Consider the following 72,089-nt stretch of genomic DNA (forward strand, 5'->3'; position numbering starts at 1 on the left):
TTTTCCTTCTGATATTTCTGTTTTTGACATATGTAAAAATTGATATTTTTCACAGCGATATTTGTGTTCTCAATATTTGTGGTTTTACTAGTCAAGTATAGGGAGTCAATATTTTTTTATCAATATATTTATTTTCCGATATTTTTGTATTTTGATATTGAATGTATCAATATTATCTCAGGATCACCTTTTATGTTCAATTCAGTGTCTAAACAGCTTTCGACTGCTTCCATTGTAGGAAAACCTTGCTAAGGGTGACTTGGTAGGTGCTTAGTGAAACAGTGCATCATATTAAAATAAGACATATGCACAAAGTGCTTGAAACTGTAGCTTTAGTTCTTTCTGCAATAATGAAAATCAAAGCACTGGTCTGAGAATTTTCATCATTCCATGAATTAAGAACTGACACTTTTCTCCTAATTTCTGTTTCCCTGCCTGGTCCCTCTTCTCCTCTTTATATATGTTCACTTCTCTGGCTACAGTTACCTGTGATCCTACTGAGTAAGAAAATTGGCACAGGGCAGGACATATGAGAAGGACAAAGACATAAAGAGAACAATATTGCAGGAGATTTGAAGTAGAAGAAGAAGATAGTGCCAAGAGATGATGTAGAAAAATATGGGAAGCTGGACAAGAAGTAAGATAAATGGAGAGAGTTGAGGTTGCCAGAAGGAAAGATAAAGGTAGAAAGAGGAAGATATAGGTAGAGACAGAGAGGTACAGAGCTAGGTGAGGTTTTAGAGCGAGTGTCAGAGGTATATAGAGATAGAGACAGTGAGAAGGAAATGTACAGAGGGGCAGAAGAGTACAGTTCCACAAGGGGTAATGTAGGAAAATAGTTTTTTTTTTAAAACATATTTTATTGCCTTTTGTACATAGCATCATTCTCTACAGTCCAACATGGCATTCATACATTCATTTGCATGTCCTACTGCCTCATATTGCATTGTATTGTTCTACATTCCATTCCTGTATGATCAGCATCTCAAGAAAATTAATTCTAGGAGCAATTCTTCTCATACATTCGCATAAGGTGTAGGAAAAGAGTTGAATTAGAAAGAGGTAAAAGCAGCAAGAGGGAGACAGATGTAGCAACTTGAGGAAAAGCAAAGAGATTCAAGGTAGGGTGGGACCTCAATTTGAACTTCAATATTCAGCATCTGTCTCCACCAACCAGTAAGACTGCTTATCCCACCCCTGTTTAAGATTCTTTTATACCCTTTTTTACATTAAAACTATGGCGCTAGAGAGGGCACTTTCGCGCTTGGGCCATGCATTTGCCACTGGATGAAAAGCAATGCTTGTGTTAATTCCTAGGAAGCATATGGTAGCTGCTTTGTTTTATCTTTTTAATTCCTCTGGCATGGACCTTGTACAAGGCCAACTCTGCAAATAGATCATTTAGCCACTGTCCAGCAGAAAATTAAAAAATCCTCTGTGACTTTAATTTAAAAAAACATAATGTGCAAAAAAAACTTTTGGCAATTGGGAAAATATTAAAAACCATGCAAGCTTTTTGAGAAATTAATCTGCAATGCCCAGATTAGTAAACGCCTTCACCAGGCCTGGGAGTCTAATTCATGCATTCAAACCCTTTCAGTGTGGGTGCCAGAGAGCTGTCTACCTAGAAGGACTCGTCCCCTCCTCCACATAGGCGGCATTCCTTGGATTGCTAAGAATGTTTCCATTTTGGCATCAGGTCCTTTGATGGAAATGACCCCAGCCGCAATAACATCAGGTAGTGTTTTTTCTGATGGTAGAAGTGTTCCTAGGAGATATGGTTGAGGTTTCAGCTGCTGGTAGGCTTGGATCACTGCCCAAGTGTGAGATTTTTTTAACAAGGTTGTTTTGTCTATTAGTAAAGATGTCCGTTTGATTGCTTTGTTGACTTCAGTTTTAAAGCCTGAAGAGTTAGCCAGACCTCCTCTAGCTGCAATGCTGCAAGGGATTCCTTCAGAGCTCTGAACGTTGAATTCTTTAGCCTGACTTGAGTTTCAATTTCCACCCAACAGTGATGCGCAACGGTATTGTCCTCTGCATCCCTCATTCTCCAGTAGTACTTGACTAGTGCCCCTTGTCTGGCAGGAATCTGGTTTCTTAGTCCGTACTCTAATCGGATTTGGGATTGTGATATGTGTCGGCGGATCGAGAACAAGTACTTAAAAAAGTTTGATTGTACTGTATTTAAAAAAATGACATCTTTTAGATTTACAATTTCAGAGCCGTATGAGATAGAAGGTAGGAATTTTGCTGCGATGGCTATTAGCAAGAGTCCTGTAGAACAACCTGTAAGTTTGTTTCTTAGAACTTTGAAGGCAAACTGCAGTTGTTTGGCTTTTGTATGTCGTTGTGCCAGTTGTGGTTTAAAGTTGAGATTGGGGTCTATTTGAAAACCTAGATATCTGTATGAGGCGACCCAGGCAAAGGTTGCTCGTCCAAGAACCAGAGGAATTTTCGATTTCCCATTGTTTTAAGCTGTCTAGCAAAGCACATCACCTTTGTTTTTTGATGGTTGGTGATTAGTTGAGCTGAGATGGTATAAGCTCCTAATTTAGTGATGAGTCGTTGCAGGCCTACAGGTGTTTGAGCAAGGAGCACAATATCGTCTGCGTATTGTAAACTGGGTGTGGGTATTTTGCCCAATTTAGGGGGGTCGGATTGGATTGACCGGAGTTGTTTATCGAGGTCAGCAATGTAAATGATGAAGAGGCAGGGTGCCAGTACACATCCTTGTTTTAACCCATTGCGAGTTTGACATTTTTTGGTTGTGCTGTGCCCGTCTCTTTTCCTAACCTGGACCCACGTCTGGGAATACAGGTTAATTATGGCCTCCAGAAGTTTAGTTGGGGCACCCCAGTTTTGCATTTTTACCCATAACTTGGGTCTTGGGACTTTATCAAAGGCTACTTTAAGATCTATGAAGCATGCATACAGAGGCCTTGATTTTGCGAGGGCTTGATTGGCTAGCAGGGTAACTGCAGAGATATTCGTGAGTGTGCCATCCCTGCCCTAAATCCTGTTTGGGTATAGGGAATGAGATTACATCTACTGACCCAGGCCTCTAGATCAACCAACAGGTTCGACGTGTACATTTTTGCCTCCACATCAATCAGGGCTATCAAACGATAGTTGGAGGTGTCGGAGCGGGCGCCCGACTTGTATATTAGGTTTAGGATACTACCCCTCCAAGAATCTGGGATCGTACTGGATGCTAGAATGGAGGAAAAGAGTGGCGTGAGGAGGCTCGACCAGAATGGAATGGAGTGTAGTTCCTATATCCCTTATAGGCTCTGCGCATTGGAATAATATACACTATAGTTTTGACATAGGACTGAGGTCAGTATGTCTCTATCGAGTACATTAAACTTAATTACTTGTGTGTGCCAGCTAACTCATAGGTCACTAGAAACTTCTTGAATATACAAGAAGGGATTAGTTTGTGACAACCGCATAAACATGACAACATTGTTTCCCTTAGAGTCGGAACAATCTCAGAACCGTGGAAACAATAGATAACAGTTTTACTCAGTCAATCGGGCATGCTTCGTTTCTTCAGAGTTGCACAGAAATAGAGAGGCGGGCGTTTCAATAAAAAGGGGTTTATTGAACAGTCTTATTTCTCATGCAAGAGATATGAACTGCTACAATCGTAAAACAGTACAGAGTTAGCATTAAGCTAAAATAATACTGCGATAGCATGGTTTGTAGCTATGTCATATATTCATAAAATACATACATAAATAACACAGGCTAAAATGTGGATACTCGTCTGATGCTTCTAAATAGTTCTACCCCAGTGTACCTAACCTAAGTGTAGTACGAGGTAAGAAGTAGGTGCTGTTTTCTAAAGTATAGCTAGCTGTAGTTTTAGTTTTGCCAAGAGTTGCTAAAAGTTTCTCTAAGTTCTAGTCTGCTCCATACCTTAGAATGTGTGAGATTGGAATCTCTTTCCGGGTCTCGATATCTAACACCCCGCAAGGGGAGTCAGAAACACTGGAGCTGGATTCTCTGCGAGGAAGATGACAGCGTCTGGTCAGTGCATCAGGCGGGAACTGGATCTTGTTACGAACTTGCTGTGGCGAACCGCAAGTAGGCAGTGGAACTGGACCATACCGGAACCGTTGTTTGCCAGGGCAAGTGCAGGTATATTTACACCTTGAAGGTGTTTAGGAATGCCTGTATTGACGTAAAAGTTGGCATCGGAACGTCATGAATGAACCCCTAAGGAATAGATGTTCATGCATACTAAATTAGTTCTTGGAGAAATCAATATCCAAGCAAGGGAAATTCCTAAAGGCTTAAGAGTCTGGTTTTCCAAGAACTCATTGTGACATGGATTGACGGATGTAGGAGACCATGCCTGTATTTGGTTAGCATGGACAATGCCTAAATAAGGGCTGGATTTTCTATGCCTAAATAAGGGCAATATGAATTGTACCTATATAAAGGCATAAATCGGGAAACCTATATACGGAATCTAAATCTACACACAACACCCACTCCAGTTTCGTATGAACGACATTACTAAATCCCAAACATACTAAACATATCTAAAAAGAGAGTATTGCATGATTAGCTACAACATGCTAAAAAATATCTAAGAACATATGTCCTAAAAATGCATTACAAAACCATTGCTATGCATAAGGTGCTGTACATATTAAAAGCAATATTTCATTATAAGCATATGTGTGCATTGGAAATGCTAAAAAGAATGAACCAGAAATATATACACATGATGAAATGGCTCGTTAATACAGAAAAAAGGGCCGAAACCATTCCATATCAGGGTTACACAAATCAATTGTTGATGTGACAAGGTGGCATAATTTCCCTGGAAGATTTTCAAAGAACTCAGTTCTCTATGAATAGTTCTACTATAAGCAGATTACTGTGCCAAAAAATGGAAAAAAAATACAAATATGGTAAAAAATATTCATCATAGGAAAAAAGTTCCAAAGTTAGTCCCTTGTCTGAAAAAGAATGAAGGCCAAATTCAGAGTCTCATCGGAACACTGTGTGCCTGAATCAAACATCAGTGTGTGGGCCTGGAGAAAACATGAAATCTTCTAATCCTGTAGGCAAAAAGTCGTCTACCGTTGTAGGTGAAAGTTGGAATACCTCGTTTAGAAGATTAACTGCACATAGATGTGAACTATCGCCTTCAGCATTCTGTGCATCAGCAATGTTCGAATCGGATGTTACCTGCGTGCCTGATGTTTCCTCTCGTACCTCAGCAGTAGCAATTTGCGTCTGTGAGATCTCAATGAATGCCGTCATCAGGATTGGTAGCCGCTGGGGACAACACAGAGCATGGGCTGTTACCGGGCCCAGCAGAGTATCGATATCCGTAGGCATGACTGATGGGAGTGTTAGACAGATGTCTAGCACGCATTCCTCACCGCAGAGCAGGGAGCGTAGAACAGGTCATACGGGCCAAAAATTTCATATTCAGTTCTGCCCCAAACTATACCATCTGGTATAGGAACGCCTGGGATGTTCACTGCTGACAAGTCTCTTGCTTCACGATAGGATGATTTGTGTGGCTGGAGAAGTAAGTTCACTTTTTTACTTGCTGTGTCCATTTGAATATATCTTCCATTTATCAGCATACCCAGAGTTATTACCAGAGCTAACCATAGTAGAAAGAAGAATATTCCCAAAACAATCCATAGTTCAATCCATGGTGAAACCAGATAAGTCTTTTTCAGGAGATGAAAAAAGTATGTTGCTTATTCTTTGAAAGTTCTTTGTGCTGGTGTGGTTTCAGGTTCGCTGGGATCCTCAGAAAACGTATCAAAGTTCATGAAATAGCCAGAGGCAGTTCTGTCAATGGTTGGAATTGCATCAGGATGTGTTGAATTCGCTGGAACCAGTTGATCACTTGTTACTTCGTTGTAGACATGTGTATCTGGACGAACTGTTATTTGGTTTTCAAGAGCTACGAGTTTCATAGCTTTGTTGCTTAGTCCTTCATTTCTCACTGCAGAATCTTCAAAGGTGATGAGTCTTTCAGTTTGAACCTCTTGGATTGTAGCTAGAGGAGTGTGTCTGCTACATTGGCGGAGTCCACTTCGACTACTGCTTAGTATCGGCCACATAGTATGGTTTGATCAGGTCGATGGACACAAATCTTTTCTCCTTTTTATCAGCAAGGGGCGGCAAAAGTACTGTTCTTGATCCGTGGATTGCTAGGACAGGTACTGGTTGTCTGTAAGAAGGCACAAATTCCTTCTTGTCCGCGATCTTTTCTCTGACTAGATCACCAAGCTTTGGGATCCAGACAGGCCTTGCTGGGATGGACGGTTTTTCCCCAGTGATGGTTGGCTTCAGGAGCACGTTGCTTTGTTTCGTTCTTAGTTCATTTAAGTCCTGTAAAACAGCCAAACGATCTTTGATATCAAACTTTTTATCTTCCATCACTGTGCCTTGCATATCAAGGTCCAGTACCAACATTCTAGTTCCAAATAGAACTTCATATGGAGTGACACCCCTAGAGAACTTCTTGGCAAGTTGTTAAGTGCACGCTGGACCCCATAAAGGTGTTTGACCCACCCATCACCCGAACCTAATACCCTAGCTATTATAGACTGCTTTATGTCCCGGTTTTTTCTTTCCACAACAGAATTTCCCTCCGGATGGAATGGAGAAGAATACCGCAATGCTACGCCCAAACTGGCCATAGCTTCTTTGTAAGCGCTAGAGCTAAACGCAGGACCCTGGTCATAATGTAGTGTGCCAATTGCGTATGTGCCGATAAAGACTCGCAAATCTTTTATAACAGTTCGAGCATCAGCCGAGCGCTGAGGCCACATCCATAGGAACCTTGATTTAGTGTTTGTGGGACTGCATTCGTCCACAGGGACGGCTGCATGTAGATAGTCTAATGCTGTCTAACAATGGTGTCTGTACTGGGCTGGCTACGTTGTAGACAGGTGCCTAGTGGCGTTCTGTACTGCGATCTCTATTACAGTCTGTGCATTCATTGATAAAAATGTGCATCAATGTATTCATTCCTGGCCACCAGTACATCTCTTTTAGTTCTAAAATTGTTTTAGAGATCCTCTGATGTGTCAGACCCTCTCTCAGATGTGCTTCATAAATTAAAGCTGCTCTTCGTTCCATGTTTGGTATTACCCTATCCCCCACTCCAGGGATTCGAGCAAACAGAACGCTGTTCGCATCAATTATATATGAGTATTTGAGTGGAAATTTTTAAGGTAACACTGCACCACTGCCTTTCATTGAAGCATTGATAGCCAGCATTATTTCACTGTCTATTTTCGTTTTTGAACGAGTGATTGCAGCTACGGAAGCCGTTTGCACAGCCCCTTTCGCGGCTTCATCAGCCAATGAATTGCCTTCAATGTGAACGCCATCACGTTGATGACTTTTTGTATTTTGTAATCTGTTTTGCAACTGAACTACTTGTTCCCAAAGCATTTTATGCTTGATTGTGCCACCTTTTGCATCTTCGAAACCATTTTGAAGCCAATTCTGTAAATATTCATTATAAGATTGAACACAGTAAAAAGAATCGCACATTATGAGTGTGGGGAATTCGCGATCTGTTTTTTCAAGTGCCATCTTAAATGCTTGTAGTTCAGCTCGCTGAGCTGTACAATCTCCTAGAGATTGCGTTTTTGTGACCATTGGTCTGAATTTGCCATCGCGCATACGACCTTTAACGATCGCGCATGCTGCACTGTAAGCGTGCTTACTCCCTGTAGCGGGTTGTGCAGATCCGTCAGTAAAAATTATAAATTCGTACTGATCAAGAGGGAGAATTTCAGTAGACAGAGGACATTTGTGTTTGTATTGTAAGAATGCTTGTGTTTTCAAATATGGATCAAAAACATTCAACATCAGTTGCAGCAAGAGAATTAACCCATTGTATCCATCTTGGATGTATAGCTTTTACATTCGGAATGCTAGCTTTAGTAACTGCCTCTAAGGCTGGTACAGGAGTCACGACCATAATGTGTTTCCCCTGTGCTAGCGCTCTTTCTTTAGCAACAGCGATTTGAACTGCTGTCAGAATCTTTTCTGTAGAAGTGAATTTCATTTCTGCTTGTGTATACAAGTGTGATTGGTATGCAATTGGTACTTTTTCACCTTCGTTGACAGTTAAGTAGGTGAATCCGCATTGGCCCGGAATGATTCGGATCACTATGTTGCGTACATTTACGTGTGTTTGCAAGTGTTTTGTTGCTATCATGTCTGTTTGAAGTGCACGCAGAATTTCTGTGTGTTCTTGTGTCCAAGTTGTGGCTTTGATATCAGGTTTGATTAATTCGTAGAGAGGTTTTACCCTCTCTGCGTAGTTTAGAATGTATGTTCTTCCAAAATTCAGGAAACCTAGAATCGACTGTAAGTTTTTCTGTGTTTTTGGAGGTTGGAGCAGCGCACACTTTTCTAAAAAGTTTGGTGCCAGGCTTTTGCCTTCACTTGAAAGTTCATATCCTAGGAAAAGGACGTTCAGATGGGCACTTCTGAACTTTGGAGTAGAGTGCTATCTCATAGTTCCCCCCGGGAAGCAGCCATCTGTCCATACCGTAGGCGGGATCATTCCCATCGCCATACGTCCCTTGGTTGATCGCTGAGAGGTGGGCTGCCCAGTAATATTTGCGAATGTCTGGGAGGGCTATACCGCCATCGCACCACCCCAGCGTGAGTTTGGTCAATGCGATTCGGGGTGACCCGGCCCAGAGGAGGTCGCGCTGCGCCGCCTCAATCGCTGCAAAGTAGGTGTTAGGGACTAAGTCTGGATAATTTTGTAGCGCATAGAGAAAACGTGGTAGCGCTAGCATCTTAAATAGGGCTGCCCGGTCCAATAGTGACAGTGGTAGGTGCTGCCAGGATTTGGCCTCCCTTTGGAGCCGACTTAACGGCGGTTTGAGGTTTCGATCATATAGTAGGGCCTTGTTAGTGGTAATGTATACTCCCAGGTACTTGAACCCGTCCTCTGCCACCGTGATAGGGCACGTGTCAGGGAGCCTCGAAGGGTCACCATGTAGGACGTAGAGATATGATTTATTCCAGTTGACCCGGAAGCCAGAGTTACGACCGAAGCTTGCAAGTATGTTGAGCGCCGCCATTATCGACCTGCGCGGCCTGCAAAGGTACAGGAGGATGTCGTCGGCGTAAAGGGATATTTTGTCCTCCCACCCTTCCGCCCAGACTATACCCTTCAGGTAGACGTCCTGCCTTATCCAGGCTGCGAGCGGTTCAAGGGAAAGGGCGAAGAGAAGGGGAGAGAGGGGGCAACCCTGTCTAGTCCCTCTCTCAAGTGTGAAAACCTCAGACACCTTGTTGTTCACCAGTACCTGTGCCAGGGGCTCTGCATATAAAAGACGCACCCACGCTATAAAGTGAGGTCCAAAGCCCAGTTTGCGCAGGACTGCAAACATATATGGCCACTCTAGGGTGTCGAAGGCCATGGCGGCGTCCAGAGAGACCACCACCGCGTCCTCCTGTAATCTGTGGCGCTGCCCCAATACGCCATTTAGCCGTCTAATTTTAAGGGCCGTGTTGCGATGGGGCATGAACCCAGATTGGTCAGGGTGGACCAACAAAGGAAGCACCGATTTGAGCCTATTGGCAAGCGTTTTGGCCAGTATTTTGGGCTCTGCATTGAGGAGCGAGATTGGTCTATATGACGCACATGAGTCTTTGGGTTTCCCCTCTTTCGGTATCGCCACTATGGTCGCTATGCGCTGATCACAAGGCAGCACCCCTATCTCCCTACTCTTTTCGAACATGAGTTTCAAATACTTACTGGTGGCGTCAGGTTTCAGCTTGTAAATCTCTATTGGGAGGCCATTGGGTCCTAGAGCCTTACCAGGGCGGAGGTCTCCTATTGCACGCTGTAGTTCGGCCTCAGTAAGCGGGCTATCCATGGCCTCCCGATCTTCATCTGATAGGGAAGGCATTCGAATATCGGTTAGGAGGTCTATAGAGTCCTCCTCCGGGCGGTCCGACTCCCGCCTGTAGACCTGTTGGTAATGTCTCGCAAACTCTTCCACTATCCCCCGGGGCTCTGTAACTACGATCCCTGACCCGGTGCATATTTCTGGCACCACCTTTCTGGCCTGTTGTTTTTTCTCGAGCCAGGCTATAAGTTTCCCGGCTTTATCGCCCTGATCATAAAGTCTACCCATCTTATGCCGAGCCACAGTCTGAGCCTCTTGGGTAACCAGTGCTCTGTACTCTGCCGCATTTAACTGCAGTTTGTGTCTGACTTCCCTGGCCCCAGTTTCTGGCGCCTCCCTCTCTAGATCTTCCAGATCTGCCTCAAGTGTTGTGACCTGCCTACGTTGTTCCTTACGTCTAATCGAGATGGCTGAGAGCGCCTCCCCCCTAATCACGGGTTTAAATGCCTCCCACAAGGTGACGGGTGAGTCTACTGAGCCAACATTGTTGTCGAAGTACTGTGCGATCGAGTTGGATATCTGCTTTCTGGTGTCCTCGTGTTTTAAATGCTAGGCGTGTATTGGTGCTATGCAGCCCTCACGGCTGTTTCCAACTGTTATGTGCGTAAGGACCGGTGAGTGGTCTGAAATACCTCTAGGCAGAAGTGCTGCTTCCCGTATTGTCATGTCATGTTGTAGCAAAGTAAGGATGTAATCTAAGCGCGAAAAGGAATGATGCGACCCAGAGAAAAAGGTAAAGTGGCTGTCTGTAGGATGGAGCAGGCGCCAGACGTCCGTGAGCCCGAAGGCCTCATGAAAGTTCGCCAACCACCTCTGCCCCTGGGGCAGGTCACTGGGGGGCTGCCTATCCTGGGTCCCTGACACCACTGCGTTAAAGTCCCCCCCCAGCACCAATTGACCATCGGGAAGGGAAAGGAGTAACGTGCCCAGGTCCGCGAAGGCCCGAGTTTGGAGGCCAGGCGGAATGTAGACAGAGAGTAGGTTAAGTGTGCGGCCCTCCCACCGTCCAGATACAGCCGTGAAGCGGCCCTGTGGGTCCGTTTTAGTAAGGTCTATATGGAGGGGCAGTAAGCGACGCAGGAGGATCCCCACCCCCCTAGAGCCGGAGGTGAAGCCAGAGTGAGCTGCTAGAGTGTAGCCCCATCTGTTGAGGGCCTGACATACATTCCCCATCAAATGAGTTTCTTGCATTAGTACTACGTCTGGCTGGTGCCGCTTGATGAATTGTAGGGCTATAGTGCGTTTAAGTCTGTCCCCTAATCCGTTAACATTCCAGCTGAGGACTTTCAAACTTTTCTCCCACCTCCTAGCCATATCCGTTGCTTTGTAAGGTGCTTCGTCCCACCACCCGGCATTTCGGCTGACTCCATGACAACATAGTTCGTGTGACTGTAAAGGATCCCCAACTCCCCACCCCTCCCTGGTTCCCACCCCGCAGGTGTACTCAGTGCAAGCGATCAAGGATCTGACAAACCATTCACTCCACCCTCCCCCCCCGCGTCTGTCCCCAACATCCCTGCCCCCCTCTGCAAAAACAAACCCCCCCTCCCTGCCCCCTGCTCCGTGGGTTCCAAACTACCCACCACCCCAATTAGCAGATCGCCTGTCGCCCAACCCTACCCCGGTGAGAACCCACCGAGGAAACTCTACGTGGGAAGTACGTGGGCCAGCCCCATCCTGGCCGCCCGCCCGTGGTGCCCAATTTGTTCAGCCCCTCAGGCCGGCAGTGCATCAGCTAAACAGTGAGCCTGGCTCAGAAACCCTGGGCAGGCAGTCACGCTGCTCCTTGGAGCAATCAAGTCTTACATTCAACACATTTTATACATTACTGTCCCACGGCTTCTCATTCGAGTGTTCGTGGCCTTATCTCCCTGTGTTGTCTCTGGGTGAGTCCCAGCGGGGACTATTCGCTCTCGAACGCCAGGACCACTGGCTCTGCTCATCACCTTCCGATCTCCCTGCTGCTGTCCCTGGGGAGGGGTGCCCTGTGTCTCGCCATTGTCCGCCGTCCTGCCGAGGGGGCCCCGCAATCTCAGCCGTGTCTAGCCACTCCTGCACCACCGCAGGCGAAGTGAAAAAGAGGGATTTACCGCCAGTTATGATCTTCAGTTTGGCGGGAAAGAACATCATGTACCGAATCCCGCGGTCTCGTAGCGCCGCCTTGACCCCCTGGAAGGAGCGCCTCTCCTGTTGAACCTGTAGAGTGAAGTCCGGGAAGAAGCGAACCGTGGCCCCCTCATACTGTAAATCACCATGTTGTCTGGCAGCCTGGAGGATTGCATCACGGTCCCGGTAGTTCAGTATTTTAGCAATAATTGTTCGTGTAGGGCCCCTGGTTTAGGTTTCGGGATCGGGCCCCTGTGAGCCCGCTCGACAGTGAAGAGCTTCGATAGTCTCTTGGGTTTCAGGTGGCGGAGGATCAAATCCTCAAGAAAGAGCTCCATACAGTCCCCCTCAAGTCCTTCCGCCACACCTACCACGCGTATGTTGCTCCTCCAAGCCCTACCTTCCTGGTCATCGAGCCGTAGGGCCCTCTGCCGGTGTTGGTGCACAAGCTCGTTGACCCTGCCCTCGAGCCGCTTCTCCGATTCCCGTAGGGCTTTGATGTCCACTTTGTTGGTTTTGGACCGGTCCGTGGTTTTCCCCAAGTCGGCCCGGAGCAGGTTCACCTCGATAGTGATCTTGTCCATCTTTGTCTCAAGGCTGGTGCCGAGGGTCTGGATTGCAGCCATTATGGACGTCAGGGAGGGTTCCGCCTGACCTGTGCCCTCCTTCGTCGCCCCTCCGGGCTGCGCCGGCGTTTTTGTGACCGTGTAGTTGTCCAGCTTGTTAGTCTGGGTCACAAGACCCCCTTTAGGCCGCATGCTTGATCTGGTGCCTCTGGGGCCGGATATTTCTCCGCCCGCCCTTACTTTGGAGTGCCCGTGGGTCTGCGCCAGCTCCGGTCTTCTCCTTACAGTCTGAGCGTAACTGTCAGCACTACCTGTCCTCCCCAAGGACACAGCGCAGAGTGGGGGCCCCTGGTTGAGGCATGCACCGCTATTTATCGGCCTTGGTTTTAACGTCCAGGGGTCAGCGACCTCGAACCACTGCCCACAGCCGGTTCGCCGGCGTTCAGGCCGCCTCAGTAGCTGTGGACGTGAGCCCCCCACCGGGCGGGCACCTCAGTTCACCTTATAGTGGCAGCGCCGGCTAGTCTCCTCTCCCCACTCAGGTGGCAGCAGAACGGGAAAATGGCCGCGCCCTCCTTCCTGCCAAGGTCGTCGCCTGGCTGTACCAGTTATGGCAGTCTGCAGGCCCTCCGGAGCTGCAGGGTCTCGCAGGCAGCGTCGCCAAGAAGTTGCAGGTTAGCGGTACCTCGGCGCCGCATGTGAGGCGGTGTCCTCCGCCGATGGCGCCACTCAGGCCGCGCCGTGCAGTAGGCCGGAAGCCGGGGCCTCGATTGGTACAGGCAGTGGCTCCGGGGCTCCAGGCGCGAGGTGTCGGGCTGCCGCTGAGAGCCGCGATCGCCGTACAGAGCTGTCCGTGGGTCACAGGAGTCCACGAAACCGCTCCGATAGAGCACTTAGCCTGAGGGAGCTGGGGGCTCTTATGGGTGAGCCTCTCAGCTAGGATTTTGCTCGGATTTCGTGGGGACACCAATGGTCCCGGCGGAGCTCGGGAATCAGGCGGCCATTTCCTACGGCGCCTGGCCACGCCCCCCCATTCTCCGTTCTTTAGTTGTGTTCTCAGAATCCTCGGCATGTCTGATCTTCAGACCTGCTACCTTCTTTTTGGAGAATTGAGGTTTTGGTTTGTTTTTCTGAACGTGTTGATCGTCTTTGGACTTCACGCATTCTTCTTTGTTCTCTGACCGTCCTCTTCTTTTGGATGTCTGTGATGATATCTGAAAGGTACGAGAGGAACGTGTATCAGTATCTTGATACCTGTCAGGTTTTCTCAAATTATCCCTATTCCTGAGGTTGTACCTCCTTTCAAAGGGCTCCTTTTGTGGAGACCTTCCTCGGGATTGGGAATCTTTCTCTTTTGAATGTTGTTTGGTATTTTCCCACTTCTTTTTAGAAGAGGTAGGATTGTTTTTAGTAAAGGCCTTTTCAGGACTTTCAGACAGTTGTGGTTTAACTGTTTTCCCTCCCAAACTGTCTCTGCCTAATTCTTCATAGGATTTTGCAATTATTCTGGCTAGTTCTTATGGTTGTTCTGTTATATCAAATTCCCTTAATTTCTGGCGGAGTGCCACTGATGCTGCTTCTCCTTTAATATTAGATAATATTATGTTGAGACCTGGTCGAAATTCTTAAGTAACTTCATGCCTAAATTCAGAGCAGGCTCTGCCCCGTATTCGTTTTGTATCTGTTTCAGGACATCAGGTATTACCGCCATAGACGGAACACCATGTGTTTTTGTGTAGATTGCTGCAAAGACTGTGCCCCAAGTGGTGCAGTCTTCCAGATGTGGTGTGATCCCCATCGGTAAACAGATTGTTAGAATTCTGTGTTTCTCATAAGGGCTAGTATTAGGAAATACTGCTTCGATTTGAGTAATTTTTTGAGCTATCCAGAATGGAATTTGTTCACGTTTTGTGGGCATTTTACCCATGACTGCGTGTAAAGTTTGTGGAGTGATTTTTAGTGTATTTCCCTGATGAGGGGCTGGATTTTGAATGGTTAATGGTGGTTGGACTGTGAAAGTCCGCATGACAATCTGTAGATTTTGATTAGCTCCTTGAGTTGAGCTAGTAATTCTACATCTGACATTTCTTCAATGTCAGGATGAGGTGTGTTGCCGGCTAAAATCGGCCATGTTGCTCCTGGTCTACCTAGTGGACCGAGCCTGGTAACGTGATTGTAATGTTTTAGGGTGCCTTTAAACCAGAGATCATGCTCCTGGTACGTGAGTGGAATTTCAATATCCTCGAAAGGAATATATTCCTCAGGTGGTACATCTTCTTTGTAGAAGTGAAACGTTTTCGTTACTGGATTTGATTCTGGGAATACTATCCATGAATAGAATATCTCTGTCTGTTGAGATTCATGTGCCCCTATCACAAAAACTGCCCTACCACCTCTTGGTGTTAGGCCATGTTTTATAAGTTTTAGAGTGATGGCTCTCCTTAAATTTGGATGGATGTTTATAACACCCTCATCGGTTTCATTTAAACCTGTAGTATTAAAAGCTGCTACCACTTGGTCAGCCGGAGCCTCTGTATCAGACATTTTTGTTTAATGAAAAATGTAGAACAAGTTTCAAGGAAACAAAAGGTAAGGTGCACAATATTTTGGAACACTGTATCCTTCAACGTTGAACAAACCAAACAGCTAATACATAGGATTTTTGCCCTACTCAGCTATGGCGGATATTATCCCTACCCACTCCAGACGTCTTATGGAGTATTATGAGTAGGGGTCTCTGAGAAAACCACGACTGAGTTACTTCAGTATCTAGCGTTAAATTAGTGCCTTACCAAACCGTTGGGCGCCATGTAGTGTAGTTCCTATATCCCTGATAGGCTCTGCGCATTGGAATAATATACACTATAGTTTTGACATAGGACAGAGGTCAGTATGTCTCTATCGAGTACATTAAACTTAATTACTTGTGTGTGCCAGCTAACTCAGAGGTCACTAGAAACTTCTCGAATATACAAGAAGGGATTAGTTTCTGACAACCGCATAAACATGACAACTTTGTTTCCCTTAGAGTCAGAACAATCTCAGAACTGTGGAAACAATAAATAACAGTTTTACTCAGTCAATCGTGCATGCTTCCTTTCTTCAGAGTTGCACAGAAATAGAGAGACGGGCGTTTCAATAAAAAGGGGTTTATTGAACAGTCTTATTTCTCATGCAAGAGATATGAACTGCTACAATCGTAAGACAGGATGTGAAGTACAACACGTACAGAGTTAGCAGTAAGATAAAATAATACTGCAATAGCATGGTTTGTAGCTATGACATATATTCATTAAATAAATACCTAAATAAATAACACAGGCTAAAATGTGGATACTCATCGAATGGTCCTAAATAGTTCTACCCCAGTGTACCTAACCTAAGTGTAGTATGAGGTAAGAAGTAGGTGCTGTTTTCTAAAGTATAGCTAGCTATAGTTTTAGTTTTGCCAAGAGTTGCCAAAAGTTTCTCTAAGTTCTAGTCTGCTCCATACCTTAGAATGTGTGAGGTTGGAATCTCTTTCTGGGACTCGATATCTAACACCCCGCAAGGGGAGTCAGAAACACTGGAGCTGGATTCTCTGCGAGGAGGATGACAGCGTCTGGTCAGTGCATTAGGCGGGAACTCAATCTTGTTCCGAACTTGCTGTGGCGAACCGCAAGTAGTCAGTCGAACTGGACCGTACCGGAACCGTTGTTTGCCAGGGCAAGTGCAGGCGTATTTATACCTTGAAGGTGTTTAGGAATGCCTGTATTGACGTAAAAGTCGGGCATCGGAACGTCATGAATGAACCCCTAAGGAATAAATGTTCATGCATACTAAATGAGTTCTTGGAGAAATCAATATCCAAGCAAGGGAAATTCCTAAAGGCATAAGAGTCTGGTTTTCCAAAAACTCGTTGTGACGTTTATTGACGAATGTAGGAGACCATGCCTGTATTTGGTTAGCATGGACAATGCCTAAATAAGGGCTGGATTTTCTATGCCTAAATAAGGGCAATATGAATTGTACCTATTTAAGGGCATAAATCGGGAAACCTATATACAGAATCTAAATCTACACACAACAGGAGGGTCGTGCCGAAATACGTTTGGCAAGCCGTTGGGACCTGGGGCTCCCTCGGATCTTAGGTTTTTTATAATTTTTAGAACTTGCTCTTTCCGGATCAGCGGAGAATATTTGAGTACTTCTGTGTTGGATATAACTTTGACACGGCCTATTGCGAGTGCCCCCTCGCCTGGTTGGGAACCGTAAGTTGCGGTCCGACAGTTGATGTTTCTTTGTATAGGAATTCGATGTGGGCTCTCCAGGTATCCCCCATTATGTCTGAGTTGTTATGCCTGTTCTTGCCATTTGTTAACTGGTTGATAATTTCCCAGAAGAGCCTGGAATTCCTTTGTTTGCAGGAATGTTGCAGTTTCGCCCAGAGGTGTTCTTGGAACGCTTTTTTTGCCACCTTTATGTCTATTTTTAGATCTTTTCTGCCTGTAGAGATTAGTAGCAAGCGGTCCTGGGAGGGGGAGGAGCATTGGGTGTAGTCTTCTAAGAAGTTTGTTCAATTGTTGTTTTTGAACCCTAAGGTGTTTGGTGAACCAATCGGCCCCTTGATGTCTTCTCGCATTTTGTCCTGTGGTCTGATTATGACATTTTTCATTTAGTTCTTAGTTAAAGCGCTCCCAGGCCTGTGTGTTTATGGGTTCAGTTTGAAATCTTCCCAGAAGACAGATGCATGTCCCCATGATATCGCAGATCGAATCCCTTTTCCATACAAGGCGTTTTAGATTGTAGCATTGTATTTGCTGAGATAACGCATTTGCTGGCACTGGGTTTTCAATATTTCTTAGCAACGTGAAAGATTGCGGTTGGTGATCACTTTCTTTCCTATCCAGTGTTTGGAAGTTCGTGATAGATGGAAAAAGATCTTGATCCGTCAAGGTGTAGTCTATGGTTGAAGCTGATTTTTGGGTGATCCTGGTATATGCTGCTGGGCGATCTGTCAAGCTGCTCCCGTTAAGCATGCACATTGAATTTTCAAACAGACAGGCCACACATCTCTTACAGAGGGTATCCCGTCGGTTCGGGGCCTTTATACGTTCTTTGGATCCTTTGTTTCTGTTTTGCAATAAGTTCATGTTAAAATCCCCTGACAGGATGATGTTCACATCCATGTGGGCAAGTTTTAGTGTTGCCAGTGTTGCTAATAAATGATCGAGTCTTGACCGTTTAAGTTTGAATGCTGGATGAATGTAGATGTTGAGAATAAGCAAACAATTGAGAGGCGGAGCTTCAAGTTTCACACATTGCAACCAAGCGAACTCAAGTTCTATGGTAGAATCTTGCCAGGGAATATCGATTGAAATGAAGATTGAAAGGCCCCCTTTGGCTCTGCCTTGGTTAGCGATTTTTTGGGCCAGTTTTAGAAATTTCTTGTAACCAGTTATGGGTGTAGAGTTTGTCAACCAGGTTTCCTAAAATAGAAGGATATTGTACTCTGACACCCACGGCTGGAGTTCGAGTGGCCCATCACCACGAGGAGGTCTCCCAATGATCCTAACCTGAGATCTGGTGATCCCCAACATCCCTCAAGCTTCAAGACGACGCCCACAGCCTCAACCTGAAGGGTCCCACCGACCGCGACAGGAGATAGTAAAGAAACCTGACCCCAAAAGACACTCCTGCACCCGATGCCCCATTGCCTTGGGTGGCCCAACTGACAGTGTCCAGGTATCCCCCAAGAACCCAACTTACCTCTCCAGCCGGTGGTCGCCTGCAGGAATTCTTCCTGCCCGAGCCTGCAGCAACTTTGCCGAACCAAAGGTCCCCATTGAGAATCACAGGGTTCCAGACGAATTCTTGGCACCCTGTACCCTGCCGCTCCATTGCTGCTGGTGGTGTAGCTCCTGTACTGATTGCGGGCCCCTGCAGTGCTGACCTTAACCCCAGGAGCTTTAATCCCACACCCGAATGGCTTGCTTGTAAGCAGTCCCTAACCGAAGGCCCCCTTAGCCCCACTTGCTAACATTGGGCCCTTGCACTCTGCACCCAGCTGCCCCAGAGTCTCTGGTGGTGCAACTTGAGTGCCTATCTAGACCCTGGGGAACATTGGTCCTCACCCCCAAAACTCGTGAGACGTTTAGTTATCTGTGAAACCGATTGCCAATTTTCTCCCATAGGAACCCATGTTATGAGTTTTGGGCCTAAAATGTTTTAAGTGTTGAACTGTTGTTTTGTATGGAGAAAAATTTCAGTATAACTTAAACCAAGAAAAGTCTTACTTACCTTGTATTGTGAGATCCCTCAGTATGGTATCTCTAGGCATACCACCCCCAGTAGTCAAAGTAATCAAAAGGTTACTGTGTAATTTAAGCTGCTTGATAATATACCAACCTGTAACAATTGCAAATCCATCCTCCATTGCATTTCTGCGTAAGGTTTACAATTGAAATTATATTTTACCTACCTGTACCAAGTCCTGCTTGGTTATAGAAATAAAAAAGAAGTATACCTTTTTCATACTTAACCAATTGGTCTGGATTCTGTCTCTGAGTGTGTGTAATCAGTCCTTGAGTGACTGAATACAATAAATGCGTAACACACCCTCTGGATAAGCTTAACTGCTCGCCCACACTACCACAAAGACAGCTGTTAAAACTTACCTAATTTTGCCTCTGCTATACCTCTGGGGACTCCCTGGACTCTGTGCACACTATGCCTTACTTTGGTGTAGTATATTCAGAGCCAAGTCACAGCAATGTATTTTTTTATATTGTCTGTATCTTTTATGTTTTTAGTTCCCAAATAAAGAATATTTGACTTACCATGTCTGGTATAGCTACAGTATGGGAAGCCTCCAAAGCGTATATTTGAGGTATGTGCATCTCCAAATTCACTGGCGTGCTAAAATCAGTACGAAGACATCTGTCACTCCTGGAAACACAGCTCAGGAGCCTTGAAAACAGTTACGTTTTTGATAAGGATCAGTCCCTTTTAGCACAACTTCAGTGCACATTTGCAAGAATTTAGGGAAGAGGCAGAACGCAAAGTGCTATACCTGGGCCGAGGCACCCGAGTGTGGGCATATGATGAGGGTGATAGATCAGGCTGAACCCTGGCCTGGATCACGAAGCATGCTAGAAGAGGCGTAGGTATCATCAGCATTAATTTTGCAGGAGAGAAAATTACCACCAACCCTAGTGCTACACTGACAGCGTTCTCGTGCTTCTATGAGGGCGTATATGCTCGTACATATCAAACTGATCCAGCTGATATGTCCAGGTATATCTTGACCAGGATGCACTTGCCTTGCTGAATGGTGAAGCTAGGGAACTATTGAACTCTCCAATCACCCGTAAAGATATTACAAAGGCTATAATGAGTCATGCTAGTGGTAAAGCCGGGGTACAGATGACCTACCTATTGAATTTTTATAAAGTGTATCTTGATATACTGGCTCCGAAACTCCTTGACATGTATACTTCGGCCACTGGAAAGGGGAGCCTCCCACACTCCACAATGGAGGCAACCATAACAGTATTGCTTAAACCCATCAAAGACCCCACTGAGTGTTCCTCCTATCGGTCCTTGGCCCTGCTTAATGCACACAACAAGATCTTTGCGAAAATCATCTCTCAGAGACTACAACCATTAATGCAATTTTTAGTCTTGTCCGACCAGTCAGGCTTCACCCCACAATGATCTCCTACATTTAACCTCCATTCCATAATGGCTATATTACATAGAGTAGATCGCCAGCTCCCATCAGCCACTGTATTTGTAGATGCTGAGAAAGCATTTGATTCGCTTGACTGATTTTTTGTGAGGGAGGCACTTTGCAGATTGGGTGATATTTCTTATTGCTTATCAACTTCTTATTTACAACCCCAACTGAGAGAGCGCGTGTTAACAACACAACACTCTAATTTGTTTGCGATTAGCATGGGCACTAGACAAGGGTGCCCCTCTCTTATCTTTGCATTTGGGTATGGAATCATTGCCCTACTTCATACAGAAGTTGCATTCACATTGCAGACTATCCCTAGGCAAGACGTCGCTGATAATCTCCTTATACGCTGACCATGTCATCCTGTATGTGCAGCAGACGGAGATCAATCTAGCATGTATTGTCCGAGAAATAATTTGCTTTGGGGGTTACTTTGGGTTATAAATCAGTTGGTCGAAATCGGAGGTACTCCCTCTCACTGACACGTTTACGGAACCCACGTTGAACACCCTTTGAGATGGAGCCCTATTGGGATGAAATACCTTGGGATCTGGGTCACCCGGGATCATTATGACTTGATTTGCAATAACTACGAACTGACAAAATTGAGGCCAGCATTTGTAGGTGGATTCATCTCCCTTTGTCCCTCCTTGGGAAAATCTCTCTAGTAAAGATGGTGAAATTGACTGCGTTCTAAAATGTGTTTACACGCACCCCTGTATGTCTCCCGCAGTACTTTGTCCTACAACTGCATCAGATTCTCGCCCGACTGATATGGCACGGGAGGCTAACCCTGTGTGAGCTGGGCAGTGATGACTCTATCTATGCAGAGAGGAAGGCTTGGGTTACCCAAATGTGTATATATATATATAAAAATCTGGTAGCGCAGGCCCATTACCTAAAATATTGGGCACTAACAACACACCCATGCACGTCAGCCTGTCAGGGCTGAACAAGTGCTAGTTTGAACACACTATCTGTGTACCACCTCAAGTGGCACGGCGAGATGTAGATGTGCTTGCCTTGATGAGCAAGGCATGGTCGGAGCTTGCCCGAAAAATGCATTATGATATTCCCTGTTCCCCAAAGCTGCCGGTGGCAGATAATCTCCTATTGCCTCCTACTAGCAAGAAGGGTGTCAATGGGTCTACTGCAGAGGGCAGATATACACACCATTGGCAACCTGTTCGAAAACTACGCATTTATCTCCTATAGTAGTTTTTGTACCCATTCCGATTTAACTTCATTGACAGCCTACTGCTACCTCAGGCTCCAGTCATCAGCTAGGGCTAACCTCTCCCAGTACTATGCACTACTGCCTGACATGCAGCTCCTCACGACATACATAGATACGGTTGAAGCAGGACGCTCAATCTCGTATCTCCATCTGCATTCCTGGCAGTTGCGTTGGATAAGCTACCAAAAGCTAGACTTAACTTAAATGGCAGACCTCTTTGGGCATCTGCTGTCTGATAAAACATGAGAATAATGCTATAGACAACTAAAAAACACACCCCTGCCCTACAAGCATAAACTCATACACTTTAAATATTTTCACCAATACTACTTCGCCCCTTAGCACAAAACTAAATTTAGTGGGGGCACGGAAATCAAATGTGCTAGATATGAACTTCCTAATGCAAACTTTCTTCACATAGCCTGGAGCTGTCCCAAACGTTCCTCATATTGGCAGGATGCCTTCTTAGAGATCTCTGAGATTGAGGAGTCTCCAGTTGACCTTTCTGCTCAGACGGCTCTACTGGGAGTTACTTTCAATATCCTCTCCCATATACCACTGACTTGCCACCATTCTACTTGTTCTAGCTAAAAGATGTGTGGATATGAGATGGATACAGAGGGGTGTGCTGTCTCTGAGGGTATGGTTAAGTGATGCTGCTTACAGTCAGGACATGTTGGAACAATATGTTGAGACAGTCCCTCTAACCACTCGTCCCAGGGACATGTGGGCACCATTCTGTCTCTATGTGCAGCGCAGCAATGGGTCACTGCCACCTACCTCGCCTGCTTCAGGGATTGCTGCGTCACCCCCTTCAAATGGAGACTCAGCGCTGCGGTGAAATCCTCTACACTATGTGCCATGTTTTTCACTGTTCTGCGGTATCTACAACAGTTTGTCATAATTGAGGCAATATGTATGTACTGTGTCATGATTTTTCATCCATGTGAAAATTCAATAAAAAATGTTTTTTAAAAACCTTTCAGTGCACAAACTAGACATATTAAAATGTGCCAATGTCTACTACACATATAGTCTTATCAAACATACATCAAAAACATGCACACATGTCACACCCCCTAACATCCAACATTACCTCCCTCCTTAAAGGCTTCAACTCTTTTCAGAAAAAATGCATGTTCGCCAACATTTTAACTAAAATATGTAAGAGCGAGTCGAACACCTTAGCATCCTAGTACTCAAAAGACCTTGGTGACAACAAACATTGTACATGCAGGCAGTTAAGAAAACAGAAGAAAATCAGAACTGGCAATGACCTTGCACTATCACACTTCATAATGCTACAATGCAGAGAGCTTATCCCATTAGAAAGCCAACTCCATCAGTGAAGAAGTCAACAGAAACATAATGCTCTTTAAGACTCTCAAGCTTTGCATCAACTCCCTCCATGACCCTGCAATCCCACATCCTACAGAAAAGTGTATTGCTATCAACCCTATGTTCAGTGATAAAGCAGAAGTCCTGAAAGCACGTCAAAACCACCAAGGGCCTTATTTAGAGTGTGACAAATGAGATACTCTGTGACAAATGCTGTCACAAATGTGATGGAGTATTCAGTCTGCTAAACTCCAAATAAAGCTCCAAGTCTGCTTCTCTTCTTATGCCTACTGCTCCACACTACATTGTACAATGGTTATCCTTCAAACCCCTGCCTCTTGTAGAATTCCTCAATACCCTTTATTCCCTCAAAGCCATCTCCTATAAAGTTGATGTCTTCCCCTTCATCCGTCATTTAATCCCTTCCTGGAGAAGCTCTCTCACTCATATACACCCTCATCAATGCCTCCCTCATTCAAGGGTTCTTTGCAGAAGCTCTTATGATAGGCCAGATCGGATACCCTCTTTCTTTAAGAAACCCACTCTAGACTCTACTCAGTCCATAACCCACCTAGGTTTCATCAGTTAGATAATTGAAAAAGAAGTCTAAGCTCAACTCCAAGATCGTATCACTATCAACCATCTCCTGTATGACGATCAAACTGGCTGCATATTATGCTGTACATGAAAACCTTCGCCACTTTAAACATCCAACACCTGAATGACTGCCTGCTCCACATACAGATGCATGTCCAACACTTACCTGAACACCGAAACCAAATTTCTCCTGTTCGCCATCAAGCAAAAAGTAGTCCAAACCAGGCTCTATGACATGGATCTAGGCAGATTGAAACACCAACTATTGACAAAGGGCAAATCGCCCTAATTCACCTTTGACTCCAAATTCATTGTCAAGGGACATATCACCAAAAAAACAAAGAAGGCTTGTTATTGACTCTCTTTACTAAAGCAATTGAAACCGTATATCCCAGAAAGCGACTTTAGAATTGCTGTTAAAAACCTTGTGCTCTTGCATTGTGTTGGTAGCAAGGCTTTACTCCACCACTATCCAGACTTAACTCTGGTCCCCCTAGGCATCCAACATATATTTTCATCCCCTTCCATCATGCTTCCTTCTCCAGTTGGGTTGAACCCCTCTGATACCCCCGGTCAAACATATGGTCAAAAACACATTAAACATTGTCATCCGTACTAGAGCAGTTTAAAACTGTGGTTTACTATAGTTTGTCCATGAATATATATTTCAGACAGACAATCTAATTAGCCCCTTTCCTCTTTGCACCATACACTTTCAGTGTTCTTTCTTGTTCTCTGCAAACATTGATCCCATTTAAAGCTCATGTTCTGCTTAATTTTTTTCCAGTGAACCTATGGACAATCTGGACTGCTAGGAACAATCTTATGTTTCAAAATATATTTCAAGATGGCCATCTCATTATCTATGTCACTTTCTTCTTGAGGGCTCCACATGTGATGCTTCACTTGTCCAGGAGTTTGGTCGCTCAATGTCTCATCATCCATCTGTACAGGAAGTGACATTGTTGCACCACCAACACAGACACCGCCGCCAGGTACATGGAACACCTAACGTTCAAGATACACGACAGCCAACTTCTCATTGGGTGGAACCCTTGTATACAGACAACCTGTACCGCGCATCAATTTTGCCTGCGACATCACAGACTTCGTCACACCCCTCATCATCAAAGCCAGCACCATCATCCTCCTCATAGACCTTAACTTTCACTTAGAAGACTGCACCAACCCAAACTCTATGGCCTTCAAGAAAACCTCCCAAAGTTGCTGAACGCACCCACACCGCCTGACTCCTATTGGACCCGATTTTCTCCTCAATCATTAACATTACAGTCGACAAGCCAGCAACTATGACTAGGACTAGAACAGATCCGTGTACTAATTCCACACCATCACAGACCTTCCACCACATGAACCGCCTGATGGAAAAGCATCTTAGAAGACGAGTGGGCTTTCACCCTCTCCAAACATCGGTCCAAGCACCCCAGCGAGACAAAAACCTCAACAGCTGAATCACCACATGTGCTGATACCTTGTCTCTCCTGGAGTGCAACCCAAAGGTGAAAGTCCGACCATAAACCAGCTGGTATACACAGGACTTCAGGGTGAAGATACGCCACTGCAACCAACTGGAGCACAAATGGAGAACAAGTCAAGACATTCAAATCAGTCCTAAGGTGCTAACAGATGCAGATAAGGAACACCAAGCGCACAGCTTTTGCAGATCACATCGACGCCAGCACTAATAGCAGCAAGGAAATCTTTGTGATCATCAAAGATTTCACCATGCCTCCTGCAGCCTCCAGTAATATCACCCCCTCACAAGACCTTTGCAACAAGCTCTCAACATTCTTCTGTAACAAAATCACCTCCATATACAGCAACTTCGACCCTCAACCGGAACCCATTACCTTAGAAATTTAGCTTCCCATCACAGCCGATGAATGAACCTCGAACTCATGACCTGGCCTCACCACTGTTTAATTCGATGGTACCATGAAGACTATCCAATCGGAGCTCTATCTGCCCCACCACGCCTTCACCAAAGGACTCCTACCAATCAGTGAAGCACGAACACCCATCTTGAATGCCTCCTTTGAATCAACCACATTCCCGGACACCTGAAAACATGCAACGGTCACGTCCCTGCTCAAGAAACCAGCCGCTGATCCAGCTATGCTTCCCAACTACGGACTCATCTCCCTCCTACCATGCCCGGCAAAGCTCTTAGAGAAACTAATCAACTGCCACCTCACCGAACACCTTAGCAACCACCAGCTCCTCAATGCCACGCAGTCTGAATCCAGGCCAAGCTAGCCTGGCTAATGAGGGACGAAACTCCAAAACCGGTCCCAGAATGCTTGTTTCGAGTCCAGGGAGGACCTGGCTTGGCAGTTCGGGCTGGACTGTTCCCATTGGGCACAGGGTCAAGACTGATTTCCATATGGCTGACTCTAAACTGAAATGGCATGGGAAGCAAAAAAATGATAGATTTAGGCCCAGATCTCTGTACTGGGGTGAATGTATGACATTGTTCAGCATTCTGTCCATCAATTGTTCTTTTTGCATTTGTCACACTGAGTGGGGCGGGTATGCCCAGACGTGGGTCCTGTGCTCTCCATGCCACTGGAGTCAAGCTAGCCTGGCTGATGAGGGGTGAAACCCCGAAACTGGTCCTAGGATGCTTGTTTTCAGCCCAGGGAGGACCTGGCCTGGCAGTTCGGGCTGGACTGTTCCCATTGGGCGCAGGGTCAAGGCTAATTTGCATATGGCTGTGTCTAAACTGGAATGGTATGGGGAGGAAAACAACGATGGATCTGTGAACTGCAGGATGGATGGATGGGCAGAAGAATTGTAAAGCACTGGACTGGCTCAGGCACATGGCGAGAACGGAGCCTTGCAACTCAGATCTATCTGCTCAGCAGAGCATTTTCACAAAATTTCCTCTCACTCATGTTACCCGCCCGTGGGCTCTTCGCTTTTCTCACACTTGCATCCTCTTAGGTTTCTTTCTGTGTCGTCCCACCCCTCCCCAGTCCCATAGCGCACCTCCCTGTCGCCATTCTGCTGCTGGAAGTGCACTGGTGGCGTCAGCAGCGTGGCAGAGCAATCAGGTGATCGGGAGGTGAAGGTGGTGCGCATGAACAGGTGTGGGTGTTCGAATGAGTGCAAGAGTTCATGAGGGGGACATGCCTAACGGTCACTGCTTTAAATGGGCCTAGGGTGACCAACCGTCCGTAAATTTCACGGACAGTCCGTAATATCGGCCGTCTGTCCGTTGTCCGTGAAGGATTCTTTAACGGATGCCATTTGTCCGTAATTTTAACTGGGCACCGGTCGCACAACCCTAAAGCTGGCACAGCTTCCACCCACCTCCCTTCTTGACTCCGATGCTGTTGAGGTCGGGTGTAACAGACTCCGATGCAGGACCAAAGCTCAGATCCCCAGCAGCATTGGAGAGGCAAAGCGGGATGGCCCCCCTCACACCTTCAGCCCTTGATGAGCTGTTAAGAGGTGCTTGAAGGTGACTGAGAGGGAGGGGCTGCAGCTTCAGGCGCAGGGGCATCTATTCAGATGTAAACAACCCTGAATGCCATGTCTCTGCAATATAGAGGGGCCTCACACATTCCCTTTCTGTCCAGGGCCCCAAAAATCGTAGAACCGGTCCAGATTACATCGAGGCAGCACGTGGTTCTCTTCACAGAGCTTAATTACTGATTGTAAGCAAACCTCGGTTCTTCAAACATGCAGTCTATAATGTAATAAAATAAAGAAATGGCACAATCGCACCCACACTGATTAACAAAGTATGGAGGACAATCAGTTAAATCAGTTCTCTTGGAGTATCTCCTTTAAGTACTGTACATCACAGTGGGGGGTGGCAAAACGAACATTTTAGAAAGAGAGCCTGTCGTCTCGTTGCCTTGTCCAGGAGGGAGTGAGGAGCCCTACCCCACCCTGGAAGAGACCAAGATGATACTAGAATACTGCATGCCCACCCCCATGCCCACCCTGGTGGATCCACCTGTGATGGCTCCTGCCCCCCCCCCCCCCCCCAGTGATGGCTCCTGTCCCCCCATGTGGTCGCTCCTGTCCCCCCCGCCTGTGATGGCTCCTGTCCCCCCTGTGGTGGATCCTGTCTCCGCCCTGGGTGGCTTCTGCCCCAGTCCTGGAAAGGCTCCTGCAGCGAGGGTGAAGTTCTTGATGGGCCTCTTCTCAAAAAGGCTCAGCTCAAAATTAATATGAAAAGGTGGGCGAGTAAGTGAAGGGATGGCTGGATGAATTAGTGAAAGGGTGAAGGGATGAATGAAAGATTGAATAGATGGAGAATGAGAGAGGATGGATGGATTGATGAGTGAGTGGAAGGATGGATGACAGAAAAGGTAAATACCTGATGTATGGGTGGAAGGGTAGCTGGATGGGTAAAAGGGTGGATGGATGAGTGAAAGGATGGATGAGTGAAAGGATGGATGAGTGAAAAGGTGGATGATGAGTAAGTGAGTGGGTGAATGGATGAGTGAAATGATGGATGGATGGATAAGTGCAAGGGTGAATGGATGGACGGATGAGTGAAAGGGTGGATGTAAGGATGGATGAGTGAGTGAAAGGGAGGGTAGATGGGTAAAAGGATGAATAGATGAGTGAAGGAGTGAAAGGATAGATGGATGAGAGAAAGGATGGATGAGTGATAGTGTCAATGGATGGATGGATTCATGAGTAGATGAGTAGATGGATGGGTGGGTGGGTGGATGGATGGAAGGAAGGATGGCTAGGGGAAAGGGTCGATGGAGAGAGAAAGGGAGGATGGATGGATGACTGAAAGGGTGGATGGGTGGAAGGATGACTGACTGGGTGACTGGGTGGATGGTTGAGTAAGTGAAAGGATGGTTGGATGGGTGAAAGGGTAAATGGCTGGATGGATGAGTGAATGGATGGATGGGTAGAAGAGTGGATGGATGAGTGTACAGATGGATAGAGTGAAAGGGTGGATGGATGATGGATGGATGAGTGAAAGGATGAGTAAAAGGATGGATGAAGGGATGGATGAGTGAAATGATAGATGGAAGGATACATGATGGATAGGTTTGCAAATGGTTGAACATGTGGGCTTACTTATATACTATTGCACAACCTCCTCTGATGTGTCTGTAAAACGTATCTATTGTACTGAAGTTTTGTCCTGAATTTTGACCTCCTGTCCTGAATTTGTGTCCTGAATTTTGACCCTTTGTCCTGAATTTTTACACTCACCGTCCTGAATTTGCACCAATGCCAGTTGGTCACCCTAAATGGCCGGTACTGCCCGGTACGGAGTACTGCACTTTTTTATTTTGAGAGGTAGAGTACCGGCACTTCTCAAGGGCAACGTAATACTTTGTAGCAGAGTACCCGCTTGTTTCTGAGAAGTTTCGGTACTCTCCAATTTAGAGTACCTGCACTTCTATTTTTCCATTTCAAGCACTACTAACGGTTACTGGTGAACTAGTGTAGGTCTTACAGCCAAGCATTGGCTGCGGGAGGTCTTTCTAAGGTGAACCCTATATGCACACCACCTGCAAGTGGAAGCGAGCACAGGGCCACAGCCACTGAAGCCACTCTTCGGAGCGTATTGCAGAAAGAATAATACACCACACGTGACCCACATGTATGAAATTACTCGGCTTCTAAATAGCCAATAAACGATGCTGCAACGCGCATATGTTGAAAAAATAAAGCATTGAGCGTTATCATGGACACGTTCAGTTGTGATCGAGAGAAGAGAGAAAATTCCGACTCACACCCATAATCCCCCAGGAAGGTCTGGCACCATCTCCCGTGTTTTCTATTCACGTACTGCTTCACTAAGCACTTCAATGAAAATCTTACCTTGAAAAATCAAAATATAGCTCCGTCAAATCTTGCGCGGCTTCCACGTAGTGACAGTAAAGCCTATATTACAAATGTCTCGGATAATTCCAGCACCCGTGCAAGCCCCTGTTTGTAGAGATGACGGAATGATTAGATAATGGAAGGTCAAACCTGCTGATATTTACTGAGGGTGGGGACAGAAAACACTGGGACACGCAGTAGGCATCAAAAGCTGCATGTTTCCCCCATTTTAACAGGGAACATTATAATTTAGAATAATTATACTGCATTCGTTAAATACCGGTCTCCAGTGTGATCATTATTTTTTGGGGACACTAAATATCACACCGACATAAGGGCACTCGTAATCAAGGCCAAGTAAAGCACAGTTTTGTGTCAAGCTATATAGAAAAGTACAGTAATCTCAAGCCGCACTTATGTACGTGCCATAATATTGATTACCAACATATCGCCAAGGTAAGCATACATAAGGAAGTATAGATTTTATGGGCCTGATTTACAAGAAAGTGACGCATCTGTAGAGATGCGTCACTTTCCCTGCGCCAGCATGCCAAATCCTTGCGTCACCATTGATGCGCCGTATTTACAATACGGCGCACCATGGCGCAAGGATTGACAGATGCGTTGGAAATTCTGACGCTTCTGTTGACGGAAATGTCACGCATTGCTGGAGTCATGTCGCAAGCACGACGCAACTCCAGCAATGCTTAGGGGCGCCCTATGCCTAACATGCTGCGTCACTCCTTACGCCTGCTTCAAGCAGGCGCAGGGTTTTGACGCAGCATGGACGTAAAAGTGACTCAGTGAAATCTTGTAGATTTCACTGCATCACTTTTACGGGGCTTCCTGCGACGGAACGCCCGCCCTGCATACATTAAACCTGACGCAGGTTTAATGTGGCGCCGGGCTTTACAACGTGACGCATCTCCCTAGATGCGTCACGTTGTAAATGGTCCGCAACTTTTACAAAAGTGACGCAACAACGGTGCAAAAGTGACGCAAGCGGCTTGTAAATCTGCCCCTATATTTTATCTCCACACCTACTTATCGATTTTCTGCTATCTGTGTAAATGCTGCCAATATTTAAAAAAACGCAATATTTGGGTAGAATACTGAAAAACACTTAATTTAAACCCCCCAAGAAGTTAGAAGCCCAGGCATAGCTGGTTTCCTCCAAAGCTGCATTTTAGGGTCTCCAACCAGTAGCTCCTGAGCTCCTGTAGCTCTCCAGCTACCTCTGAGTTGCTCACCTGTGTGCAGCCCAGTTTATTAAAATGGAAAGCTTTTGCTTAGTTTAATTATTATCCATGTAGAAAAATTGAAATTATACAACACTAATAATATTAGTAGCTCTTGATGCGTTTCATTGAACATAAGTAGCTCTCAGTACAGAAAAGGTTGGAGACCCTTATGAACATTCTGCCTCTTAAATCCATACAAATTCAGAGGCCTACTTCGTGATTATCTGCTAAGTAAAAGCCCAACTCAAAGCACTGGCTCCCTGGCCATGCATGAGTAGTCCTCAAAATTGTAAGGAACGTAGACAAATGGCTCGACAGCCGAACCCCAATCTACGATTGTACACTTGATGATCGAGTACAAGAATGTCATGGCACACTAATATGGTGGACAAAATATATCGAGGGACAAAATATTGAAAGGTAAGAGCTCAAAGGAGGTATAGATTTACTATTCGGAACAACTATGTACCTTCAAGATATCTGTATATCTTCAAGGTACATAGATGTGGAGTTAGGTATAGAACATCTATGCTTACCTTAACATTTTTGTCTTTCAATGTTTTGTCAACTACCACTAGTGTCCCACGCTATCCTGCACTCAATATTCAGGAACAATACTCCACCCCCTCTCTGAAACAGTAGTCTTCTGCGCATTGAGAGTTGTTCTTCTCCTTTTTCGCTTGGCAGATGTCCGAGCTTCGCCTTGTCTTCATAGCCAGTGTTAGATTTTCTGGGATACTGAACAGGGTAGTCATTAAAGCGCCTAAAGGCATATACTTCACGGAGATCATTTAAACTAATTATTTAGGTCCCAAAGTGAATTATGTTCCCAATTCTCGAAGGAGGGAAGATGGCGGCTGTGTCCACCTCTCCATGCTAGCCACTAGCATGCCGTCTGAAACAGTAGATTGGCCACCAGCCAGGTTTCGCAGATTGTTCCTGATTGTGAAAATTACATATTTTCAATTGTGATTTTGCAAATGGTCCAGGTGTTGACGATCCCTCAAGCAGCCCATCCCGGCCTCAGATGGGACAGAACGTCCCAGCACAGTGCAAAAGCTGTATATGCTTCAATGTGTGCCAGCACAATGCCACAGCGGGACAAAGGTCATGTCAACAACACCTGGCTCTATTCAATGGATCCTCAAGGTATGCAGGGGAAAATTACAGACTTGTTCGGGCTGTTAGTCGATCGATCCCTTTTTGTCACAGGGGGCAGTCTGCTTGGCTCTAGGGAACTTACACACTTCTGTGTTTTTCCAAGTGAAAGAATCGGTGGTTAATTATCATGTTTGTTACCAGAGTCACTCAGTGGCATAACAGAGGTATAGTGCACAGTATATACTCATGTATTTGTGTGTGTAAGCGATTACACTAAATGTTATAGGTGAAGATCATAACCTGGCTACTGCAGGTACTGTACTCTGTGCCTACTGCGTACAACTGAAGGCCCTACCAGCGGGCACTCTGGGCAGGAGTACTAAGCAGAGTCTGTGAATGAAGACACTGCCCTGTGCCCAGCACCTGCAAGGAGCATGGATTTGGGCACAGAGACACGACTTACACCAAGTGTCCACTGGGAACGGGTGCAGGCAATTTGCCTATGCACAGTCTGCTCAATTCCAGATGGTCCCGTTCACCAACCATGCCCAGGGGGCATTGTAGGTATGGGCACTGCATACCATGTGTTGTAGACGGGGGCACTGAGCCCTGGGCTAGGTCAAGGGCAGGGCACTGTGCTCAGTGATTGTCCTACGAGCTCTGTAGGCGATGGACAAGTTAATCAAAAGAAACCCCAATAAAGTCACGAAAAACATTTCTGAAACAAAAGGATGGTATAGATTTCTAAAAATCTCAGACAAACCAAAGTTTAAAAAAAACAGAGGAATCCCCTGCAAAAAAAGCATACTCTTTTATAGACGTTATAATTTTAAATCTCAAGACAATAAAATTACCCTATTACGATTAGTTATGCATAATGCTGAATTTGAGCCCAGGGGTTTTCGGTGCTCTGTGACTAATACCGGTCGCCAACGCCATTCTTATAGCTTTCAGAGCGTGGAATAGTCAAAATTGTTACACTTGTAGGAGTGTGATGGTCAGTTGTGTTGTTACTGTAACAGGCTGAGCTGACTGCAGCAATGGGCGGTACGAGAGGCACTTATTGCTTTACAAATTAAGCACTGATGAAATAATCAGGAACATCGCACATAACAACACCAATTGCATCACCAATGTCATCACTGAAGGGCCATAAAATCACACTATCTGATAGAGAGTTCTAGCCGCAGATTCCTTACCTTAGAATTATCCCCAGGCATCAGACTAGATCTTGAAATTTCTTCATGAGCAGTACCTCTGCACGCTGGTAGGTGGTGTCGTTTGGCTCTGCATGGTGTCATCCGCACGGAATTGGCTTGCGTGGTGCCTATATGTGCCATCCCTTCACGCTGACTGGAGTTCTCTTCTTTCTGCGCCTGTCAGCACAGATCCAGAGAAGAGCGACCCCAGTCAGTTTTTTCAACTATTTGTCAAAGATTTTTTGAGACATTGTCTCCGGGTGTGGCATGGATGTCCATGAGGAAGGCTTGTGTTAAGCCATGTGGCGCATATCACAAATCTCGGTGACGGACCAAAACTTAGTCTGCTACTGGTACCTCGAGCACAACCATGACACCAAGACATGCGCTGATTGTAACGCCATGCACCCCAAGGCCTTGAGAGAGTGCTCCCTCAAGCTCCTTGCCGCTTGACCTGTAATGCCGCAACTGTCTCAATCCCAGCCAAGAGGAATATCCCGGGATTGATCGTGGAGCCACTTCAAATGTTTGTTGTCGTATTCAAAGTCACCCAGGTGTTTGCGAAATTCCACAAACGGGAAAAGAACAAGAAGTTAAAGAAGTTTTCGACTTCGCCCTGTCCATCGAAGGCATCTGACGAGATGAGGGTGCGTCAGCATTCTTGCCCGGCTCCGCGGGTGAGCCTACGCCTGGGCTGTCTCCACATTTCCCTGAAGTTTCCAGGAGCTGGAGCGCCCCTGCCTAACTGTGAGAATTTTATGGAGCTGGATGGGTGTTGTCGTCAGATGACGACTCTTGCACCAACTAAAGTCATTCCCTCCAGGCCAGAGCCTATACCCTGTTCCTAAGGGTTAGGACTTGGGGATGAATGTGAGGCGCCACTAGACCCTGAAGAATACCAGTCCCTAGATAACACAGAGGACACCTGGTGTGAGGATTTCGGACTCTTCCTCACATACTGGCTTAGTCTGTCCTCCTACCATGGCTATGGAGGAGGGAGCCTCATTTGCTATGGTGGTGAGGGGGTTTGCCAAGGTCCTGGACCTTAAGCTGCCCTCCGTGACTGTCAAGACTAACATCTTGATGGAGGTGCTTCAGCTGCGAGTCATCCCTTACAGGCCGCTTTTAACATTTAATGAAGCCCTCATGATCCAGGCCCTGCTTAGGGGCTCGTGTAAATAGGATGATTGACAGCTGCCATTGCTCGCCCCAGGGAACCCTAACTTCCTCACCCAACACCCCACCCCATAGACGTTGGTGGTTCAAGCCTCCACTTCCAGAATAAATCCTGACAAATTACCTACCACTCCACCAGACAGGAAATCTAAGAGGCTGTGTACCTTGGGAAAGAAGGTGTTTTCTTTCACCAGCCTGGCACTGCAGTTGGTGAACGCCACATGCCTTTTGGGCGGATGCTACCATTCGCTCTGGGACTTTGTTGTGCAGGGGCTGCATAAGGTCTCAATGGAGGCACTAGCCATAGTATTCCAAGCCGTTGCTGATGAAAGGGGTGCAGCTGAGTTTGCCATATGCTGTGGGTTGGATACCCCTGACTCACTAGGTAAAGCAGTTTCATCATTGGTGGTCGTTAGGTGCCACACCTGGTTGAGAACCACTGGCTTCTGGGGGATGTCCAGGCCTTGCTCATGAACATACCCTTTGATGGCTCCCTCTTCAGAGACAAGGTGGACTCAGCGCTAGAACTCTTCAAGGACAGCAGAGCTACAGGCAGGTTCTTTCCATGGACCCTCGCCAACCCCAGTCCACTTTTTGCGGCCACAGAAGGGGCTTCCAGTCATGTCTTTACCCTCCCAGCCACCACAGCATGCAAGCTTCCAAGCCCCTGCGTGTCTGAGGATGCAGTACCCACAGACCGCATGGGTCAGGTAGCCAGAGGTTGAGCTTGTCTACCACCCCCTTGGCAATCACAGCCTCCAAGCCTCTTTAGTTTGCCCCCCGACCATCTTGGGCATTCAATGGGAGGCAGGATACGCCATCACCTGCACCACTGGAGGTTAATAATATCCTACTGCTAGGTCCTCCAGATTGTCCGAAGGGGCTACTCCCTCCACTTCATGACTAGCCCTCCAACCATGCCGCCCACTTGCAACAGGCTGACGGGGGACCACATCCTTACTCCAGCAGGAAATGGCAGCTTTCTTGGTCAAGGGAGCCATAGAGAGGGTGCCGCATCAGAAATAGGTCGTGGTTGCTATTCCCGCTGCTTTCTGGTGCCCACGAAGTACAGAGGACTTTGTCCTATCCTAAACCTGCACTCTCTCAATTTCTTCCTGAAAAAGGAGAAGTTCAAAATGCTCACGCTGGCTCATGTCCTGTCTGCCCTGGACCCGGGAGACCGGATGATAGCGTTGGACTTACAGGACGCATACTTCCACATCACTGTCCTGCCTGCCCACAGATGTTACCTCTGGTTCATAGTAGGCCACCAGCACTATCAATTCGCTGTGCTACCCTTTGGCCTTACCAGTGCCTCTCAGGAGTTCATCAAGGTGATGGTTTCTGTTTATAGGGGGAGATCAGAGTGCCAGTTTTCCCCTATCTCAATGACTGGCAGTTGAATGTGGGCTCACCCCAGGTGGTCATCTCCCACCTCCAAACTACGGTGGACCTCCTTCACTCGCTGGGGTTCTCTATCAACGTGCCAAAGCCGCACCTGACCCCTTCTCAGACACTCCCTTTCATCGGAACTGTTCTGGACACAGTGCAGTTTTGGGCTTATCCTCCTGAATGGCGAGTCCAGGATATTCAAGCTCTGATACTGATGTTTCAGTCTCTAGCCTGGATTTAGGTGAAACTGACTCTCGGGCTCATGGCATCCTCTTTGTGAACATGTCTACTGGCCTATATGGGCTCTGCAGTGGGACCTGAATTTCCAATGGACGCAGCATCAGGGAAATCTCTCTAAAATGGTCCAGATCTCGGAGGGCACTGCAAAAGATCTACAGTGGTGGTTAACGAACTGCGATTGGGTCAGCAGCAGACCCCTTTCCCTTCCTCAGCTAAATCTGACTGTAGGGACAGATGTATCACTCCTGGACTGGGGTGGCCATCTGGGAAAGGTGGAGATCAGAGACCTCTGGACTCTGACAGAATCCGAACTCCAAATCAACCTTTCGGAGCTCTAAGCGATCCGATTGGCAGTAAAAGACTTTGTACCCTCCATCAAGGCAAGACTAGTGCAGATGTTCATGGACAACACCACCGCCCCTTGCTACTGCAACAAACAGGGAAGCATGGGAGCTTAGACCCTTTGTCAAGAGGCCTTATGCCTCTGGCCATAGCTAGAACATTAGGGCATTTCCCTGGTGGTTAATACCTGGTGGGATCTCTGAACACCAAAGCGGATAAACTCAGCTGAAGATGTCTAGCGGTTTACACATGGCATCTCCATCTGGAAGTGGTACAAGGTCTCTTTCAGCAGTGGGTAGAGCCTTGTTTACATCTGTTCTCCACCGCCGCAAATGAGCAATGTCAGCAGTTCTGTACACTGGAGTTTCCAAGGCGGCTCTCGCTCAGAGACACTTTTTGTCTCGAGTGGAGCTTCGGCCTCCTCTATGCCTTTCCGCCCATACTACTCCTGCCCAGATTGCTGAAGAAGATCGGGAATTACCGGGCCCAAGTCATCCTTCTGGCTCCAGACTGGACTTGCAGAGTATGGTATCCCAAGCTGTTCAGCATGGCCATTGTTCCTCCTATCATGCTGCCCCTTCAGGAAGATCTTTCTGTTACGGCAGCAGGAGAGGGTTCTCCACCCGAACATGTCAACTCTCCACATTCTTGCGTGGAGATTGAGCCGCGACAATTGACAACATTTGACCTTCCTCCTGAAGTATGCAATGTTATTCTGGCAGCCAGGCGTCCCTCTACTAAGTCCATATACGCCTGCTGATGGCAAAAATGTTGTAAATTTTGTACAGAACAGTCTATCAACCTTTTGTCTCCTTCCCTTTTATGACATTCTCCTTTTCATCCTGTTATCTTGGCAGCTCAGTTTCCCTCCACCAAGACGGTATACGCCGGCCGTTGAAGCAAGTTTGTAGCATGGTGTACAGCTAAACCAGATGACCCCTTTCTAAGTTCTTTGGTTTATTCTTACCCTGGCCCAGTAGAGCTTTGCATTGGGCACGTTGAAGGGTTATTTATCTGCCATCTCTGTCCTTCCTGTGGCTGACAGATCAGCCTTCACTTGTCACGTCTCCTATTGTAAATAGGTTCCTTAAAGCTTTACAACACTTATTTCCTCCAGCTACCTTCGTTATGCCTCAATGAGACCTTAATTTGGTTCTTTCTGAAAGTGACTATTAGTTATGGATTCCTCACCTTAGAATGACCCCCAAGCGTCAGACTGGATCCGGATAATTTTTTCTTCAGCATTACCCCTGCACTTCGGTAGGTGGCGTCAGTCGACTCCGCATTTGTCATTGGCGCCGTGATCGCCGGAGTGACATCACGGTATCTATTTAGACTCCTCCCCTGTGCGCTGACATCAGTTCTTTCTTTTTCGGTGCCAGCCAGCGCAGACCTGGAGAGAGCGGTACCTTGAGTCACCTTGTTACTCTCTTTTTGTGACTTTTTGTCGACATCTTTTTGAGTCGTCTGACTCCTGGTGCACAAGGATGTCATCTCGGCGGACCGGCTTCAAGCCTTGTGGCTCCTGCCACAAGCTGATGTCAGTGACGGACCCCCATCTCATGTGCCTCTGGTATCTGGAGCGCTACTATGACCCTAAGTCGTGCTCTGACTGCTGGGCCATGGAATGAAGACTTTGCGGGAGCTGTGCCGAAAGCTTCTGGAGGCCCGGCTGTCGGCCCGTGCCGCTCGAGGTCCAGGTCGAGAGGGAGGTCGCAGGACCGGTCATGGAGCCATCACCACCACTCCTCATCGTACTCTTCGATTAAGTCGAAGCACAAAAAGAAGGCGAAGAAGCATGGTCGCCCCATCCGTCAGCCAATGCGACGCGGGATGTGTAAGGCAGTCATCTGGCTACGCCCGCAGAGCCTGTTGGGCCGGCTCCTAGCCTCCCTCCCTTTCCGGGAGCCGGAGCGACCCCTGTTCAACTTCGTAGCTTTTACGAAGCCCTCCACTCCATCTTTGGGCAGCCCGACTCCGCCGGCGCGCCTTTGGGCCTGCGGACTCAGCTGGAAGTTCAAGGCATTCGATGCTGGTGGCTTCGGCTCCGGTGCAGCAGGGCCCCCAGGGATCCAGGCCTGGATCTGGATCGGCGCCGGTCGACCTTATGACACCTCCTCTGGTGCTGAGTCCCTTTGTGACACCTCTGCCCCCTCCGACGCCGGTTGTGTCCCCAACCGACGTCGACCCCAGTTTCCCCTCGACGTGGACATTGCGCCGGACCGGCATCAAGCGACATCGGGACCGACGCCGACCAATATTTTTGTATCCCTGTTCTCCCCTGGTGTTCCCTATCGCCCTGAGTGGCTACCAGAGGAGGCTGAGGAGGACTGGAAGGGGTCTGTGGTCCCTCTGGCAGACCAGTTAGAAGAACCGGACTGGAGAGAGGAGTTAAGTAAGGCCAGTGGTCTGGACACCTCTCCAGACCTTGGCATGCTCTCACCCCATACTGTGGCTACAGAGGAGGGTGCATCATACACAGTGGTGTTGCGTGAGGCGGCTGAGGCCTTAAACCTTGAGCTTCCTACAGTGGCGATCAGGACTGACCTCCTGACCGAGGTGCATCAACCGGCAGCGGCCTCTTCGGAGCCTCTGCTTCCGTTCAATGAGGCCCTCATGGACATCCTTTTGGGCACTTGGTCCAAGCCCAATACAGGGGATCCTGTGGATAGAATGATTGCCCAACACCATTTTCCTCCCCCAACACCCCACCCCAAGAGTTTTGTGGTCCAAGCTTCGACTTCCAAGGGCGTATTCCCTGCCGCTCCACCTGATAAGGAATCCAAGAAGCTGGACCATCTTGGGAAGAAAATGTTTTCTTCCTCCAGCTTAGAACTGCGGTCGGTGAACACCGCATGTCTCTTGGGCCGTCACTCCCACTCTGTATGGGACATGGTTACGCAGGTGCTGCCACAGTGCCCGGAGGAGGCCTGGGACGTGCTCTCCTGTGCAGTTGCCAAAGGGAGAGATGCAGCGAAGTACGCCATACGATGTGGACTGGACACCGCCGACTTGCTGGGCAGGACAATTTCAACAGAGTCTGACTTTCAACTCTCAATCCAAAGCAGTGGCAGGGGTGTGTTTTGGGCTCTTGCGTGGTTTAAAACTTTTGCTGGGCTTCTTCACTCCCAAGGTGCGACAAACCATCGTCCAGGCTTCAACTCTGTCCAGATTGGACTATGGGAATGCCCTTTATTTGGGCGCTAATAAGGCCAGCATCAAGCACCTGCAGAGGGTTCAGAATGCTGCAGCGCGGTTGTTAGTAGCACTCCCAAAGTCCTGTTCAGTTGCTCTCATACTCCCTAAGCTGCACTGGTTGCCCGTCGAAAAACGCATTCAGTTTAAGGCGCTCTGTGTGTCGCATAAGATCTTGACCCATCAGGCCTCTTTAGGGCTGTCCAACTTGCTTGAGTTTTATGTACCTCGGTGCCAATTGAGATCGGCTGACCGTGCACTGGTCTGTATTCCCCGGGTTTTGAAAGACAGAGCAGGCGGTCGCTCCTTTCGTAATCTGGCGGCAAAACGCTGGAATTCGTTGCCTGTCCCCATCAGAGTAATCCAGAATCATCTGGCCTTCCGTAAAGCCATAAAATCCTGGCTCTTTCCCGGCCTTCTTTGTTAACATCCTATTTATTTCTCCTTGACGTTTGACTTAGGTTTGGGTCGCGCTGGGATGCCCCGTCGCTGGGGCAGCCATGCGCTATACAAATCTGACTAATAATAATAATAATAATAACATCAGTAGCCCGAGAAGCTATACCTGGCTGAGGTCCACTGACTTTCGGCTGACGTTCAAGCTACACTTTTAGACATGCCCATTGATGGCCGTCGCTCGTTTGGCGACAAAGCAGACAACGTGTTCGAGTGCTTTAAGGACTCCAGGGCTATGGCTAGGTCCTTGGGCCTTGTTTCTACCTCTCGCCCCGCACAGTCTGCTTTTTGCCCCTTTCGTGGCTACGCTACTTTCCGTCCAGAGCCACAGGCCTGCGCAAGCTGTCCAGCCTCTGCGTGGCCGGGGACGTGGTACCCACCGTCATGGGTCTGGGAGTCAGCGGATGGGCCAGTACACCAGCGCCCCCTCTGCAGCAGCCTCCAAGCCCTTCTAGTCCGACCTTTCAAGGCCACCATTCACCAATGGGCGGCAGGATTCGCCATCACCTCCCCCACTGGCTCAACATCACGTCAGACAGGTGGGTTTTGCAGATAGTCCGAAGGGGCTACTCCTTCCCCTTGAAGACTACCCCTCCATCCATGCCACCTCAATTTCATTGCATGTCGGAGGATCATTTGGCCCTCCTCTGCAAGGCACCTACGGCTCTCTTGGCCAAGAGAGCCATCAAGCGAGTTCCTGCCCCAGAAGTAGGTTGTGGTTGTTATTCCCACTACTTTTTGGTGCCCAAGAAGGACACGGGCCTGCGTCCTCTCTTGGATCTCAGGAACGCCAACCGCTTCCTCCGGAAGGAGAAGTTAAAAATGTTGACATTGGCTCAGGTCCTGTCTGCCCTCGACCCTGGAGACTGAATGGTAGTGTTGGACTTGCAGGACGCTTATTTTCACATTGCCGTCCTGCCGGCCCATAGGCGTTACCTACGGTTCACGGTAGGCCACAAGCACTTTCAGTTTACTGTGCTCCCCTTTAGCCTTACCAGCGCCCCTCGGGTGTTCACAAAAGTGTTGGCGGTGGTCGCAGCCCACCTGCGCAGGTCAAGGGTTCCAGTCTTCTACCTCGACAACTGGCTGATGAAGGCGTGCTAACCCCAGGCTTTCGTCTCCCACCTCCAGACTATGGCCGACCTCCTGCATTCGCTGGGGTTCACCATCAATGTGCCGAAATCACAATTGATTCCCTCTCAGGAGTCAGGATTTCCTTTTCATTGGAGCGGTTCTGGACACAAAGCAGTTTCAGGCTTATCTTCCTGAGCAGCAAGTCTGGGATATTTGGGCTATGATTCCGATCTTTCAGCCTCAATCCCGGGTTTCGGTCAGAATGACCATCAGGCTACTGGGTCTCATGGCCTCCTGCATCCTGCTGGTGGACCATGCGCTGTGGCATATGCTGGCTCTGCAGTGGGACCTAAAATTCCAGTGGGCCCAGCATCAGGGAAATCTTTCTGATTGCTTTCAGATCTCGGAGGGCACTGCACACCAATTGCAGTGGTAGCTAACGAACCAGGATTGGGTCGACGGCAGGTCCCTCTCCCTTCCCCAACCAGAGTTCAGAGTGGTGACAATTGCATCCCTTCTGGGGTCGGGCGGCCACATGGGGGAGGCAGAGATCAGGGGCCTCTGGTTTCCGACGGAGTCCGGGCTCCACGTCAACCTTCTGGAGCTTCGGGCGACCCGTCTTGCACTGAAGGCATTTATTTCTTCTGTCAAAGGAGAGTAGTGCAGGTGTTTACAGACAACACCACCGCAATGTGGTACTGCAACAAACAGGGTGTGGTGGAGTCGTGGACCCTATGTCAGGAGGCAATTCATCTGTGGAAGTGGCAGGAACATCAGGACATGTCCCTGGTGGTTCAACACCTGGCAGGTTCTCTGAATGCCAAGGCGTACGAACTCAGCCGCCGGTGTGTGATGGATCACAAATGGCGTCTTCACTCGGAGATGGTGCAAAGTCTCTTTCAGCAGTGGGGAGAGCCTTGGTTAGATCTATTTACCACTGAAGAGAACGGGCAATGTCAGCAGTTCTACGCATTGGAATTTCTAAGGCGGCACTCGCTAGGCAACGCTTTTCGTTGCGAGTGGACTTACAGTCTTCTATACGCCTTTCCGCCTGTACCACTTCTGCCCAGAGTGCAGAAGAAGATCAAGCGCGACCGGGCCCAAGTCAATCTTGTGACCCCGGACTGGCCACGGAGAGTCTGGTATCCCGAGCTCTTGCACATGGCCATCTATCCTCCGATCAGACTGCCCCTTCGGGAGGATCTTCTGTCACAGCAGCAGAGGACGGTCCTCCACCCGAACCTGTCCAGCCTCCACCTCCTTGCGTTGAGATTGAGTGGCGACAGTTGACAGCTTTCGACCTTCCTCCCAAAGTCGGTAACGTTATCTGGGCAGCCAGGATTCCCGCCACCAAAATGGTATATGCCTGTAGATGGAACAAATTTGTGGCATGGTGCGCAGAAAAGGTTGTGGATCCCCTTTCTGTCCCCCTTTTTCAGAGGTCCTCCTCTCCATTCTTTCTTTGGCCCAGCAGGGCTCTGTTCTGGGAACTCTCAAGGGCTATCTTCTGGCCATTTCGGCCTTTCTTCGCCTTCCTGATCAGCCTTCTCTTTTCAAGTTTCCTATTGTAAATAGATTCGGGCATTACTCATCTCTTTCCACCTATTCCTTTCGTAGTGCCCCAATGGGACTTGAACCTGCTTCTGACCTACCTTATGGGTGCTCCTTTCGAGCCGCTACATAACTGTCCTCTCAGACTTTTGACACTAAAAACTGCCTTTTTGGTTGCCATCACCTCTGCTAGCAGGGTGAGTGAGTTTCAGGATCTCTCTTTCAAACCTCCTTTCCTGGCTGTTCATCCGGAAAAAGTTGTCCTTCGCACTAGGCCTTCTTTGCCCCCCAAAGTGGTTACCTCTTTCCACATAGGACAAACCTTCACTTTGCCCACCTCCTTCCTGCCCCCGCATCCTTCTAAAGAGGAGGAGACGCTCCACTGTCTGGATCCAAAACGTGCACTTTCATTCTATCTGGATCGCACAAAGCAATTCCAGGTGTGTGACCAGCTCTTTGTTGGCTATATGGTCGCCAAGAAAGGCCGGGCTGTGGAAAAGTGGACCATCTCTTGATGGGTCGTTCTTTGCATAAAAATCTGTTATTCCTTAGCGAAAAAGGAACCTCCAGTGGGGCTGTGTGCCCATTCCACTAGAGCGACGGCAGCCACTACTGCTTTGGGACATAGAGTCCCTCTTCATGGCATCCGCCAGGCAGCCACGTTGGCTTCATTGCACACGTTCACCAAACATTATTGCCTGGAGAGCCAAATCCAAAGAGATGGCTTATTTGGCTGTTCAGTTCTCCAGGACTTTCTGTTGTGAACTTCGGTGTTGGTATTGCTGGGGTGTCTATTCTAAGGTGAGGAATCCATAACTAATAGTCCTTTTCAGATGAACAAGTTACTCACCTTCAGTAACGATATAGCTGTAAGAGACATATACTAGTTATGGATTCCTCACCGCCCCACCCATCCTCCCCGTTCTGCGAACTGACTTCTAAGGTAATGGACTCCCTTTCAGGGCCCTAGTTTTTGTGCACCAGTGATCAGTGCCTTGCATGGCTCTGTGCTTCTGGCGTGGAAGGTTGTGTAAAGAACTGACGTCAGCGTGCAGGGGCGGCGTCTAAGTAGATACCACAAAGTCATTCCGGCGATCACAACGCCAATGACAAACGCGGAGTCAACCGACACCACCTACTGACACGCAGGGGTACAGCTAAAGAAAAAATTCTCCCGATCCAGTCTGATGCCTGGGGGTACTTCTAAGGTGAGAAATCCATAACTGATATATGTCTCTTACAGATATATCATTACCAAATGTAAGTAACTTGTTCTACTTGTCTAATATGTGCTCCCCCTGAGCTGCTTCCTACTTGCCCTCTTAGGTTTCTCACCGTCAAGATGGCCTTTTTGGTGACAATTCATCTGCCAGAGGGTCAGTGAACTGCAGAGGCTTTCATCCCAGCCTCCAAGTATCTTTCTTCCAAGAGAAGCTGGTCCTTCGGACTCGAGCATCCTTCTTGCCAAAGGTGGTCACCCCATCCCACTTAGGCCAGTCCATCACCTTGCCTACTTTTTATGCGCGGCATCATCCCTCTAAGGAAGAGGAGAGACTCTGCCATCTGGACCCAAAAAGAGCGTTGTCCTTGTACCATGACCGCACTAAACCATTCAGGGTGGATGATCAACTCTTCATGGTTTATGTCGGAGCCAAAAAAGGGAAGGCCGCGCAGAAACAAGCCATCTCTTGATGGATCGTACTCTGCATTAAGATCTGCTACGAATTGGCCAAGACGCAACCCTCAGAGTGTTTATGTGCTCATTCCACCAGAGCAAAGGCTGAGACCACTGCATTAGTATGCAGAGTTCCGGTCCTGGACATCTGTCAGGCAGCAACGCTAGCCTCACTGCATACATTCAACAAGCACTACTGCCTGGACAGTCAGGTCCATCGGGATGGGCACTTTGCCCATTCAGTCCTGCAGGACTTCTTAGTCTAAACCAAGTTCGCAGACCCACCTCCAGAGAGGTATTGCTTGGGTACCTATGCTAGGGTAAGGAATCTGCGTCAAGAAGTCTCTATTAGATGAGCAAGTTTCTTCTGTAGTAGGGGATCTCTGTGTATAGTCATAATCATGTGAATAGTCCCGCCCATGTTCGTGGACCCCGGAGCACTTCATTAGATATATTCTCTGAAGCTGTCCTCTTCTGCAGTCCTGCATAGACACTTAAGAGATAAAGAAAGACAATAATGCAGCCTAAAAACAACTAGGCTACGCTGGCCATTACTTCATCCTGAAGTGAAAAAGATAGCCAGGTAACAGTTAAATTTAACTATTTTGCTGAGTTTCACATATAGAGAAACTCCCCTTCACAAAGACCCTTTTTTCATGATAGAGACGAAGGGTTGGACAGACAAGCCCCATAGGCTGCCATTATGTGACTGTAAATGGAGACCGTGCCTTTAAGAATCCTTCCAGGGACCCTCGGTATCCCAGGATGCACAGCCAAAAGCTAGGTACTTACAGTTCTTTTTTCCAGCTCCTGCTAGCAGGACCCTAGAGCATTGAGCTCTACCTTGAGTGGTATATTTTTCAATAATTACGCTTTCTAATGTTAGTTTGAGTGTTTTACTCAACGTCTTTGGCCTTTTCCTTCCTTTTGCTGTCTTTTTTGGGCAGTTAGCGCACATTTTTCTTTTCAAAATGCCATCTTTATTCGACAAGTGCCCTGAATGTGGCAGGAAGAAGGCCAAGTCGGACGCCCACAGAGTTTGTATCTCTGTCTACCTACTTCACATGTTCCTGAATCCTGCGCCATCTATAAATCCTTCTCCAGGAGGACCCTGCGTGACAGGGAGAAGATTTGTCTTCAAGGCCTGGAGCAGAGAAGACAACAGGCTGCAGGTGGGACATCTGGGCAAGGAGAGAGCCAGTCCTCCTCCAAGACCCATGCGTCGGCCTCTGGGGAGCTCCCCAGTCGAAAGAAGGCTAAAAAACGACGCCGGTTTCGGTCGACATCGAAGGCAACAACATCGACGTCGAGACCAGGTATGACGGCGATATGCTCCACGTCGACTCAGGGCTCTGGGTCGAAGCAACGTCGAAGATCAACGTCGAGGGGACGGACGTGGAGGCCTCAGGTGAGGTCGACGTGGAGGACATCACGGTCAACGTCAACACACCATCGCCATCGATCTGGGTCAAGGAGATATCGGCGCTTGCCATCGAGGCGACACCGCCGCTCACCATCGACGTCGATTAGACGTTCGACATCGAGACGAAGAAGGTCGACGTCAAGGAGGTATCATCGTAGTTCGACGTCAAGAGACCACTCTACCTCTGTGGTCAGCCTTTCAACGTCGACACCAAGTTCTAGATCGCGACAACGTCTGCGCTCGCCGTTGAGGGGTACTACATCCAGGGCTCCCTCTTCAAGGCCAGACCGCAAATGGAGAAGGGTGGTATCTACTTCAGACTCTGAGTATTCCAGGACCTATTCTCCAACTAGGACACTGGAACCTGCTCCTGGTCAGCCTGTGGCTCCTCGTCAGTCACCGCCTCCGCGGCCCAGGACTCCTACTCCTCCTCCTCCTAAAACTCCTTCGCCTCCTCCTCCGCCTCCTCCGCTTCCTCCGCCTTCTCTGCCTCCTCCTGCTCCGCCTCCTCCTCCGTCTCAGCCACCTGCAGAACCTAGAAAGGCAAGGTCACGGCCAAGACATCGCTCTCGCAGCCGGCACCGTTCATCTACAAGGTCTCACCTGCGCCGTCGTCACGAGAGATCTCATTCTCGAAATACTGGGGACACAGCATCCACTAGTGAGGGAAGATACTCTCCCACATTATCGGACTCGCCACCTCTGAGAGTGTCACCTGTTGATGACATTGCTACATTCCAGGAGATTCTTGTGAGGGGAGCGGCGAAACTGGGCATTGCGTTGTCTGTGCCTACTCCCACTACGTCGGTGATTTTTGAGATGCTGCAGCAGAGGCAAGCCTCTCGCCCTCTGCTTCCCTTGGTACCCGGATTGGAGGAACCGGCGATGGAGTTATTCCTTACACCTTCCTTGGTAAAATCTGCGCCTTAGGGGCTCCAGAAGAAATACCGTCCCCCGGACTCTGACCCTGCATTTCTTCGGGCGGACCGTCCCCCGGATTCAGTCATCGTGGTGGCGGCAAAGAAGCAGCATGCTACGGCCCCCTCGTCCACAGTCCCTCCGGACAATGAAAGCCATAAGCTGGACTCTGTGGGGAGAAAAGTCTGCAACATTGCAGCAACATCAATGAAGGCGGCTAGGTCTACTGCCCTGCTGGGCCGTTTTGACCGTTCCTTGTGGGAGTCTCTTCACCAGTTCCTAGACCTCCTACCTAGGGATAAACAGGAGGATTTCCAGGAGGTACTTAACGAGGGGCTGATGGTCTCTAATCAGGTTATCAGCGCGGCAGCAGACACCTCTCTCCTTGCAGCCCATGAGTATTGCCATGGCGTTACTCTCTGACGGCATTCCTGGTTGCGTCTCACCTCTTTAAAACCGGAGGCTCAACAGCGTATCGCGAACCTTCCATTCTCGGGTACCACCCTCTTTGGTTCCCATGCGGACGAGGAGATGTCCCGCATGAAGGCGGAGATGGAAACCCTCAAAGCTGTTGGCTTGGAGAAGCCTAAGGAGCAGCGTAGGAATTTCTGCCTTTCCAACGGCGTTATTCCTCTCAGCGATTCCAGCGTGGGTAGGGCCGTCAGTCTGGACAGCAACAACAGCAACAGTTTCAACGGCCATTTCAAAGACACCAGTCGAGAGGAAGGTCTAACCAGCAGTCGACACCAGGGAACAAGGCCCCAGCGAGTTCCAAGCCCTGAAGGGTTACTTTCCCCTCTTCTGTTGCCCACTCCGGTGGGGGGAAGCATTCAAAATTATCTGGCAGAGTAAAAAAAGTTAACTCAGGACAGTTGGGTGCTGTATATTGTTCGCAATGGATACTGTCTACGTTTCACCAGCCCTCCTCCATCGATACCGCCAGTTCGCTCTCAACACCGGCTGTGCGAGCTTCAGGTGGAGGCCGATACCCTGCTAAGGAAAAGGGCGAGAGAACTGGTTCCTCCTACCCAGAGGGGACAAGGTCTATATTCAAGATTCTTTCTCATACGCAAGAAGGACAAATTACAGGTTAGAAACTACTCCTTACCGTAGTTAATGCCTTATCTGGTAGAGACTCTATCTGGCCGCATATTCCTAACCGACCCACTCCTCCTCCTCACTCTGAAAGGATTTATGGGTACAGGCAGGGGCGTAACACAAGCCCCCATGTAGCGGGCGGAGACGAACCCACGCTCCAGGGGCCCCCTCCCTTTATTTATCAAGATATGATTTTAAAGGTGCACAGTGCGCACAGCACAGCACACCCAGCCTCAATAAATTAAAGGGTGCACACGCCACGGCAGGGGTGTAATACAGGGTTGCGGGGGGGAGGGCCGGGCCCGTGCTACAGGGGCCCCCTCACTCACTTTATTTATCATGATTTTAATGGTGCGCAGAGCGCACGGCACACCCGGCTGGCCTCAATAAATTAAATGGTGCACAGCAGCACAAGGCAGGCATGCCTGGGCCCCGGCCGGGCCTCAGAGGCTCCACTCTTCTAATTAAATGGAGGCTCGCTCTTTTAATAATTTAATGGTGCTGTGCAGTGCGCACGCGTAGGCCCCGGGCGAGCCTCTTCAATAATTAATCGTGCGCGGGCCTGGCCAGGCCTCTGAGGCTAAATAGTTAGTGGGTGCACATGGCGCAGCTGTCTCTGCGACCCGCCTGCGCGGTTTTCAGGGTGGGGCAGGGTCTGGTGTTGTGACCAATGTACTTGAATACTGGTCATGCAGAGCGCGCAATTAAAAGTGCGTGTGAGCTGAGATCCGATCCCAGGTCAGACCCAGCCGCTACGCTGAGAAGGACCGTCCGAGGTCCGTCACCAGCCACACTTTACATTATCACCAGCCATGGGCCCTGCATCACTAGCCTTGCCCAGTTGCCCTGCCAGTGCCTTCTCTTCTCTGCTGCTGCACGGCCCGCTCGCGCCTACCTGAAGCTGCAGACCAGGCCAGGCAAGGCCCAGCCCTCAGGTCAGGTGAGTCTGCATCCGAGCCTAGGCAGGATTGGTCCGTGGGAGTTTTGCCTTTGAGAAATGATCCGTCTGTGGGAAACCCGATTTTACACATTTCTCGGTAGAGGTTTTTTCTGCTGTGTGTTGTCTAGCAGTTTCTCAAGAATCTAGGGTCTACCATTGGTGCCTCATTGAAGTCATTGGCTGCTGAGAGTTGCAGAATGTCACAAATCTCACTCTGTCTGTTTACCAGCAAAAATAGCGCGATATACTTTTATCACGGAAACTAGTATTCACTTTTCTTTCTCTGACTGGCAACGTTAGAGGAATTTATAAAGTGAACCATCCGACAGATCTTGCTGGGGAACAGGGAGTGTGAAAGGAAAGTCTGTAGGATATCAGATTTTTCTAACAATATTAAAATTTATATAAATGAACTTGTACAAATATTTCAAAATGTTTCAGCAGTAAAGCACAAATGGAGCAATTTTTTTCTGAATTTGGAAGTGTGATGGAAACAAATATTTCATTAAGATTGAAGCCACTCAAATACTTAGGTGCCGATTCGGATCCGTTAAAAATAATTTGCGTACGACCCGTATCCATATGTTTTTACGTACGAGTTGTACAAGTACCGTACAAACTGCCAAGTACGATTCGTCCGTGAAAAAAAACTACGAATAGCGTCGGGAAAAGTCTACGAGAGTGCGTCGGAAAGTTTTTACGTCCGAATAATGTCGGGAAAAGTGTACGAGAGTGAGCCGGACATTTTTACGTGCAAATCATAAAACACAAGTCCGAGCGCGCAAGTATGATCCCGACCGTCCGTCCGAATACACAATTGCACGTAAAATGGACCGTACGGAGCCAACGCAGTAGCACACATGTACACGGGTAAACTTATGCCCGTGTACGAGCCGTACAGCCCCCCCACCCCCAAATATGTCAGCACCGTACACCACCGTGTCCGCACTGTACCCCAGCCCCGCAACTGTACGCACCGTACCCCCATGTACGTGCCGTACCCCCCATGTACGCGCCTTACCCCCCCTGTCCGCACTGTACCCCAGCCCCGCACCTGTACGCACCGTACCCCCCATGTACGCGCCTTCCCTCCTGTACGTGCATCACCCCTGCATGTACACGCCGTACCTCTGCATGTATGCGCCGTACCCCAGGGCCGCACGTGTACACACCGTACCCCCACCGCATGTACGCGCCTTACCCCTCCATGTACGCGCCGTACCTCCGCATGTACGCGCCGTACCCCAAGGCCGCACCTGTACGCACCGTACCCCCACCGCATGTATGCGCCCTCCCCCCATGTACGTGCCCTCCCCCCATGTACGTGCCTTACCCCCCCATGTACGCGCCGTACCTCCGAATGTACGCGCCGTACCCCAGGGCCGCACGTGTACGCACCGTACCCCCACCGCATGTACGCGCCACACTCCAACACCGTACCCCAGCACCGTCACCCAGCATCGCGTATGTACGGATTGTACCTACGCAAAAAAGACTCTTACAGAACCAGGACACTGTAAAACAGCACAAGGAGGGTCAATTCGACTCGCACAACACCACAAAACACGTCTACATGACAAAATTCATCCTAATGACTGACCTGGCACATCCAAACAGGCAAACAGAGGCCCCAAATCACAACCACCTCTTATAACACACTCACCAAAATTCAGACACAGCCACACCCAAAAATGGACCAATAAAAAGGGCCCACACACACAATCCATGAGCCTTTGCAACAGACCCACTGCTGCCAGACCCCACTGAGAAACAACTCCACATTACTCATACCTCCACTACACCTTCACTCACACACCTTCACACAACCTCCTCCACAAACATTCCCCTCTTCACATTCACACACACACCGTCACATTCACACCCACACACCCACAACCATCCACACCCACACCCACACCCCACACCATGCCCACAGACAAGAATCCAAAGTTCACAACGGCTGAGCTGGACCTCCTTGTCAACAAAGTCATCAGAGTCGAGCCACAGCTGTTTGGAACATTGGTCAGACAGACCAGCATAGCTGAAAAATCTGCCATGTGGTAGAGGTTTGTCGATAAGGTGAATGCTGTTACGCCCATCCGAAGGTCCAGGCATGAATGCCAAGCCAGGTGGTACGATCTGCGCATGGCGGTCAAGAGGAAAATGAACGAAGAGTATGCCCAGAGTAACATCACTGGAGGTGGGCCGCCCCGCAGACCCGTACACTACCATCCCTGGGAGGAGAAGGTGATGGCCCTGCTACCGCTGGTGGGAGTACACGGAGTCAAAGGAGTCGCAGAGCCTGGTGAGTACACAAACAACTTACGTAACATGGGGGCAATGGGGTCCACACCACATATACACCAAATGCACGCAACTTCCCCCAAGAACTCACCACACACAACCACACTCAAAAACCACGCTCATGGCACTAACGTCTCCATGCACCCTTCACAAATCAAGGCAAGGCCATGTCCAAGGCTACAACAACCACAAACACAAGACTGGATGTCCGGGTGGCTGGGAGGGTGGGCCCCACACAACACATTGTGAAAATGAGACGCAGACACCAATGCCCTCAGCCCATATGGCATAGGTACATACCCATGCACAATGCACAGGGACTGGCAAAGTACTGACAAGAAAGCTGACACTTGGCCCTGCTGTATGCAGCACATGGCCCTCCTGGGACCACTGTACACTCAAACACCAACTCCACAAGCACAGGTATCTAGCACAGGAACTCACACTCACTGTCATGCCAGCATGCACCATGAAGGGACAGACACATCACCAGGGAGACCCAATGACAACTCACACTACACACAACAGCACGCCCGGTCACAACCCCCCCCCCCCCTAACACAAGCACACACCCCCGGGGCAGGCAACGGATTTACACACTCCCACAATGGACATGTGACACAACAAGACCAATCCAGAGCCAAATAAGCATCAGAGCCAACAATCTAAAGGTCAAATACTCAGGAGAACATCCCAATCTGTCCCCCGCAACATACCCATCCCCAAGTGGACATTGAGAGGAATGCTAGGCACATCCAACTACCTGGAGGAACTGTGTCAACTTGAATATGTATGAAACATAGATGTGGCATCAAACACCATTAACATTGTCTCTCTCTCACACACAGGGTAACGTCGACGATCTTTCCCCAACACTGGGGGAAAAGAATCACAGTCCCAGGCTCCGCGTGAAGATGATCCCACCGGCAGCGACGACTCTCACCACTCCGTGGATGACCCCGACCAACCTGGACCCTCTGGTGCCCAAGCCCCTGCGTCAAGTACATCTGTGCCAACCACCACCCCCATTCCTGCCACATCCCAGGACACACCCAGGAGCCCTGCTCGCACTGAACAACAGAGCCAGTCTGACCAGGAGGGACAAGGTTCTCCGGGCACCCAGGAGGAGGCAGGCAACCCTGCAAATGCCATCCCTCAGGGGTCCCGTAGACCCGATGCTCCCACAAGGGCAGGCCAGGCTCAAGTGGGCAGGGGTGGTGGGAGTGGAGGCAGGCGGAGGCGCGAACCTGACCAGCCAGCTCAGGACACCGGTATGTCACACATACGCAACATCCTGGACTCATACCGGCGTGACACCAGAGGCATCAACCAGGTCGTGTCCAGATTCTCCGAGATGCAGGGGACCCTCGATGAGATTAAGAACCTGCAGGTCGAGCATCATGCCAGTCATCAGCAACACCAAGAACGGATGGAGGCAAGACTGGCTGAGCTCCTGGCGGTGCACAGGGACATGAGCCAATCACTCCGTCAGATCGCCCAAAGCATGGGCAACCCTCCCTGTGCCGCCAGGCGTAGACCAGCACCAGACACAGGGAGGGAGGAGGAGGAGGAGGATTCGTCTGACGGAGCGTCCCCAGCATCGTCAAGGCCTGCATCTGAGGGTCCCCGGAGGAAGGTGGGTCGTCCTCGGAAAAGACCGTGAGAGTCAGCGGACCATCCACATCTCCCAGGTCACCTGGCCTGGCACCTGGCCCTCTGGCGCAACAGCAGCACCTCATCCAATGACATTCTCTGCCACATGGACTTGCTGGTCACAGTCTGACCAATGATGACCAACACTGTGCCCTGGACTCTGATGACTTCCAATGCCAAGGATGCCATCTCCCCCTGTGAACTTTGGATTCTATTCCCCCTGTAGAGCACCTAATTGCATCTACCAAACCACTTACCCCACCGCAAATAAATATATCACTTTGGACATGAGACGTTCCTGTCATTTTGCATTATTCAACGACATATGTGTGTGGAAATGTCAAACTATGCCTGAGGGTTGAACTAACTCCAGCCATCCATACCCTGGGATCAGAGTCTGGTACAGGACACACATGGGTCACAAGGTATCATTCAATGTAGGCATGGAGCACAACCCTCACCTGTGATGGCCTCTGGCTGCTGAGGGGGTGCTTGCTAAACTGTGCAGAGAGACCTATTTGGGAGATTATCATCAAGGCGTAGAGGTCATGGCTCATGTGGAGGTTCCCGGGGAGGGAGTCCCAGGTATGTGTGGCCAGGTGGGAGAACAATGTCCTGTATGCTGGAGTACGGTGGATGTGAAGAACGGTGGCCAGGGCAAGGTTGGATGCACGGAGATGGCCCAACGGGATCTAGGATGACAGACGTACAAGGTTGGTTGGGGTCGGGGTTGTGGACTGCCTCCTGAGTGTGGGTGGGGAGTGTGGAGGTCATCCTGCAGCAGACAGTGATCCATTGCAGCTATCTATGGTGGACGGTGAGGTGGCTGGGGCGCAGGGTGTTGAATCTGAGGTGTGCAGATGCACCCTGGAAGTGGACCAGTTTCCTGGGAGTTTGGATGTACTTGCTCCGTAGAGGGCAGGGCAGTATTTGACACGGATGTTGTCATGGACCTGGGGTATGGTCTGTCTTTTCTTGGAGTGGATCTATCTGTGGATCATGTGCATAATGCAGAGGGCGTTGCAGCATGAGGTACAGATGGTGTGGACTAGCAAGGCATATGTGAGCGAGCCAAACATGATGCACACCATCTTGTGTGTGTGGCCACTGGGTGCTTGTGCAGGGCTCTTGCGGGTGGGACACAGGCACTTGACCCCGCTGGAAGGGGACAATCCTCAGATGATAACCTCAGTCCTGTACAAGTCCAGCCTCAGGTGGCTCGTGTTCAGCCATTCATCAATGGATCTCATGCATACTTTAATGATGGAACTGCCAATGTCTGTGTCTTTGTTGAGGGTGAGGAGCACCTGGCTGTCAATGGCATACGAGCTGATGATGAGGTGCTGTGCGCATGTGATGGTGGAGAGGGGGGTCCTGGACACTCTGTAGATTGACATGCTGAGAGAAGATAACTGTGCAATGTCCCAGATGATGACACCATACTACATGCTGAAGCCTTGAGTCCCACTCCCATGCCCTTGCTGTGACCTGGTTGGTGTGACAGGGCCTGGAAGGCGGGGCAGCGCCGTGTAGGCAATTGGAGTTGCACACTCAGCATGCAAATGTGTCGTGTGTGTGCCCAGGGTATGTCTGACAGCAGGCGTTAGATGTGCGGATGGACATAGCTCGGAGTGTGGCTGATACATCAGACTGTAGTGTGATGTGGGTTATGCAAGGACAGGATGGTGGTGCAATGTGCACCTTGCATGAGCTGATGGTCCAGCCTTTGGCACCGCGTGGCAGCAACAGTGGCATAGACAAGCTGAGGACAGCCAAATGAATGGGTGGAGGGAGGAAGTGAGGAGCGTCTTGGAGGCATGTGTGTTGCCAAATCTGGATACTCTGTGGGCCCTTGCTGCAGGGGCCGCAGCAGCAGGCGGCATCTCCTTGCAAAATGACAGAATTTGCACACATAGACTAGGATGTCAGAAGGAAAACTGCAACAGGCGCGTGTGTAAAGTAAGGAGTGTCCAGTGTCACATGGCACACCCAGAGACAATGCATGCACAATCACCAAAGAAGCATGACACCGGATCAGGAAACTGAAGGCCGACCTGCTCACAGGAGACACACCCTCACCAGCTGTTGATGGCCCATTGTGTGGACCAACATGCCAAAAAACATACACGACCATGTACTTCATGCCCAATAGGGAGCCTAATACATGAGCAACTGCATGCATGTTGCTAAACTACACATGGACTCCTATGCATAATCTTCCACAACTATGCCAGATATGCCGCATGCAAAGCGGCAAGAGACCTGCATTGGCAGCGATGAGGCACCTTGGAGTGTGACGATCACCTTTATTACTTAGCCTCACACTAAGGGAAATGCATCAATTGGAACAGACTCACAGGTCATTTGGCTGACCATGTGTGACCTACACTGGACACCCCCTTCAACACACAGATGTGTAAATCCTACTGAGCTGGCACACAAGTGAAGGGGTTGAGCCTAACACCCCTTGCTGCACACGGAGAGTCTACAATTCCCCATTGAGCCTCATATGGGGATGTCCACCAGGGACGTTATACACACATTGATGCCTTCATCAGAATCCACAAACCATTACAGATGACTGTCAGGAAGGGAGACTATCAATTCATGGGAGCCATGCAACACGTCATGTGGCCCATGGTGAGTCGACATGTATGCATGGTAACACAACATGCACAGGAGCAGTCCCCACATATCACAAACACGTACCACCCACAAAATGCCTTGCTGCACTCCTTACCCCAAATGACTTTTCACCATGTCTGTGCATGTAACTCTGATCCAGCACACGTTGCAATACTCATGAGGAATAGCAGGAGGGCAATGATGACATGAGCAGACGACAGCCGCAAGAACCTGTGGAGGCCAGACACACAACAAGTCAGCGAAGAGCTAGTAATCCTCAGACATGTACATGTACTCTACAGGAATGATGTTGTCACCATGCCCTTAATACATTTAGTGTCCCAGCTAATATGTGTGGAATTACATCATCACTTGAATGACACATCAGAACACACCTCCAAGTCACTTAGCACACAGTCAGCTCGACACACACATTGCAACACATGCCACACAAGGCTCAAAGCGTGCACACTCAGACACAGGGACTCACCATCATGAGAAGAAGTTGCGGATAAGCTGACTCGGGATGTCCTCATCCTCATCCTCATCCTCACTTGCCCCGTGCCCGAGCCCTTCATCCTCCACGGGTGGAGGATCCTGCTCATCGGATCAAGGATGAGTGGCATGGCCTTCTCCCTTGCCTGTTGGTCCTTCGTTGCGTAAATCCTGTATGCGGTTCTTAACCAATGGTCATCCTTGAAACATATATATTTATCCTTTACCCGCTTGGAAGCTGCCCACTCTATCCATCCACATTCGTTAAGAAAGAGAACCTCCGCTAATCTCTGGAGGCTTTATTTCATTACACAGACCCATTGGATCTGCGTGGCAGAGTACCCTTTGTATAGTTCATTACTATTCCATTGGACGGCTTCTTCACTTTTTCTTCATGGATTACAACTATCCTGGCTCATGTACATGCCACAAGCGATGCCTCTAATTACTAGGAATAATTCTTTACGCCAGTGAATTATAGTTGGACCTCACGCAGTTTCTCACCATCTTGCTTATTTACCGACTCAGATTCAAAGATACTGTGGCTCTCCTGATGAAGACGCTTTGTTAGCGTCGAAACGCGCGTTGAGAACATCTCGGTCTTCGCCACTTTTATTTTTATGTTTCTGTACTCATATTGTGTTATCTGATCGACTACAAATGTGATTTGCTGCATACTGTTTTATGCTTTGTCTATTTCATCCAATTTCTATTTCTGAATCACATTTCCAAATTATACAGTCCTTCATTATCAATTATTCTTTATCATTGCTATATTTATATTTGAATAGAATAAAGTCCACATATATTTTTGATAATATCTTGTATGTTGTGTCTCCTTCTATATCATCATTGTTTTTCCATTGAATATTAGATTGTGTTGCGTTTAGATTGCCTAGGTATTTACTTTACAATGGCCTTCTCCACTGCCATGTTGTGCAGCATGCAGCACACAATGAAGATTTTGCAGACCTTCACCGGGGCATATGGGAGGGCGCCGCCGGTCTTGTGGAGGCACCGGAATCTGCTCTTAAGGAGTCGAAACGTCCTCTCAATCACGCGCCTCGTCTGCCCATGGGTGTCGTTGTACCGGTGTTCTGCGGCTGTTCTGGGGTTGCGGAGAGGCGTCATCAGCTACGGCATGTTGGGATAGCCAGAGTCCCCTACATGGAAACATCATATGAAGAAGTGGGTCAGGAGATGCCGTAAGATACAAAGATAGCGCTGAACACAGGACTAACAGAGTATACCCACCAACAAGACATGCTCGTTCCGCGTGCAGCTGCAGCATCATTTCAGGCACCCTGCTATGCCTCATGATGTATGCATCGTGTGCGGACCCTGGAAAACGTGCACAGACATGGAAATCAGCATGTCAGCAAGACACACCACAAGGGCATTAATGGAGTGGTAATGTTTTCTGTTTCTATAGGCTACCTCCTGTGCCTGTGGTGGTACCAAAGCCACATGTGTCCCATCAATGGCCCCAATTACATGAGGCATCCCTCCCAGGGCATAGAACTCACCCTTGACACCTGTCAACTGTTTACGAGTGGGAAAATGGATGAATTCATCCAGGTGCACCAACATGGCTTCTATAACATCGTGCAGGACACGGCTGAACATTGTCTGGGACATGCCACCGACATCAGCTATGGTCAATTGAAACGTGCCGGTGGCAAAAAAATGTAGGGCTGCCATCACCTTCATCTTGGGGGTCAGAGCTGTAGGATACCTGTGTTGTGGTTGGAGGTGTGGTGCAAGCCGGCGGGTCAAGTCCTCTATCAACTCTTGCGAGAAGCGGTATCTGCGTATGCAGTCATGTTCACGCATGGCATCCAGGTCTGGCATTCGTCTGGGGAGAGGCGGTGCCCTGCAGAGATTTGGAAGGAATAACGAAGAGTGAGTACATTACCACACCAATGTCACTGAGGTGAGCACATGTTCAACAGCTAATACACATCTGCTTAATACAGAGTCTGTGCTGTGCAATACATCCAGGACACGTGGGCCAGCCAGATGATACTCCTACGAAGAGCCAGCCACAATAGTTGCATGGCAATGTTGACGTGACATGCCATTAAAATAGCTGTGGGCCAGTGTAAGTGACAAGCCAGACACATTACATGAGTGACAGACATCCACATATCAGCATTTGAAGGATGTCATCTCATACAGACAGCTGGCGGGAGTCTAGACGCACAGGTCACATGTCATCTTGAAAAGAGCAGATAACACACATTTCCATGAAGGGGTCCATGTCAAAAACTGATGACACAGACATTGAGAGAACGCAGATATTGCCTCATGTCAGGAAGTCATCTTCGAACCATCATGACACATGTAACGTGTGAGTCCACATGTGGCATGGTGTGCGTACATTTGTGTCATGCACATATGCACACAGACACATGTTGGATGCTGCAACAGCAGATGGAGTTGACGGAACACCAACGGAAAGCTCATGGGAACACATGACACACACATGACATAGTCACATCGTGGCACGCTGGGAGTCACATGTCAGGTGTAATTATCCGTGTACCTGGCATCAGGGGACAGTTGCGGGTGTTGCTGACTGTGCCATACCAGTGATGCAGTGCTTGACACGTGTGTCGTACATGCACACATGTGCAAAGTGTGAAGGGGAAGTGTGCCACGTAGTGCCCCATCAGACATGACATGTTTAAACAGCTCATCACACATCTATTGTGCCACAACATGAGGAGACATGTGCCACATCACTGCCTGACACACCTAGGCCCTGCACATGAAGAACTGCACTGACAATGACTTGATGTACAGCCTTGTGCGAGTCTGACACCTCCATTCCTTTCGTGTGCGCCTCCTATCACCAGTGTAAGCTGTGAAACGCAGTACACACGCTCTGAGGGTGTGTGTAGGGCCCGTACTCACGCGTGAGTACCTTTCGTACACGCGTGAGTACGTGCCGTATCACTCGGACCTACAGTAACACAACTATAGTGATAGGCAAGTACTCACGCGTGTACGGCCCGTACACGCGTGAGTACGTGCCGTATCACTAGGCCCTACGGTACCCCCAACTATAGTGATAGGCACGTACTCACACGTGTACGGCCCGTACACGCGTGAGTACGTGCCGTATACGCGTGAGTACGTGCCGTATCACTCGGACCTACAGTAACACAACTATAGTGATAGGCTCGTACTCACACGTGTACGGCCCGTACACACGTGAGTACGTGCCTATTACTATAGTTGGGGGTACCGTAGGGCCTAGTGATATGGCACGTACTCACGCGTGTACGGGCCGTACACGAGTGAGTACGTGCCTATCACTATAGTTGGGGGTACCGTAGGGCCTAGTGATACGGCACGTACTCACGTGTGTATGGCCTGTACACGCATGAGTGTGTGCCGTATCACTCGGACCTACAGTAACACAACTATAGTGATAGGCACGTACCCACGCGAGTACGGGCCGTGCACGAGTGAGTACATGCCTATCACTATAGTTGGGGGTACCGTAGGGCCTAGTGATACGGCACATACTCACGCGTGTACGGGACGTACACGGATGAGTACGTGCCGTATCACTCGGACCTACAGTAACACGACTATAGTGATTGGCACGTACTCACGCGTGTACGGCCCGTACACGCGTGCGTACGTGCTGTATCACTAGGCCCTACGGTACCCCCAACTATAGTGATAGGCACGTACTCACGCGTGTACGGCCCGTACACGTGTGAGTACGTGCCGTATCACTAGGCCATAGGGTACCCCCAACTATAGTGATAGGCACGTACTCACGTGTGTACGGGCCGTACACGCGTGAGTACGTGCCGTATCACTAGGCCCTACGGTACCCCCAACTCTAGTGATAGGCACGTACTCACGCGTGTACGTCCCGTACACGCGTGAGTACGGCCCATATCACTGTAGTGATGGTGCCCTGGGGGTACGTGTGAAACGTGCCGTACCTGTGTGGGGATTTAAGAATTACAATGGGGACACATGAGAGACAAGTATTAGGGCCTAAATGCATGCTGGTTGTCATGGATACCGAGTTTCAAGTTCAAAATTTTACATCATGTGGTCTGGAAAAAGCAGTTGGCCACATTATACATTGTTGCAAAGTGGTTGTTGACTTGACATGATGCTGCAAAATCGAAAGATGCAAAGGCTGTCACTGGTGTATGTTTAAAGGGATTGGAGGAAACGTAGGATGCAAATGAGTCTGACCAATCATTCTGTACTCCTGTAAATGAAATAGGCCAGCAAGGCAGATATAAGGCAGGCAGAACCCATGAGAGGGCACTTGCCTGCACAACATGTCAGTCGATACCACTGCTGCTGTATTGTCTCCCTCTGGCACCATGTCAAGGACTGTGGAGAGGGCCCAGCCTTTCACCCAGGAGGAGAACGAGGCCCTGCTGGATGTGATCCTCCCACGGTACCCCATGCTGTATGGTCCACCAGGGGAGCAGGTGAGTGCTGACTCCACTACCTTTGCCTGTGCACCTTTATTGTGTCTGTCACTTCTGGCAATGTGGCCAGGTGTGACAGACATGCAATGTTGGTTGGAGTGGGTCCCAGGGGGGGGGGATGGCTTATGTCTCTCATGCAGGGCTTGATGTAGTTCATGTGTGCACTCCTCACTTGCATTGTGCTTACTGTGACATTCACTGCATAGTGCATGGCACATTCCGCCTGCCTAATCCTCTTGGGCATTCTTGTTCTATTGTCCTGCGGTGATTCAGTGGTCACCCCGGTGTGACAGGTGACTGCACCCACAGATGTGTGTGAGAGTTGAGTGGAGCTGGGGTGAGAGTGGTGAGAGTGTCCAAATGATGTGTACGCCCCCTGGACATTGATGTGTGTGAATGTTTCTTGTCATGTGGGTGAGTGTCTATGTGGAGTGTTGCACCACAGCTGCATGGAGGAGGCAACTGCTCAATCCATCTGATGTGTGAAGTAAGCTGTGCTGTGTGTCTGACTTGCTGAGCTAGCCCCACACCTGTGACCCCCCCCTGGCAAGTGGCAAATGTGCAGAGTGAGGTTTGCATCCGCTGTTGCCAACGGCAGGTGATTGATGTGTGCCTGTGTGTGTCTGTGTACTCTGCGGAGGTTTCGGCATTGGTCTGGGGCATGTGACTGCTTTGCGGTGCTGTCCATCAGCCTTGTGTTGCTTGGGATGCACAGTGTGTGCCATAATCAGGGATTGTTTCGCACCCCTCATGCCACCTGTGTACTTACTATGCCATGTAGTGCATTGGTGCGTCCCCAGTGGAAAAAGTCCCTATGACTAAGGTGCCATTACTTGCCAGCATACTATGCCCTGTTCAACAAATCTAAGATGTTCAAATGTGTGTCTCTGTGACATGGTGCAGGTGTAGTGATGTTGTCCCACTTTGTCATCCACACAGGTATCCCCCTACCACAAGGGGAAGATCTGGAAGGATGCCGTCAAGGCCATGCAATCGGTGGAGGGTCGCAGTCGGCGCCTGCCACAAGTGAGGAAGAGATGGCAGGACATCCGGTGCTAGACCCGGAGGATCGCCCGGGTCATGCTGAAGGACTCACCTCCTCGCAAGCATGGTGGGCGCCGGCGCCTGACCCACCAGATGCGGCGTGTCCTGGCGGTGGTCTTCCCTGACCTGGATAGGCGGATACAGGAGTTACAGCAGCAGGGAGGGGGTAGGTACATGTGTGTTTGTTGTGTGTCGCCAGCTTTTGGAGCTGCTCAGTCGCCTGGATACACTGCCAGGCTATATATGTGCAGTGCATATCCTGTTTTCAGTTTCTATTTTTGATCAATTCTGGTGGGGTTTTTTCAGTGGTTTCCAGTGATTTCAATACCTTAAAAAAACAGTGGTTATCAGTGGTTACACATTTTCGCGCCATTAAAAACAACAGAAACAGTGTTTTTCAGGTGTTTATGGAACTTTTTGCTTTTATTATTGTTTGCTTTCTGCACTGATAGTGCATGGTATATAGACAGTGTACGTACAGTGTAAATGAGGTCCAAATACATTTTTACAAATCAAACTTATCGTAGTACACCATACAATACTTCTTCAGTGAGACTTTGGTCATGCACGCTCGCTCTTTCCTTCCTATGTAAACTTTTATCTGTGAAAAGCCCCTCTAAACATTGGCACTTAAGACGAGCAACGTCAAAATAGCCTGTATACAATTTGCTAAGTCTGGCCACTGACATAGCTTTCCATTTCAATACTGGTGCACCTGAAGATTGTGATTCTCTGTGACAGGTTCTGCAACATATACGTTGAACTGGGCGCATATGCCCTCCGAGTTATTGAAGTGGTCAAAAATGAGGCAGAACTTTTGAAACTCCGGAGAAAATTTCCCTTTACAGAAGGGATCTATAACTTGTGCAGGGTACCTCAGTGAGGCTTCATTGACTTCAAATGCCATGGTCGGTGAAGGGCCATTTCTCATAAATTGTAAAATAAAAGTTCCTGAATTGCTCCTCAACATTTCTTTTTTACCAAGTGGATGCACTCTAACATGGACTATGTTGCAGTGCCAAAGTCACTAAAGGTATCACTCAGCCTACTCTCAAGGAAATGTTTCACATCTACACCAATTATGCTAAACACTTGGTAGACAAGGGTGTTTTAAACTCTCGTTTTTTTATTGTCCACTACAGCAGTCATGCTTTTCTGCAAAAAATCTAAGATTACAGTAGAGTGCACTTTTTTCAAATCACTAAACATATGTGACCAAAGATCCTCACATTTCTTGCCTTTGGCATCATCACACAGCAAAAGTTCTGTAAACGGTTGCCATGTGGATAATATAGCATTCATGGCCTCTAGGACTGAGAACCACCAGCTAAGTGACACAGTTGGAATGACTCTCGTTGATGCCACACAAAGCACAAAATGAGAAATATTTGCATTTTAGTTTCTGTGTATAACAAAACAGTGCACCAAAATGGACTAAAAAGTCAGTAGCATTCTTCATTAAATCTGAAGATTGTAAAGATGCTTTCAGCATTCCATCTAGCAAGGATCTCTTACAGGGAAGCACTTCAGCTCATTTATTGATTTTGAGAGGTCATTACACAACTTTTTCATATACGTAGCTGAATCACTGCAAATACAAACAAAATCACTCCAATCTTTGTTGAACTTGGTAGGAGCTTTTTGCAGCAGCATTCCAAGTAACACTGCATTCCATGATTTTCTGGTGTCATGTTTTCACCAGTATCCCAGATGCTTTGTGATAGCACTCTTTTCACATATACTTGTCACTATACCTTGCATTGAATGTTTAAAGCCTGGGGTATTTGGCAAGTCACCTTCTATCAATACTGACTCACTAGAAAAGGGGGCCAATGTATCAAGGGTTTTTACCCATTCTCTGTGGGTAAATGTGATGGTACATATTGGGAAAGATTCTTATGAAACCTATATTTTTCCTATCAGTGAAAGACTCAAACATAGCCAAAAAATCAAATATGATTTTGATATTTCCTGATTCTCTACAGTTTATAAAATAACTAAACAACACCTAAAACATGCTTCTAACCCCTGTTTCTTTAGACCAAAGATCACAAAACTGAAAAAAATGAGAAACAATATTTTAGTGACATGCCTAAACAACAAAACTCAAGCAGAATAATGTTAGCCCAGTCTTTCTTACTGCTACCTTATATAACAAAGTTACATTTTATTGGCCCCTTCAGGAAGAAATAAAAATGACTTGTTCACTCTCCTTTTCCTTTCTTTGAATGGCATAAAGTTTTTGGTTGTGCAGGTTTTTTTCAGTGTTTATATGTTTACACTGGCGGTGGCTATTTCCCTTCCTGTGGGGTTTTATCAGTTATTATAGGTTTAAACCTAAAACCGGACAGCCTACCTGTACCCCAAAGTCAACCTGTGCTGTTCTTCCTCCCTTCCCCTCCTTGACATGTGTTACCTGGTCTGTGTGTTATCACTATTGCACATGGTCATCTAGGCTGCCAGTTTATCAAGGTGCACACTGCTTTCAGCATCATGTGTGGGGGTGGTCTGCCTGTGCCCTGTCCTGTTCAGTCATTTGGGGGTGAATAATTGTTGGCACCGATGCTGAGTCCCAACATAGGAGTGTGAGGGTTCAAATGAACAGACTTGCTGCATGCATTACCAATGTTGTGGCCTCAGACATGATGTGCATGAGTGGGATATATGCATAGTGCCGGGACGGCTGCTCCTGTAACAGTCAGCTCATTCCAGGACCATGGAGCAGTGTGCACACTACAGTCCCCTGACATAGCCTGCCCTCCTACTCATGTGTGTCATCCAACACTGTGCACATTCACTGTGGGTTCATCATGGCTCTGCCTCTGTGGCATTGTTCCCTGGCCTAAGTAGTAGTTTTCACATGTGTGATACATTTGCCCACTGGACAGGGATACACCAGTTTGCTTGTGCATACTCACACTGGGCAGTGCCTGTGTGGCTATTCACAGCAATCTGTTGATGTTTGTTTGTAACCAATATGTTTTGGCAGCCCTACAAGGTGATGTTGTGTTAATGAAGCTAGTTTTCAAGCACAGTTATTGTAACCCTGAATAAGAGGTTTCACTTCTTGATCGGTATCAGTCACATTGACTCAGGTATGGGTGGGTGTGTGCGGGAGGTGCGTACATGTTCAACCCTGATGTTTCATTGCCAGTTCTGACTTGTGTGTGATGATTCGCAGTACAGAAAGTCATAGTGCAGTGCCCCCGTGATGTTGGCCAGTGCTTAATGTTCGTGCTTCATTGCCTGTGTCAGTTTTTGACAATCATGTATCCTGCTTGTACATTTTTGCCACCTGTGTGTGGTTCAGATGCTACACAGTTGTGACTTTGTGTGCTGACATCTGTGGGTACATTCTGGCTTGCCATGAGGGGGAACCCACAGTACAGCTAGGCTTTTTTGCTAAACAATTGCAGGCCCATTAGCTTATGCATTGTCCTGGGTGTGGACATATGTGCCACTCCAGATGACAGTCAGTAGGTCATATGTGTAGCCAACTGTGTGATCAGGTGACGGATAGCCATGTGACAAATGACATTATTCAAGTTGTTACTCAGAGAAAATGTCCATTGGCACTCACTACACCTGTCAACATGTCTCAATGTTTCATATGCTTGACCTTGTTGTTTGGTTGTGAAGGACAATGATGTGCCTGCATGACAGATGTCTCCCAAGGAAGTGCACAAGACACCACTTTTACACTTTCCAGGGACACGCTGGCACATTTTAAGGTAAGGCAGAGTTTGAACAAAACTTGTAGTTCATACATATACATGTTCCCACAGTGTGCTAGCATTTGGGTTAGTCCTTGGTTGTTGCTGATACCAACTTACGAGTGTCAAGTCATCCAGACCACCCTGGTGCCATGTATATGTACTTACTGATACGCCATTTCTGCCTAACAGTGGCTGATTTGAATGAGTCTGGCAGCTCAGAAAATGACTGTGTACATGTAGTTTGGTGTGCACCTCCTTGTGTGACTTCTGCTATACAGACACATGTGTGTTGTGTTCACAGAGTGCCACATTCACACATGCTAGACATGTCCATTGTGAAAAGGGTTGTGATTCTCCAGGAGTCACAATGTATTTCTTTGGGGTGTCAAAAGTACTCACAGGTCTCTGAGTGTGGGGACACCTTCTGCATTGGCATGTGGTATTTGGCCATGGTTGCGACAATACTGTTTGGTTCACAGTGAACAAGAGGTGGCATGCCTTCATAGTCTTGCTGTGCTCAACTGATCCCAGACACTAGCTTCTCATGATCTTGTGATTTCAAGTTATTTGCTGTTGTGTCCTAATTTTCATTGTTTCCAAGTGGCATGGTGGGTCAACCAACTGGGGAGTGCTGGGCTTACATATGTGGGGAGTATCCTAGATGTTACTCATGATGCCTTTCCTGATATGCACTGTTGCCTATTTTGTTTGGACTCATGTGTCAGATGTATACAGGTGACTGATTTTTTCCTGTCTCTTCACCTTGCCCACAGCATCATCGGAGGACACCGAGGGAGACACCGGCACGGACGTGGAGGAGGGATCGAGCAGTGGTGCCACCACTGCTGAGGAGTCGGTGGAATCTAGTGGCACGGAGGGCGAGGGGAGTGAGGCGGAGGACCTGCCCAGTACCAACACTGACTACGAGGCAGACGGGTCCGAGGCTGAGCTCCCAGAGGGGGCGGAGGCTGCCGCCCCCTCCATTCCCATCACCGCCCTCCCACTTGCTCGGGTCCCTTCTGTCCGTGCTAGGCAACACCGTGTCTCCTTCGTGCCAGGCACCGCACCCCTTGCCCCTGTCCCCCCTGCTGCCCTCACTGCCGAGTCTGTGGACATTCAGCGGCAGTTGCAAGTTGGGCAGACATCGATCCTGACTGTCCTCCATGGCCACACCAGACTGCTGACCCAGATGGTGTCGTACATGGAGGGCATGTCATCAGCGATGTCTGACCAACAGATGTTGCTGAGGTCCCTGGACTCGTCACTGACGGCAGTAGCGAGTCACCTGCAGCGCTGCGTCCCCCCCCTACCCCTGCCCCATCCACAAGTCCCACACCCATGCCTGTCCCAAGCACACCAAGACATCCACACACACGCACCCCACCAGACAGAAGCAGCACACCCCCACGTAAGGGCAAGCGCACACCTCCTGACACGCACACTCAGGGGGAAGCAGGCACACCCACTGGGTCTGGGGCACACAGGCAGGCACGCAGCCACAGTCCTCGTCCACATGACTCACTCCCCAGTCCATCCGATGTCACTCCCCTTGGCTCCCCTGCCCCAGATTCAGAGAAGGAGGCCCACTTTGCTGGGCTGGGCCTCAGCCCCACTAGTTCACCTGGACGCAAACGGTCAAGGCACTCCACGGGTAAGTCCCCCAGCCCGTCCACCACCTCCCCCAGTAGCGCTGCAACCCATCCCTCCGACCCCCCCCCTCCTTGGGGCCTGTTGTTTCTCCGGGTGCAGGGGAGACGCTTGAAGACCTGGCAGAAGTGTGTAGCGCCGAGCTCGCCTCCACCTTTGGTGCTGCCCCACCCCCTGTGGTGGAGTCGTCCGTCCCTGCACCCACCACACCTACCCTTCCCCCTCCTCTCCCTGTGGTGCCTGGTCCTTCCCCACATGATGCCCCCCCCCCCAGTCGACGACACAGTCTTGTGATGTGCAGGCAAGCTAGGGGAGACGCATGGCCATGTGTCCCCCCCCAAGTACTGATGATATGGACTGGCCATTGGCCTTTGTGAATTGTCTCGTTTACACATTATTATTTTCATGCTGAATAAAGCATTTTCTTTTTCGTTTGAAAAGTCTTGCATTTCAGGTATTGATGTTGATGCTGATGCTACAGGAGTTGAGGTTGTGGGCATGTGTTATGTTTCAGGGAAATGTTGTAGTCTGCTGCTCATGGGGTGGAACCTGGTATCTGCGTGCCATCACAAGGTCTCTGCAAAGATTCTTTGTCATGTATGCTCTCTGTGTTTGGAGACATTGTCCCAAGGAGTGTTCCTTCCTCTGTGGCACCTGACATCTCCCCTGCAGAGAGTTGCACAATTGTTGTGTTGACCTGTGTCTACATTTCCTTTGTTGGTGATGGATCCCTTCAACTCTGGCCATGCCTGCTCAGCAATGTGTCCGGCTGCATCGTCTGTGCCATCCTTGGTACTCACTGTACTTGTGTATAGAGTATTTTGCCATGCCTTCATGGATAAATTGTCCCTTTTCCGCACAATGCATGTGTGTAATCTCAGCCTAGTACACATATGGTACTTGTTCTGCTGGGTATTTGAACACCTGACTCACAATTGTGGCCATTGTATCTGTGGGAACTCCACCCTATTCCTTCCATGACAGACAACATCTTGGTGGCTAGCCCAGCACCTGAACATTCCTATCAGTCCTGGGATGTGCGTTACAGTGTGTGTTCTCTTTGGCTCTCTTAGTTTATTAGGCAGTGACATGACTATACAGTCTTGTGGCATGATCTCAGTGTGTGTATTGTGCTGCATCTGCCAGGGGTGGGTATGCATGTGTTATTTGTCCTCACACCCACATGTGGTGTGTCATGCAGTGGGGGAAAGACATCCATCCTCCTGGGAGTGGGACACTGCTGTCAGTGATGTGTTGTTATGGCACTATCATTATTGTCCAAAGTTAGGGATACGTACATTCATCCATGGAGTTGTGGTCATCTGATAATGATGTACACCCCCCCATGTCTCTGTCCACTGCTGGGAGTCCTCTGCACCCCCCCATGTCTCTGTCCACTGCTGGGAGTCCTCTGCACCCACCCCCATGTCTCTGTCCACTGCTGGGAGTGATGGGCACCCACCCCTCACATGTCCCTGTCCACTGGTGGTATTCCTCTGCACCCACCCCCATGTCTCTGTCCACTGCTGGGAGTCCTCTGCACCCACCTCCATGTCTCTGTCCGCTGCTGGGGGTCTTCTGCACCCACCCCCATGTCTCTGTCCACTGCTGGGAGTCCTCTGCACCCACCCCCATGTCTCTGTCCACTGCTGGGAGTCCTCTGCACCCACCCCCATGTCTCTGTCCACTGCTGGGAGTGATGGGCACCCACCCCTCACATGTCCCTGTCCACTGCTGGGAGTCCTCTGCACCCACCCCCATGTCTCTGTCCACTGCTGGGAGTCCTCTGCACCCACCCCCATGTCTCTGTCCACTGCTGGGAGTCCTCTGCACCCACCCCCATGTCTCTGTCCACTGCTGGGAGTCCTCTGCACCCACCCCCATGTCTCTGTCCGCTGCTGGGGGTCCTCTGCACCCACCCCCATGTCTCTGTCCACTGCTGGGAGTGATGGGCACCCACCCCTCACATGTCCCTGTCCACTGCTGGGAGTCCTCTGCATCCACCCCATGTCTCTGTCCGCTGCTGGGGGTCCTCTGCACCCACCCCCATGTCTTTGTCCACTGCTGGGAGTCCTCTGCACCCACCCCCATGTCTCTGTCCACTGCTGGGGGTCCTCTGCACCCACCCCCATGTCTCTGTTCACTGCTGGGAGTACTCTGCACCCACCCCCATGTCTCTGTCCACTGCTGAGAGTCCTCTGCACCCACCCCCATGTCTCTGTCCGCTGCTGGGAGTCCTCTGCACCCACCCCCATGTCTCTGTCCACTGCTGGGAGTGATGGGCACCCACCCCTCACATGTCCCTGTCCACTGCTGGGAGTCCTCTGCACCCACCCCCATGTCTCTGTCCACTGCTGGGAGTCCTCTGCACCCACCCCCATGTGTCTGTCCACTGCTGGGAGTGATATGCACCCACCCCTCACATGTCCCTGTCCACTGCTGGTATTCCTCTGCAACCACCCACCCACCCACTTGCACCCTTGCTGTGGTACACTGCTGTCCTGGGCATACACCACTCACAATTTACAGCTGATGTGCTGCACCAAGCCGTACACCTACATCTGTGGCGTGTGTACGCCTTGTATCCATCATGTAATGGGACTGTAGGGGTACGCGTGGTACGGCCCATACCCATGCTCTGGGGGCGTGGGTACGGGCCGTACCACCATAGTGGTGGTGACGTAGGGGTACGCGTGGTACGGCCCGTACCCATGCTCTGGGGGCGTGGGTACGGGCCGTACCACCATAGTGGCGGTGACGTAGGGGTATGCGTGGTATGGCCCGTACCCATGCTTTGGGGGCGTGGGTACGGGCCGTACCACCACCATAGTGGCGGTGACGTAGGGGTACGCGTGGTACAGCCCATACCCATGCCCCCCAGAGCGTGGGTACGGGCCGTACCACCATTGTGGCGGTGACGTAGGGGTACGCGTGGTACGGCCCGTACCCACGCTCCCCAGAGCGTGGGTACGGGCCGTACCACCATTGTGGCGGTGACGTAGGGGTACGCGTGGTACGGCCCGTACCCACGCTCTGGGGAGCGTGGATACGGGCCGTACCACCATTGTGACGGTGACGTAGGGGTACGCGTAGTACGGCCCGTACCCACGCTCTGGGGGGCGTGGGTACGGTCCGTACCACCATTGTAGTGGTGATGTAGGGGTACACGTGTATGGACCGTACCCACGCTCTGGGAGCGTGGGTACGGTCTGTACATGCGTACCCCTGCATCACCACTACAATGGTGGTACGGCCCGTACCCACGCTCTGGGGGGCGTGGGTACGGTCCGTACCACCAACGTGGTGGTGACGGGTACGCGTCCACGTCCACTTCCGTTGTGGCGGGACGTGGGATTGGTGGACATGCCCCCCGAAGTGACCAGACCATGGAGGTAATTAATGTGCAGGATGTATTAGTATTTTGTGGGGTGTGGGTTATGTTTCCTGCCCCTTGCACCCACCCCCTTTGCCCCTGGGGGTTGTTCTGACCTTCTGTGGCATCTGCGTCGGTTTCTGAACACGAGGTCGTAGGCTATGAGGCCCGGGATGACGCGTAGGTTGGAGTCCATCGCTGTCCGTCGCGTACCGGTGCTCCTTGTTCGCGTCGTCCTCAATTTCCCGGCAGTTTTTGGCTCCCGTAAAAATACGCTACGTGCAGAGTGAAGTCGGCACGAATCGTACTTGCTGGTCTGTAAAACGCTGCCTCACTCTGTCCGGACGTCGTGTATGCGCTGTCCAGAATCAGATTTGTTTGTATTTTTTTGCCGGTCAGTGTTTTTTACAACTCGGCACGAATCGTACTTGCTGGTCCGTAAAACGCTGCCTCACTCCGTCCGGACGTCGTGTATGCACCGTCCAGAATCGGATTTGTATCTTTTTTTTTGCCGGTCAGTGTTTTTTACGACTCGTACGGAAATGGTATTTCTGTGCGAATCGTACTTTCGACTTTGTAAGGTGTTTTTCCCGGGTCCGAGTCGGATGGAGAAAACGCTCCGTACAACCATTTGTACCCGGGTTTTACAGGATCGGAATCAGCACCTTAATGTGCAAATTGTAATTGCATTTATATAGCGTTTACTACCCCATACTATGCGTCAAACCGCTTTTTGGCGAGTAGCATGCTACTCTGTAACGCCTAAAGGATTACTGGTGAATTAGTATAGTGAAATGTAAAAGTAATTTAAGTGGTGGATACGTTAGTTATTTGGATTGAGAAGGATAGTGATAGATATTTGCTTAAACCCACACATTATCCTTTGTTTGTGTGGAAGACTGCATATCAGTGGGAATTTTGTGGCCGTTTCAATGAAAAATGTGCGATCTGTAAATGGCAGTCCGCTACCACACAATGCTTTAATAATTTATTTGTGACATTGTGTTTTAAAATGCACCAGCGACAACATACCACACTCTTCCCATGCTACTGTTGAATGGCTATGGCTCATTTGTAATACTTGTTTTTTTGCATGGCGCTTGGCTTTTTCACAATACAAGCTTCTTCTATTTTACAGAACGTAGTCTGAAAAACAGCCATAAGTCGTGTGAAAGTGCAGTCTTAGACATTTGCAGCTTTAACCAGTGTTAAGGTGCAATATGTTTAGAAGCCTTTGTTCATGTTAAAGTGCAGACTCTTTATGGAAACCTTTTCTCAAGTAATTGATAAAGTATAGTCAGCATGGAAGTTCATCCTCACCGTGTATTAAAGGCAAACTGTGTGCCAGTAGGGTCTCCTTGCATTAAAGTGCATTTCTACAAACCCCCTCTTATGTGTTATAACGGTGCTTATACAAGCACATTCTCTCTGTCCTGCATAGATTTGCAGTCTGATATCAACTTCATCTGCATCTTAATTAAAATGCATATTCTTTAAAAGATTCTCCCCATCCTTTCTCACGCTACATTGTGTACATCAGCATCGCCCCATTTTCTGTCCGTGTTTTGTGTCCTCTGTAATAATCTCTTTTCTGTCTGTGTTAAATAAAGTGCTACCAGTATAGAAGGGTTCCTTTTGGTTTGAGAGAAAGTGGGGACCCAAGAGGAGGGTGATATGTTCTGCAAAGTGATATGTCTTAGGGGCATATTATCAAGAAACTGTGTTAAAATTATCGCCGCTTTAGCGGCAGTAAACTGCCGCTAAAGCGGCAATAATGTGCTTGATAATATGCTCTTGAGAATTCCCATAGAAGCCCATGTTCTGGTGTCAACATGGGCTTCTATGGGAATTTTCTGCGGCATATTATCAAGCCCATTATCGCCCCTTTAGCGGCTAAAGCGCCGATAATTTTGACGCCGTTTCTTGATAATATGCCCCTTCATTTTTTTCTGAATTGAAGTAGAGTAAGGAGGGGGTGTGATGCCAGTGGGTGTGTTCGATATCCTTGGTGCATACCTGAGAAGGCTGCCCTGCTGGTGGTTTCTGTCCTGTGCTTCCTCATCTCTGGTTTCGAAATACAATGGCTCCTTTTGTGGAGTTGTCCTGCTAGGCTCTGTCGGCGATACAGCCAGGGAGGTAACACAGGCTCCCCGCATCCCCTAAGTCCCAGCTGCAGGGGGCCCCCTCAGCACAGTACTCGGGTCTGATCGCTCTGTACACTTAAAAGCAAGTCAGAGGTGAAGTATACCCATTTGTTGGACTGGACTCTTATTAAAGTTGGGGAAACATTGTAGGCTAGTATTTCAAAGTGATTCTCATGCGTGATAAAGAACTAAAAGGAGGCTCCATGAAATAACTATTTGCCTAGGATCACAATATTTTGTGAAGCAGGGAAGCCGGGATTGAGCCCAGAT

Source organism: Triturus cristatus, chromosome 4_1 (genome assembly GCF_964204655.1).
Source record: "Triturus cristatus chromosome 4_1, aTriCri1.1, whole genome shotgun sequence".
In the NCBI taxonomy this organism is placed as follows: Eukaryota; Metazoa; Chordata; class Amphibia; order Caudata; family Salamandridae; genus Triturus; species Triturus cristatus.